This window comes from Poeciliopsis prolifica, unplaced genomic scaffold (genome assembly GCF_027474105.1).
Source record: "Poeciliopsis prolifica strain line A6 unplaced genomic scaffold, Auburn_PproV2 SCAFFOLD272, whole genome shotgun sequence".
In the NCBI taxonomy this organism is placed as follows: domain Eukaryota; kingdom Metazoa; phylum Chordata; class Actinopteri; order Cyprinodontiformes; family Poeciliidae; genus Poeciliopsis; species Poeciliopsis prolifica.
The window spans coordinates 2090-74178 of record NW_026562647.1 but is presented as its reverse complement, the minus strand read 5'-3'; the positions used below and the strand labels follow the sequence as shown (position 1 = coordinate 74178).

At 39.9% G+C, this 72089-nt stretch overlaps 1 protein-coding gene across 1 annotated transcript; it reads right to left on the bottom strand.

Annotated features, from left to right (window-relative positions):
• Nucleotides 1-34216: 34216 nt before the first annotated feature.
• On the bottom strand, nucleotides 34217-42691 carry LOC129357640 (uncharacterized). The gene is made up of 14 exons (XM_055026730.1): nucleotides 42586-42691; nucleotides 42412-42495; nucleotides 40827-40843; nucleotides 40566-40655; nucleotides 39917-39988; nucleotides 39656-39745; nucleotides 38979-39050; nucleotides 38718-38807; nucleotides 38067-38138; nucleotides 37281-37291; nucleotides 36861-36950; nucleotides 36210-36281; nucleotides 35953-36042; nucleotides 34217-34235 (listed from the first exon to the last, which is right to left on the bottom strand). Exons 1-14 carry the CDS (start codon nucleotides 42689-42691, stop codon nucleotides 34217-34219), a joined length of 975 nt encoding a protein of 324 aa, XP_054882705.1.
• Between the last annotated feature and the right edge of the window lie 29398 nt (nucleotides 42692-72089).

Here is a 72089-nt window from a genome sequence, read left to right as displayed (position 1 = left end):
ACCAGAAACAACCAATCAGAGCCACGAGTAATTAGTGTCTTCAATCATGCTCGTATACACGCTGCTCTGCATGCACTTTCACTCACAGAACAACTTCTGTCATGAAACCCCTAAAATTAAATATCACAATGTAATTCTTTTGTCTGTTTTGTGTTTTTGAGATGAACTTAGAGTTGATATGAATATCAAGATCCATTTCCCTTTCTTGTTTGAGATTTAGGACAGCAAAACAAAGTAAATAGTTTTTTCTGTAGGGAAATGGAAACATAAATGAATGATGCAGCAGTTTTCTCACCTACACCTTCTACACTATCCCCAGTGCAAAAAACCTTTAAATAATTATTTTTTTTATTGCAGCAACACAATGAGACATTTAGGTAAAAAAAACAAAACAAAAAAAACCTGACCTTTAATTGTAATATATTTATTCAGTTCAAAAACATAAAATGTATTTATACTGACAGGCAGGCGAGGCTGGCCTATATTTGTGATTTGAATAATAATAATAATAATAATAATAATAATAATAATAATAATAATAATAATAATAATAATAATAATAATAATAATAAAACAGGACATAGCACATGGTAAAAGTGTAATAATAAAACAAAGGTAAAAGGTAAAACTCACTTCATCAGATATTACTGAGACAGTCCCCACACAATTAGGATGTGGAACATTCCTGAGTGATTAGAATGCCCCAGACTTTCAGTACAAAGCAAGTTTCTTCCCTCTCTCTTATCTGAGCATGCACACACACACGCACACACGCACACACCCACACACACACCCACACACGCATGCACACAGCGTTGTTTAGTGCAAGCACACAGCAGTACAGAAAATTAAAATCCATCATGGGGAGCTGCTGGAAGCACACAAGCTGTTTCATATTTGATGAGCAAACAAGGGGCCGTCTCCCTCCTTTATTCTGTTCTATTCATTCTAGCAAGTATTCACACACAGACATGAAGGCAAAAACACAATCGGAGAGGTTTCTGAACGTAAACAAAAAGTGGAAGCAATTAAAAACTTAACTTACCAAGCACAAAAAGACTGATTATTCACACAGATTTGGAAAATGAGAAGAATAAGAAAAATAGTGTTTGTCTCTCCTGTAGCTTACAAATCCTTTTTGCCAATGACCTGTGGACTCTATTTTTTGTATGAAATAGAGTCAGCTATGCTTTCAGTGCTTATTCTGAGTACAGATATAGTTTCACTTGAAGGCATGATGCCATAGGAAAACAACACATTGAGATGACTAAGACGGATGCTTTTGGATGTTTGAACATCCAAAAACATTCAAACATCCTTCTGCAATAAAGCTTTTGTTTCAGAAGGAACATCCAAAGCCTTCACACAGACATTGTGCCATTTATCCAATAACGACATCACAATATCCCAGACCATGCAGATTATTCACTTCGCATCGGGATGTTGGATACCCAGCTGCAAACCCTTGCAGTCACATAACCATATGTCCGCATTTCATCGTGCTTTGTTAATCACCTTCCAGTCATCAGCAAACCCATTTTAACCTTTCCAACGCATTAAATACTGTGTTCTTCTGAAGACAGCCAGCATTACATAATGGCTCGAAATTCTGGAGAGATGACAGAGATAGTTATGCAACCAAATGAGATTTTCCTGAGCGGGGAAACAGATGGGGGAGTTTCCCCTGCGGCCGACGCCGGGCGGTGAGAGATGACGGGCTGCTCTCAGTGGGGAGGTGAGCACACCTCCTCCTGTCTCTGAGCCCTGCTGAGACCTCTGCTCTTTCTCAACAGCTGCACCAGCAGATTACGTTCTGTAGCTCTCCTTTGCATCTCTGCTTATCTCTGTTCAGATAAGCAGATGACGCAAAAAACAACAACAAAAAAAGCATCTTTCTGTAAAGTAACGCATCTGCATTTTTTGGATTAAAATCCTTAGTTCAGGCTTTTCTTGGGTCAGTTTTTAGATTTTAGACAGGAGGGAGTGAATGAATGGACTTTCTGCTGCTAGTGCTTATTCTTTGTCTAATGTGATAACTAGCACCACGTGTTAATCATTTTCCAAAGTGTTAATAATATCAATACCAAGTCAATATCTGTATCGGATCGATACCAGGGTGATACTTTAGTTTCTGATTCCTGCTGGCAATTTTATCCTATTTCTGCTTCAAAAAGGTTGAATTTCATTTATTCACAAATGACAGTTTTTTACTCCTTATTTGGGGAAAAAATATTCCCACTAATTAGATTTTTTTACCCATTATTTCTGTTTGTCATGTTTTTTTTTTTTTCAAAGTATTTTGAAGGCACCTATGAACTGTCTAAGTCTGTTCTGGGTTTGAATAAAATAATTCAAATTAAAAACCACAAACACCCTTAAAAGAAGATTGATGATGATATATCAAACTTCATTAGTTACAGTATTAGGATTGTATCGGTATCATATCGGTGCTTTTAGTTTTATTGGTATTGTCTCAGTACCGTGTCGACATTGTATCTGCATTGTATCAACATCCTGGCGGCAGCATGTCGGATCATATTGTATTGGTTTGGGTTCTCACATTATTTCACATTACAATCATAAACCTCAGTGTATTTTTACTGGGGTAAGTTGTGATGGTGGAGCACAACGCAGTGGATGAATGTGAAGGAGAACAAGAAAGAAACGAGAAATGATATTCAAGTCAGATTTGATGATTCATAATGAGATGAACAGAAAGAAGCAGGAGAGCAAACTGCAGCAGAGCAATGTGAGAGAAGTCTGAAATGAAGATCGGACTTCAAGCAGAAGGTGGAGCATAGATGGACGTCTGGACATGAACAAGTGAACTTCACACTTTCTTTAATAGGTTTGGTTCATGAGTAAGGTCAGCATCTCCATCTAGTGATGCCAGACCAACAGAACAGAGCCCACAGCCTCCCTCTCTCTCTCTCTCTCTCTCTCTCTTTTCTCTCTCTCTCTCTTTGTGACTGTTTATCTCTGCTGTCTGTTGATCTCTAAAGCTCAGGTGAAGAGGCAGCTGGAGAAACCGAACCGGAACGAGGATGTGGATTCAGATGACATCCAGACTTGTAAAGGCTCAACAAGCTGATAAGGAAGGCTGGTTCTATTTTAATGGAACCTCTGGAGATCATGATGCAATATCCTCTCCTGCTTCAGTGTACATCACACCCCTAAGCATGGATGTGAATAGTAACAGACCTTTCTGCAGACACCCTGCAACCTGGATGGAAATTTCAGACTTTGAAATTTCCATTCAAGCATTTTTGAAAATCTTAGCACTTTGTAAAGAACATTGTACATCATGCGACTGCTTCAATGAGAACTGTTTTTGGCGTTTCAGCTGAAGTACCGGAGCGCATTCAGCTTGACGCAGAAGAAGATGTTAGTACAGTGGAGGACATCCTGCCTTGTTCTGGTACCAAAAGAGTTTATCCATCAATCTGAAGTGAGTCTAGTCTTTATAATGTGACTTCACACATGAAAACTCCTTTTGATCCCCTCACTAAGCAAACAAGGACCTTTCAGAACCGGCTGTGGTTTGGTTGGTTTGGAGTCATGGTGTTGAAGATCCATCATACACCTGCTTCAACACGCACTCGTTTCAAGGAAGCTTGCAGCACTCTGAGGATCGTGTTGCTGGTTATTTTCTTAAACTCCACCATCGCTCTGAGACGTCAGACTCCTTCATCTGCAGAAATACCTGGAGTCAACCGGAGCTTTCAGGTGAATCAGAGATGAAGCTGAAGAGAAAGGGTGGAGCTCTTTGTTGCATGCTGTGGAAACACTCAACTCATTATTTTAATGTGAACTAAACTAAAGAAGGGAAACAGACTGTTACAGCAAATCCTTCTTGCTCAGACGTCAAGTCAAGAAGATGCACAACATCTAACTTTTATTTGGATAACATAAAGTCTTTTTTTTTGTTAAATCAAAAATTAAATTAAATGACCTAAGACTATAGAAGATGTTCCCTTCCAGCAAGACAATCCGTCTAAATATACAACCAGAACTATAATGAAATGGTTTGAGTTTAGATCAAAATATATTCAACATCAGTCTCTGTCTGTAAGGCTGTATACCCCGAATGATGTGGTGTGATTGCTTTTCCAAGACACACTTATATTTACTGTTACTCTTGTGCTTTGATACATGAAGTGATGTGTTATATATTGTATTTAATATGTTAGAACAACCTGAGCTTACAGTACTGCTGGCCTCGCTGAACTCCAGTCAGACGGATGAGCCAAAAGCAGACGGATGGATCGATAAAAGTGAGCTCCAGAGAGTCGGAGGAATCAAATGTGTTTCTCTCTGTACCCTGAACTCACTCAGTTTTATTGCCATCTAATGACTTCTTGAAACATAGCCTTTAAAAAGAGAAATGGAAGGAGAAAAAAAACAGCATGAAGCTAAAACGCTTGAGTCTGTGAAGAAATGAAAATATAAAAACACATTTGAGGACTCCAAACTAAGACTGGTGAGTCATCTCCACTGGGCAAAAAAAAAAAAGAAAAAGAAACCAGAGACATCTTGCTGGTGAGCATCAAGTCAGGCTTGTGGGTCCTGGTCCAACATGGAGGTGAGGAGGGCAAGGCAGGCAGCAGAAACACATCCTCAGTCAGAAACCCGTCCTTAATTAGAGCTGCAGCCAAACTGAGTTTATTATAGAAATGTTCTCCCGGTGCTGTCAGAAAGTACAAGAAGCGCATGTAATTATCGTTGGAACACACCCAACAGACACTGGAACGCCGCAGTCTGAGGCTGAACGTGTTGGTGAAGGGTTTGACAAGTCGTGTTAGCAGGAAGCCTCAGACTGCCGGGCTCATTACAGAAACTTCTGCATGCGTCTGACCAGGGCCACTTTCATTTTTGGGAGTCTCAGAAACATTTTAGAGGTTAAAAGCTGCCTTGGGTGGAATTAAAAGACATATTAATAATATGAGCGACTGTACAAACACACCAAAACGCTTTTCCTGCTACTACAGCTTGAGCTTATTTAATGAGACCATCCAGCAGGTTTGTGTTTTCATCACTTGGAAGTGTGCACTGACAACAAAAACACATCTGGTTAATGGAGGATGAGTCTTTCAAAAATTGTAAAGAAAAAAGTAAAAAAAAATTAAAAGAAGCACTTAATTCATGGTATTATAAAAAGCACAGCGCAGCTTACAAATTCCTACATATATGATCAATAATTTGAACTCTACTTGAGTTGTAAGTTTGGCTATTTTTAAATGATTTATTTTATACTAATTCAGTATACTTCTACAAAAACCCAAAACCTATGAAGATGGAAGGGTTAGAGGGCAACAAGAAAGCCTGCAGCGCTCTGTTTATGAAGAGACAGCAGACGCTGCCGTTTACGGGCTGATTTTAAAGTTGTTGAGCAATTTGAGCCGTCAACAACGTCACCAGATCACAACAAGAGGAAGAAAGGTAAGGAAAAAAAAAGCACAAATAGGAATAATCTTTGGTGGAGCATTGACAGCAACTTCTGTAGAGAAATCTGTTTGGATGTGAATTTGGACCAGGAGTGGTACTGTGTTGGAGGTTTAGAAAAAGAAGAAACACACACACACACACACACACACACACACACACACACACACACACACACACACACACACACCCACACACACACACCCACACACACACACACACCCACACACACACACACACACACACCCACCCCCACACACACACACACGCACTCACACACGCATGCACAAAATGGGAAATAGACTTACTCTTAAGAAGCCATTTTCTTTATGTGATGCAGTCTGAAGGATGGAAGCTTGATTTTTGTGAGGTAGATTTTATTTTGTTGAAACAGCAACACACTCAGACACATTGATTAAGAAGTTGTTCAGTTTCTACAACTAGTGGAAATATACTTTGAAATGTACGATTGATGTTACAGCAGTGCTTCTCAAATAGTGGGGCGGGCCCCCTTTGGGGGGCGCGGTGCGATACCTGGGGGGCGTGTGATCCTGGGGAACAGGCTTTTTTTTGGCCGAACTAGTATAAAGTGTAATTGCGCACAGTAGGCGGCAGTGGCGCTCTCATTGTTACTTCTGTCACGTTTGCGACAGTGCAACATTTTATGACTTAGAAGACAACAGGTTTGCCTTGGTTAGCAGTGTTAAGTCAACAAAAAGCTCCGACTGCGTTCTGTCTATGGCCTCCGTTATTCAACAACCCCCAACATGAAAAAGTTTTTCACAGGGATGAAAAGAAAAGCGGAGAGAGACAAAGATAATGAGGCAACAGAAAGTCAACCGAAAGCTAAGAAGAGGAAATACGGCGAAGCGTATTTAGCGCTTGGCTTCACTGTGACTACAGTTGGAGAAGAGGAAAGACCGGTGTGTTTGCTGTGTCCAAAAATGCTCGCAGCGGACAGCATGAAGCCAAATAAATTAGCGCGTCACTTAAATACGTTACATCCCAATCACGCCGATAAGCCGCTAGAGTTTTTTCAGCGAAAAAAATGTTAATAAGGAAAAAATGTTATGCAGAGATGGATAGTCACGGTGGGGAGTGGGGGGCGCGAATAGTTTTCTTCTTGCTAGGGGGGGCGTAAAGGAAAATAATTGAGAAGCACTGTGTTACAGGAAATTGTAGCCAGTCACTGTAAAACATATTAGAAGACATTGAGTGGAAAATCTGTTCCTTAGTCAAAAACAGAGATTCCAGATTATTTTTGGTGTGTTTTAAACAACATTCAAAGGTGGATTTGTGCAGGTTTGTGTGGATGAAAACTTTTCTTAATCAATCCATTGTGCATGATATAATGTTTTTTCAAGCAATGTGGTGAAGATATTTGTTTTCATCAAAAAAAACCTGGCTACTCGTGTGCAAGTCCTTAAACACAATCAGTTTCTGGCCAGTAATTACATGTTCAGCTGAGTTCAGCTAATCATCAGCAGCAGCTTCTCACAAGAGGCTGGAAGTGGCTGTGTGCTGCCTGACAACACTAACAGGCTGCATGGTTTCTTCAGGGCTCCTTCTCATCAGGGAGATTTGACATTAATGTGGTTAGCTGACGCTAATTACCACCGTTCACTGGCAGAGAAAGATCGCCCTGACAGCTGGTGGGTTACTTGGGGCTTGGGTCTTTCAGGAACAGGTAACTGCTGAGCTGAGGGCAGGAGATCAAAACACCAGGCAGGAAGCAGATGAATGGACACACAGAGGGCTGAAGGACAACTGCTGTTGTCTGCATGGGGCTCTAACACCTTTTTAAACTGAAATTAATTACAATATTTTTTTAACTTGATACTGCAGTAATTAAAATAATAAAATCCTACTTTCCACAGCATTCTTATTAATCTCTTTAATGTCTCAGAGAATTTGGAAAGCCCACAAAATATGAGACACAGACAAGCTGCAGTGTTTGCTAAGGTTTCATAAGTTTTCTATTGAAAGAAACTGGATGTTCTTTTTAAGTTCTCATTGAAGTGAAAGTCTCTAATCAGATCCTCATGACTTGTGTCTCATTTTGTCCTGTCAGGACTCAGCTCTGCTGTGACTGCTGCAGCTGATGCATGTTGGACCTCGGAGGTCGATTTAGTCTTAATCTCTCTCTAGCATTTCCAATTGTTTTGAATCCTCTCGCACTAAATTACGAGTTCTCACCGCCCAGATTTGTAAGTTACCTGCATTATCCTGCAACGTCTAAATACATCTCTGCTTCAACACACCCGAGTCAATGACTTGTATTCTTTGATAACCTGCAACGGGCCAGTCATGCAGTCCAGCTTCCCAAACCCAAACCTCGTCAGCCAAACATTTGTCGAGTGCAGATCTGTACAAAACTTCACAAGAACAAGTGAATTAGCACCACGACTTGAGGCTGCAAGAACAAAGTGCAGAGCTGCCACTTTGAGGGGCCATTTAGGACAAAAATGATGTTTTCATTCATTCATTCATTCATTCATTCATTCATTCATTCATTCATTCATTCATTTCAGCCTCGTGTTAGTTCACACACAAACACATTTTCAACCTATCATTCAGGACGGTATGTCTGTATGTTTTGTGTGTATGTGTGATATTTAGTAGTGTATATGTTTCATTTTAATCTTGTGTCTTTCAGGAACAGGTAACTGCTGAATCGATCCATCAAATCTCCCTGATGAGAAGGAGCCCTGAAGAAACCATGCAGCCTGTTAGTGTTGTCAGGCAGCACACAGCCACTTCCAGCCTCTTGAGAGAGAGAAAATGCATGGACATGCAATATATTATAGTTTATATGTGCAATCTACCTATTGTTGTGTGTGAGAAAGAAAAATTGTATTCGCATGTGATATTTTAACAGTGAATATGTGCATCTTTAATATTGTGTATGTGGGGGTGTGTGTGAGAGTCTTTAGTAGTGTGTGAGAGACAAAACAGTTTTTTATAACTTTCATAACTGCAGCACATTCATTTCAAATTCCTGCACACTGTGAACGTTCCCAGAGTGAGAACAAGAACCAGAACACAGTGATGATGTTTTGTTCCTGCAGCGTTCAAGGACAGAACTCATTTCTATGTTCTTGCAGCGTATGAACACTTAACACTTACATCATTATTGTCTAGTTTCAATTTTTAAAGATGTGTTTACATACAGCATAAAAAGTTGGACACAATTCATTTGCTACGAGCTGCAACTCTTAAATGTATGCTTTGGTATGAGATGACTGCGTTACAGAAGCATGTCAGAGCTGAGCTGTCAGGTCTGAAGCACCAGATGTTTTTTTTTTTTTTGACCAGCTTTAAATTTGATGGAGGAGATCTAAAAATATATTCATTACGCTCTCAAATGCCACAATAATTCCATATAAAAAAGTCCAAAGTATGACGAGTCATTGAACAACCAAATGAATGGGCAGAAAGGTAAGTCAGATTTTAAATGAATAACCAATAAATAATAATAAAAAACCCCATTGAGCCTTAATTTAAAACATTCTGATAATGTCTGGCTGGACTCTTTCAATTATTTCAAGGAGAAGTTGTCTGACATGAACTTTGAAGATGTTTTAACTTTACAGGTTTCACCTGCTGTCTGGAAAATGACGGTAAGGTTTGGTTTCAACTGAGAAATTAAAGTTCAAGTTGATTTAAAAACAAGAGAAAACCTGTCAAAACATTGTTGTTTTTTTATACTAATAGCTCATTAATCTTGAATTTTGAGTTTTATAACTTGATATTGTAATGATTTCAAATTATACAAGAAAACTGCTGATCAAGAATATATTTCTGTTATTGCCACTCACATTAACAAATACATTCCAGTTAGTGGAATTTAAATTCTTGATTCAATTTGCATGAACAAAATATGTGGTAATGTATGTTATTAAATGTCACACTCACTTTTTCCCCAGAAGCATTTAGTTTGAACTGAGCTTAAATAATTTGAGAAGACATTGAAACAGACAGTTGCATTAAAATGAATGTTAAAAGACACTTCCATCTCACTCGTATGCAGCACAAAATATAAAACTTTTTGCTAACCTATTCAAATTAAAAGTCGAAAACTTGCAAGATTTTTTTTTTTTTACTGCAACAGTAGAAGTTAATAGCAAAATGTGGCTCAAATGCAATATTTGATCTACTGAAACCTTCAGTAGCGTCTCAGTCTGTTTTACGCTCCACTGTTCTTACTTCCTAAAAGTTTTCCTTCACTTCAACTATAAAATAACACAAAACCCCCCAAAGTTTAAGGGCTGCACACCTTTTCATATTTCATCATTTGTTATTTTATGATTAAATTACTTACTGACCAGTGAAAATTCTACTATTTCTCACCAGTACTTAACACCCACGATATTTCAAGATCCAAACAACGCTTCTGATGATGATGATGATGATGATAATCGCTTACTTCCAGGTAAAACCAACTAACCCCCGCTGTCCATCACCTAGGATACGGCTTGCAGTTCATCTTCATCCGTTCGTTCATACATTCTCTATACGTGTTTTATTCTTGCTAGGTTTCAAACAAGCACATCCTCACACATAAGACTTCATTTAACCCAAACAAACATACTTATGCTTATGAATGATCATAGGAGATGAGAAATTTTGATCTCAGTATTCCAGTTCTCAGCAGAAATTAACGTTATGCTTAAAAATAAAATAATAATAATAATGTATTTTTTATGTCCTGTAGAGCATGGCAGTTTATAAACTGCTCAGCTTCTTCTAATTGTCCTTCAGCCTGTATTGAAGGAAGGTTTACCTGTATGCATGCAGCTGTAATACTGCAGTTATTCCACAGGATGGCAGCAGCGACACATGTCTGAGAGGGAGCGCTGAACGTTCACTGTTCTGTTCATGGGTTCCTCCGTTTGTTACGGAATGACGTCACGCCTGCGGGTTTTTAGAAAGCTCCTCTGAGGCGCCAGTGTGAAGGTTATGCTTCTACAATAAAACACTCTCAATTTAAAATCAAGTTTTCAGACACGTAATAGAATAATCTGACCTCCACCATATTCTAAAATATTCAAAATCCATCCTCAAGTGTACAAAACAATACCTATATCATAATTTTAAAGTTTTTTTTTCACCATATTAAACTGGAAACGCTTAATGTGTCCCATTATCTGCATTATTTCTCAGCATCTAAAACCGTTCAGGAGAAATTTTGAGCCACTTTGCTTCAGTTCAGTTGTTTGGACCCTTCTGACTCTGAAAGTCCCACCACAACATTTCAATCACATCAAAATCTGGACTTTGACTGGACCAGTGCTGCTCCTTCATTTATCACATCTTTCAGCCATTTTGTTGCTGACATGACTCGATACGTTGCCCGATTTCTGCTTAATTCACTCAGCTACGGCAGCTGACCATTTAAAGTGGAGTTACCTGGAAAAGTAAAAGGGATCAGGGATGATGAAGCTCATCTGTTAGCCAGGCCTGAACATGGGAAATCCGTCTCCTTCTGCCGATGTGGAGACGCGGCAACACCAAATTTATGCAAACCTGGAGTTTCCTTCTGTTAGCTGTTCTGTCTTCTTCTTCACAGGAAGCTGCCCACTATTAACAGGAAGAGGGGCGGCACTATGCAGTGCTGCTGCTGCTGCTGCTGCTGCTGTGAATTACAAACTGCAGCGATTCCTCTGCATCAGCTCACTTTGGTCCAGAGTTTACCTTTTTGGTCTGCAGCAGATTTCTGAGCTCACTGTTAGACTACCAGGGGAAATCTTGACTTTCTCAAGGTCAGTCTTTCAGTTCAGCAGGGAGCAAGTGACTCTGTGACAGGCTGAATGATCCCAACTTTATGTTTGTCTTATGCTATAATTAGTTGTAGCAGCATGTCACACTGCAGTATGTAAAAAAAACACAGATTAAAAAAATTGTTTTTTACATATTTGTTAAAATGGTGATTATGTCTTGATAGTACAATACAAGATAGTTAATCTGTGAAAAAAATCATAGAGTTCCTCCACCTTCTCCCAGTGCACCCAGTGCACCAGTACTAACTGCAGAAAGAACCAATCAGAGCCAAGGGGAGGAGCTTAGCTGCGACGCTCCTGCTGATTCACTTCAACATAGCCTGCCATTGATGCTAACGCCTTTGGCTGCAGATAAATGGATAACGAAAAACGGTTTTCCTGGAACGGGAAGCTGTTTTTCCAACATTCGCACACTGAGCAGCATTCGTAAATTTGATTGGTAGCGCTAAGCTCCTCCCCCTGACTCTGATTGGTTGTTTTTGGTTGGGATCGGTGCATTTCTTCAGCAGTAGTAGCTCCTGGAGGAGAACGATTTTATCAGGGGTTATCTGTCCCATACTTATTATGAAATGGTGACACTTTAATAAATATGAAAAAAAAAAAAACATTTTATGAGAAGTTGCACACTGCACCTTTCATCACTTCAGCATCATTATTTCTTGATGGTACAACAGCAACGGAAATGAGCAACTAATGTGATCAGCATTTGCTGGTGAATAATAATAATAATAATAATAATATAATAATAATAATAATAATAATAATAATAATAATAATAAGCAGTGAAATGTGCTGGTCAGAGCTGGATGCTCAGCGGAACGTTTTGAAGGTTTCCACCGTTCACTGCAGCTGTCGAAGTGCAGCACAACATCCAGGTGGCATTGTTGTCTTTGGGGGTCTATAAGGCTTTCAGCTCACGAGTCCATTACTCACTTCCTCATTCATGGATTGCATTTCATTGTTTAGCTCCTACCTGGGGCAGTTTTGCACCTTGCGTTCTCTGGAAGCGCTCGGTCAGAGGCAAGCCGAGCCAGATCAAATCTCCTTAATGCTGTGGGTGCTGGAATGAAGGATCTGTTTAAACTGAAGCCTGCAGGGGATGCAACATTACTGGCATGGTTCTTTTTTCTTTTCTTTCTTTTGTTTGAGGTAATCTTTTAGTTTATTCAAAGTGGCGAGCCTCAGAAACACCTCCACCAGGATCTCGTCACTGGACTGAGTCAGTCGAGGTTTATTCTCCTGAAGCCACTGCAAGCTCCAGCAGCCTCAGTTAAATACAGTGTATATCCTTAACCGCATGCACACTGATTTATTTCTGAATATTTTCCTACTGCTAACTATTAAAACTGATTTTCCATCACTTGATAAAGTATTACCACACCGCACATAAATTTAACCCAAAATGCATTGGGCTTAGTCATGATTTTAGGACATTAACAAAAAAAAAAAAAAGTTCATGGACAAAAAGTAAATATTTTTCAACCTCTAATGTGACATATAGCTATTCATTATCCTACAGCTAACTGAGAAATAAAGACACAAACCAACAAAGACAAAAAAAAAACAAATTCAAGAGGTGAAAATTATAACAAAAGAAGCTGTTCAAAGCAAAGTGTTTGCAAATGTATAGAGAACAAAAACATGCAACAAGGTCAGTGTAACACTTTTTTTACATATGCATGTGCTTGCTAGTTGAATCATATGTGTTGTGCCATTAAAGGTTTAAGTGTTCAAATAACTCAGTAAGGTCTCATGTTTTGACATGACAAGAGTCCAGCAGGATGGAGCAGACTTTGTTATTTTTCTTCAGAGAAACAAGAAGTAAAATGCTTCCACTGACGCTTCAGGCTGGTTCACAGAAAGGCAACAGCAGACTGAATTATGGGCCACTGGAGGAGGCTTCATGTAATATATCTGTCACATTTGGAGCAGATCAGAGAATTCACATCCCAGACAGGCAAACCTCCTGACAACATTCTCCTGGGAGGTTTCGGGTGAATAAGTGTGTTTCTTCACATTTGCGGACACCTTGAACCCATTTAAGACAAACAATAAACATTTTTTTCATATCTCCTTCTTCACTTTTTTGAACTGCAACAAAACGATAACAACCCAAGAATTGGAAAGTTTGGAACTATCAGCTGCTCTCTGTTTTCCAGAGAGGCTGATGTTTAATCTGTGGCGTTCTCTCATGGAGGGAAGGACAACTCTGAAAGCTCGAAGGTTCTTCATGTTGGTTCTGGTTGAAGCCGTCAACCTTAAAGAGCCAAAGCACTTATATGGAGTGCTCTGACTCCAATGTTCTACAATGTAATCCAGCAACAATATCATTGAACCTGCAGATGTGCCTGGCAGTGATAAGACTAGAGACTCATTCAATAAATTAGAATATTATTGAAAAGTTCATTAATTTCAGGAACTTTATCACAAAGTGAAGCAGAATATATAGATTAATTACACAGATTGAAAGCCTTTATTTCTGTTAACGATGATCAAACCTGAAGCAGCCTGACTGCAGATGCCGCTCAGGAGAGACGGGTCGAGCCGGATGGTGTTCATCTTCACCGGAATCACTGCTGGAACTCCAATCAAAGTTAGAATTTCTTTCATCTCTGAAACTATTGTATTTTGTCTTTCATTGTAGCTTCCAAACAGCAACTGCTGGTGCTGATCCATGTTAATCATTACTGAACAACAGTAGACTAAAATAGCAGCATTGTTGCAACCACTTTTCAAAGCAGAATCATTTATTTTAACCCTCCATATAAAGTCTCCAAACATAAAGAGCACATTACACACAGAAACTATGAGCTCCAGAGGAACAATGTGTGTGCAAATGCAGCAGACAGTTTGTCCAACGGGATTTTCTCCAAATCCTTCAATTGGATTTCTCCCTCCCGCGAGGTGAAGGAGCTGCCTTCTTTCCAGCCCAATATCTCTGAGCAAACACTTGCGTCAGCTGTTTGTGTTTGCCAATACATTATGACTATGAATATTTTAAAGGAAACAGAGCTCTGCAACACTCATGTCTTTCCTGAGGAACTTGTATTCTCAACCAATTCAAGCCCCTTCACTACAGTACAGCATGTTATGGAAAAATTATTCATACCCCTTTAACTTTCTTACAGTTTGGCATATTAAAACCACAAACGTCAGTGTATTTTACTAGGATTTCATCTAAATGTCTAGCCAAAGAGAAATGATTCATGCTTTTCGAAAAGACAAGTGTGGCTGCATGATAATGAGAGTGTAACTAGTGTCCCCTCAGAGTCACCTAAACAGTACACTGCTTAGTTTAACCAGAAACAGAATGGATCAACTGAAAATATGACCGTTCACTGAAGCTGTCAGGACAGGCAAGAAGAGTCCTAGTTAAAGACACTGAAGAGGCCTTGGTAACTATGGAGACGCTGGAGAGATAAGCAGCTCAGGTGAGATCATCTGTGAAGTCAGAGAATCAATCTGAAGTGAGTCAACACCTCAGCTTGATTAACAAACTGTCCTCACACCGGCACAGTGATGGCAGAATCATGCTGTGGAAATGCTTTACTCCAAGTGAAGTAAATCAATAGCCCTTTAGCCCACCCAAGACGGTGGTAGGAGCTCCTCCTCCAATCGGCGGCCAGTTCAATCCGTCCACATCTGTCGTTGTGTCCTTGGGTACCATCTTGGCTGCTGGTCGTGCCTGCAGCTCGCCTCTGTCAGCTGTGGCAACAATCCAGCAGTTTGCCACCATGTGAGTGTGAATAGTTAAATGACTGAATGTAGAATGGAGCACTTTGGGGTCCTGTGGATTTGATAAAGTGTTGCATAAGCACAGGCCATTTACTATTTACCAGAGTAGGTAGACACAGCTAAAAAGTATTGCCTTACTTTCTAAAGTTTTGATTTCTTTTACTTCCACTCCAGTCTATTTGTTGTATAAAGTAAGTATGAGCAAGTCCCAGAATTCAAAACCAAATCTAGGAAAGTGTTAAAAGATGTGAGAGGTGCAAAATGATTGCTTCTTCTCTAGATAAGTACTTGATCTTTCCTCTGCAAGGAAACATTTCAGGCGATTAGAGGTGACAGTCTTGAGACAAAAAAGAAATAATTACCTATTTGAGTTGGTAAATGGTGTGCACTTATTATCAAGTCCAGAGGACCCCAAAGCACTTCCCACTACATTCAGTCTGATGGAAGCAAGCTAATGGATAGTAGTCACAGCTGCCGTGGTGCAGCCTGACAGAGCCAAGGCTGCCATACACCGGAGCGACCTGTTGAGCCCTCTGACCACCAGCAGCAGACGAGGCGGGTGAAGTGTCTTGACCAAGAACACAACAACAGAGGTCGACGGGATGGGATCGATCTGGCAACCCACCGATTGAAGGAGAAACTCCTACCTCTGTCGCCACAATCTTCCCAGATAGAGTCCCGGAAGATTGGCTTAGAGTATATTTCCAGACTCTAAAGACCAAAGAATGTTTCTTTGGTCCATGCAATGTCGGACCAAAGAACGAACCACGGGAGACTTTGACTGCAGTGGAGTTGATTGAACAAGATGTCCTTCTACTGGGGACTGTTTCTCCTATAGGACTAATCAGTGTTAAGGTACAAGATGTAAGAGACAAAGCTTAGGTAAGAGTCAAAACAGGAATGGCAACAGACATTTTCCCTCTGGGTGAGGATGAAGCAACTGTTTGGACAGGCAGACACGGGAGAGAGCGAGAAACCAAAAACAGGAATGAAAGGGGCCGTGAACGACAGCAGAAAGCCCAATGGACAGGTGAATCACAACAACAATCACATCAAATCCCAATGAGGTACACTCAGTTTTAAAGTTCCTATACGACACACAAGGAAAATATTTGAGCAATATAGATGTTTTTGAAAAGCTTTGAAATAACACATGCTTAGGTGTTGCTACAGTAAGACAGCCTATAAAAACTGATGAATTACACTGAACTTTATGACGCCTGGACTGCTGCAGAACAAAAAGTTTTTACCTGCAAGATAATAACTTAAAATGCCATAAACTCTAAGTTGGGAATGTTTCTCCAAAGAAAAATAAAAAAAGTAAACAATCACAAGTATGAAATCTTAAGTTATTCATTCGCCTGCTATTTTAAATAGTATTTCTACTGCAGAGAACTTGATAGCCGGCTGTCGGTCGTGAAAGTGTATGCAGTATGTACCACATAATGGAGTCAAATTTTAATATTCCTGGTGCTTTGTTAAAATAAATGAATCCTGATTATGATAACGCTTCTTTTTTTTTGGTGCACTTTCATTGTTCCTGATGCATATCAGAGCCGTTGCTCGCAAAAAAAGTGCATTAGCTGCTCAGCCTGATGCAAGGAGAAGATGTTCGCCCATTTCATTCAGCCATGTTTCCTTGGACTGAGATAAATTGAGTAAATGCAATTGATTTTGGGCATCTGTCACTCAGCAAAGGAGACGTCAGTGGGAAGAGCAAAAGACAGCGGCACCTTGCTGCAGCAAAACGGAGGAGAAAGAAATGTGTGCAAGAGAGATAGAGACAGACAGATGGTGTTGCTACACAGGAGACCGGCCTAATGGAGTCGTGTTAGGCCCTTATCACCACTGGCAGCATTTTGGCACAATTTAAACCGATATGGGGAAATGGTAAACACAGCAAAGCACTGAAAGATGGACAACGTGTTTAACTACGGCTTTGACTTTGCTTCAGTGAAAGGGCCAAGTTGCAATGTTTTCTAGAGAGTCTATCTGATTTTGTTAACGGTAAATTAAAAGGGATGTGACTGCAGTGAAAAATCAAATGAGAAATCCTGAACATTTGGTAGCATGCAGCATATGGGGATGTTGGTCAGCTCATCTGAACACCATTGAGTTGTAGGCTGAACCTCTCCACCGTTTTAGATCAGACTTTAAGGGAAAGCTTGTGTCTGGGAAGAGCTGTTAATCCAAAGTGCTTAAGGGATTTATGTTGCATAGGCTCATTTTTTTGTATAGCAGTTAATCATGAAAAAGTCAACCAACAATCTATTCAAAATCAGTTGATTTCAGACGTAACAGTAATATTGGATCCAATAACATGACACCAACAATCACATAAAATCATGATTCTTAAAAGGCCAGCATCATGTAAAATTGACTTTTTTTTAGCTTTATTTCATGTTATACTGTTATTCCCTCCTTAAAAACATGTCTGGAGTGTTGCCTTGATTCTTTCATGCATGTTCAAGAAATCTTTTAATCTCCATGGCAACCATTCATCTGTGCACAACACCTGGGTGGAGCTTGCTCCGCCTTTGAAGCGAAGCTCCTCCTCAGAACTGCAGTTTCCACACTTCCACCTCAAAACAGGACTCCACAGCTTCTCCTTCACTCAGCTCCTTCAGACTAGCCAGCAGCAATTAGCAAACACCTAGTGGAACATTGCATCTAGCGAGTTCATTAAGGAGCTACTTCTCTGTGAAACGCTGGTAAAAACGTTGTCAAAGGGTAATAGAGGAGCCATGATTTGATGACTTTCTGAAGCCAGAGTTTCTGAAAGAGCAGGAATTTCTTAAAGAAACAATCCAGCCTTTAAGAACCTAAAAACACTGCTTACATTCTCATTCAAATATACAATTAGTATATAAGCTCTAAACAGACCAGCTGGGCAAGGAGAACATTATTCATTATTTAGAGAAGCAGCATGGAGGCTCAGAATAACTCTGGAATTATTACCATGGGAGGGGGCCTTTAGAGGGGACAGGGAGGAACGCTAAGGCCAGGTTCACCATTCAGCAAGAAGACCAGCCTGTACATACATTCAGAAATAAAACAGAATGGTTTCATTGCTAAAATGGCCCAGTCAGGTTCCTGTAACGGCCCATTCAAAGTGCAGACCTAAATCCAAATGCGTTCATATTGGGTGAAAATACTTTTTCATGTTTGGCAACTTTACAGCTTACAGTCGTAGAATGTCTATTTAAGCCGTTTCTTTCCCCACAATTTCAGAGGGCGGCTAAAATTAATAAAAAGCATCAATCTTGAGGGAAAGACAGTTATACTAGGCGAAGTCATGAAGAAAAAAAATCATTCTATCCCTTCTACTTCACATGACAACAATGAGGATTCTTCCAAGCCTCAAAATGATTTGCACAAATTGGTACTTTATGCTGGAGGGGTCTGAAGTCATCAAGAGTAACTGCTGTTGTTCTATTAAGTGGCCCTGCTTTTCTAATCATAATATTTTATGGGTATTATTGTGTGTAAATTGGCCCATGAACAAATGTTGCCTTGCAGGGGTTTAGGAAAATTATCATCTGATTCAATTTTCCAACTCAACACTGTTAAATCCATGTAACTGCTGGTCTAATGATCGCTGTGCAGATTTTATTGTAATTTGTTCGTTTTCATTCAGCTTTTAACTTTTCATAATGTTACAGGAGCTAAACGTTTGACATTTGCTTGGATGTAAGTTTACAATGAGGTCGTAAAACAACAGCAACTATAACACAAGAACACCCAGCTGGATAAATGCACACATTTCCATTACAGAGCTATTAAACCAGTCGATGTGCTGGAGGACTTAACTGTGTAGGACAACAGAGGCTGTTCCTCTAACTTCAGAATACCTTGGGAATAACTTTCTGAGGCAAACGCTGTCCAGAAAAAACAAAGTTCTGACTTCGTCTAGTTGAGTAATTGTTCACAGAATCATTCGTTTTCAGGACTAAAATGTCTGCTGGTAAGGCTCCAGATCACAAGCCGAACTCAAAACATGCCAGGCACATCACATCTCTGACTATTTATGAAAATGAAGTTAACAATTATGTGCTTAAATATCATTTTATAAAAGTCTATTTTTTATCTGTGTCCTGCCAAATTAGCAGAGCACACATGATCCATATGTGGCACCCACTTCCTGCTTGTGAGAGAAACATAATGATGACTTTTGTCACCAACAAATGCTTTAAAATTCAGCTTATTGGTTTAGTCACTAGACTAGTTAAGTTTGTTCCATCTTCCTTAGACAGAACAGTCTCTGCTCGGCCTTTTTAACAACTGAGGAGCCGTTTCAACCAGATGAGGTCATCAGAGATCTGTAGTTGGAGGAATCCAATGCCATCCACCCTTCGGCTGCACGCTTGTTGACAAACACAGAGATGTGCTCAATCTGTCCCCTCCCTAAAATCATAATTGTGTCCTTCAGTTTGTTTCTGCGTTCTCTCTCTCTGGCTGTTTGATTCCCTCTCTGTCCATTCATCCATGAATGAGTCCCACTGCTGCGGCATCGTCCACAACAACATCCAAACCCTTCGACTTTCACAGAGAAGAACAAACATCGCTCAGAAAGCCTGCAGTGGACTAGAATGTACTCCAATTTTCACACATCTGTTCTCATCTGAAAACACTTTGTTTCTGTGGCAAACAGAAACACTGAGATTATCAGACAGAAACTTCATGGACAGAAGAGATGGACCACCAAGTAATTGACTTTCAACCAACAACAGAAAACATTCTCAGATTAGAAAGCTCAATAGTTTCCATGCACAGTGATTGTCTGGAAGCTGTCTGCAGGGCAGAACAACTAAACATAATAAATGTGGTGCTTACCTCAACAAAGCAGAAAGTCTCCTGAGGCCGGGATTATTTTTCCAGCCAGTTCATTTCTGATCAAATTAGAAGTGAACTCAGCCCTCCAGGGCCGTTTCTTCAGGCTGACTTCTCTTTATTTTTGTGTTAATTAATCGATTTTGGGAACTCTTCCAAACTTTTCTGCTTATCAGTTTTTCTATGCTGTCAGATTGACTTTTGTGACATTATCATAAAAGGGTTCTGGCATCTGGCAAATGGATGTGTTAAAATGTAAGGGATTTATTTGCTTGAGCAGTGGAAACAATATAACAACTAATCACAAAGCCGGAAATTGATATCAGGCACAGAAAAATGCAAAATGAGCTGCAAACATACGAATGATTCAAATTGCAAAGCAGTCAAATGAAAACTCGCTCTACAAAACAGAGATCCTCCACACCACTAGGTGGAGTTGACCAGCAAATCTAATTGGTCCAAAAATGTCAGTGAAGATTTCATCTCATCTTTACAGAAAAGATGAAACATCAAGAAGAAAACTGGAGGAAATAATGAAAGGTCTTTTACAATGCTATTGACTATCAGGATATTTACGTGACGATCAATAATATTTACTCCAGACTCCACCTAGAGGTCTGGATGAATTCCAGTTTATGGAGTAAGTTTGCAACTTTTCATATTTCCAACGGTTTTTGCCATTTTTCTCACTTTTCACAACTGCTGCTTCTGTTTGCTGATTGGCCCAGTGGAAACTTTCTCAGAGAAATCAAGATCAATGGCAGACATCCCAGACCATCCCTTGAAGGGATATGAGGATCATATTGTGTGGGACGGTGATGGCCAGTCTAAATCATTTTAAACTTCCGACAAAAAAGCCTGATTGATGTTTTGTTTCTAAATACATCAAAGAAACGCTCCAGGAAATTATCTCTAACATTCTCAAACGTTTTACTACACAGCATGTAATTAATTTCCAGGAATGTAAAATCTATGATATGCTGCTTAGCCACTGTAGTGACTCTTCAAGGGGAATTTGCATCATCACTCTGTCCCAGGAAACACTAAACTCCTCCAGGTCCAGTTGACTGAACAACAGCCACCTCTTGTTAACATTTAGCAGAGGAGGACTGCCACAGTGAGGCTGGCTCTTGCACACCTGTAGCTACCTGTTTCATCAGGGATGAGTGAAATGACGGAGGCGAAAACAAATGAATGTCACTGAGCAGTAACTGGATTTGTGAAAGGTTTGTCATGCTCGGAACCCCTGAATTTTTGGTAGGACAATTTTCTGCATATTATATTGCTCAGCTTAGTTAGTCAGAATTGTCAAAATGTTGTATTTTTAACCAGTGCAGTTCTGCTTTATTTATTCTTGAGACATAGTCGCTGTAGGGAGATGACAGAGACTTTCAGGTTAAAACACCATCTCCAAAGTAGAGACTGTTCACAATTGCTTTGTGTTCCCCAGCAGGGAACCACTGGATCCCTGCTGGAAATGGAGTTAAAAAACAGCAATCTGTCACAAAGTCATCCGTCATAGCTCAGGGATGGAAAGGTTTCCCTCTTGACCTAGCGTGATAAAATGCAGCCTGTTGATGCACACTTTGATTTGACCAGAGAGTCTGGAGTCTCGGCTGATAAGAAACCATTGCTTCCTGGAGATGTAAACTCTACTTAAGTTTCAAACTTTACCCAATTGCTAATGTTTGTGCAGTACATATATGATGCCCCAGTTTGACACTAAGAAGCTTTCTTGTAATCCCTGCGCTGTAAACGATCATTCTCCACAGCCAAGAGAGAAGTACCAAGCCAAACGAGGCGAATGCTGGTGTTAATTCAGGAATCATGCATAACGCGGACTGAACGGCTTCCTCCACTTCCTCCACTGCTGTTGATAAAACTACAGGCAGACTTTAAAACAGAGCAGAAAATCAATGTCACAAACTCTCCCGGAGGAATCCCAATGAATGCGAGAAAGCTCAGATGGAGCCATGCAGTGAGATTTGAATCAAACAGAATTTCCAGGATCTTCTCAACCAAGTCAGGTGAAGGTCAACATAAGGAAAAACTAAGACCAGAGCAGTCAATGAATCACCAACACAGGGACGGAACGCAGGCTGAGGTCGTCCTGGAGGAGAGTGGAGAGAAGAATAAGGTTGTGGCAGCCAGTGTGGATAATTCTGTAAGTCTGGATGTTGCTGGAAAGAAGATTTTCAAGCTTTCATGTTGACCACATGCTAAACCTTGGAGCTCAGAGGCCATACAGCTACAACACAATGAACAATGGGTCAACAAAGATTAGACTGGTTCTGTGATGAAGAGATTCCACATGGCAACAGCAGTCCTCATGGGGAGGCAGCAATTCGAATACATGGATCAAATCAAGCTGAAACATTATCAAATAGATGACGGTTCATCTAAACGATGCATTGTGGTTTCATGTAAGGTCTTCTGCCCTGCCCCAGCACATGCTCTTCTTAGACCAGAGGACAGGATGGAACTGTGTGTGTTTTTGATGATGGGAAGGTTCTGTGGGATGTTTTTCTTCCATCTGAGCCGCAGTAAATAGCTTTAATCAGAGCAGTTCCCCGTTGTGAGATTTTTGCTTGTTACTGCCTGGTTCTTTTAGAGTAAATTTCTTTTTAAGCTGTGAGAACTGAGAGAGACAGAGAGGCAGTCAGAAGATCATAAAGAAGAAGACAATTATGTAACTCCTTGCACTTTCAACTTTATTAGAAATTGCTTTGTGTTTGTTTCAAATGTAATGGAGAATAAAAAGGAAGGGACAAAAAAAGGGAAAATGTTTAAAGAAGGAGAAGAGTAGAGGAAACACAGCTCGGTTCAAATAAAAGGTGTTTCTACACCTACAGAGAAAAAAAACTAAATCGAGAAACCGTAGCAACAAACAGCCTGGACAGAAACTACAACGTCACTGAAAAATGCATGACAAGTTAATACAAGATGTATTTATTTAGTGGCAACTGCAGTCTAACGTGAAGTGCATCTGAAAATATCTGAATATAAACAGCAGCTACCAGCACTGAGTTGGTAACTGGGTTACAAAATTTGAAAAGTAACTACTAGTGAAAGTTACTATTGTGTTATTTAAATAAAAAAAAGTTTAAATATCTAAAACCAATTTGGATGCTCTTATAATGGAATTGTATAATTTTTGCAAAAAAGAAACATGAACAGGAAACACTGAGATCTATGTGGATGATTCTGAATAACCAAGAACAAACAATCTGACAAGAATCTGTACTTGAATAATTCCACCATGTAAAACACGAAACAGGAAGTGATGTGATATGACCTACCCTCTACTGCCCCCCTCTGGTCTGGAGAGCCAACACTCCATCTCAGCTGCTGTGTAAAGCCTCATCGGACTTTAAAGGGTTCCTTTGATTTTCTGCAGTTATTATCATATCATCATAAGAGTTTAGTAAACTAAACAAGTTGTCAGTGTGTTAGATGACACTGACTCCAGTGTGTCATCTGACTCCAGCCTATTTAAATCAACTCAAAATGAAAATGTGGGACACAGTGTGTTAGTGGATGTTTGCAATGGTGGACAATTTCACCTCAGACTGTTACTTTTACTGAGGGTTTGTCCATCTGGTCAACATTGTTAAATATTATGCTGCAGCATTAAATTCAGTGACAAAATATTAAATGGGTAAAAATCATATAAAATATATATATATATAAATAAAAAAAATTTAGACTGATTGGACGTATTTATCAAGCACTCGGTTCACAGAAACAGTGTTTTCAGCCTTCATTGTTTCAGATAAGGGAACACATTAGGGGTTATTTTTTTCCTCTGGCATAAACAACCTTCAAACTCTCAACACCCTGCCTCCCACCTGAGGCATGAAATCACAGTCATTACCTGGCACTGTTCCCCGACAATGACACTATTTGAGTTCAGCTCGGTCACACAACATGGAGCTTGTCTGATTATTTTAGGAAGGTAATCAGAGATAATTGCACTTCTGTCAAACTGTTGGTGCTGCACATCTCTCATGTTCACGGCTTGCAGGTTGAAGATTAATGCCAAAATCCGAATTATTTGTCACGTTGGTCGTACCACTGTTTACAGCTAGAACCAGCTAACATTCTAACATTCTGATTAACAGTATGTATGTAGTGATAATCTGCAGACATCACCATAAATGTGTTAATTTCAGAATTACTCATCTTGATAATCAATTTTAAATTGCAGATTGCTTTTAAAACTCAGTATTTCTGCAAAACTAAGTTCCTTCTATCACGTGAAGGACTTCGAATTGTTTCATTGCTTGAGATGTGCTGTGATCTGCCATGCACTGCTGAATTCTCCAAGATGTACCCCACCGCTAGCCCACCACCCAACCTGCACAATAAAAAAATGATTAATTAATGTGTATTTAGTTCATGAAATTAATCAAATTAGAGTACAGCATCAAGAAATCCAAGTTAAAGTGTTTAGGTTTTGATAAATTGGTTTGGAACTAATTTCAACAACAAATATTTTACTGAAATGTGTCACGCCTCCGAAAAATATTGGGCCTTCATTATTTTCTGCTCACAAATCTCCATATTTCCCTCCTGAACAGAACTCCTCTTTAATCAGCGTGTTGGCACACAGCAGAGGTTCTGATGAGACATCACAATGCAGCAGACAAAAAACAAACACCTAATTGAAAATAATGGAGATGGAAACGAAACCACCTCGAAAAGCTGATTTGCATTCAATTACTTCTGAGTTGTAGAATTGCTGAAAAACCTGGGAGAGAGGATGAGACTGGAGCGTGCAGAATCGTATGATGATAAACTAAAAATACAAATATATATAAAAAAACAGGGAAGAGGTGTGTTTGTTTGTGTGTGGGCACAATTGTTTAAAGACTCCCGGCTGGGCTGTGATGTCTTGGCTGGGTGGAATCGGCCTCCTGGCAGCAGCCTGCCAACACGCCTCGGTTGTGTGAAACCACAATGAAACAAACAAAAATCACCCAGCGCAGTTGATCATTAAGATTCTGGCTGGGAGGCATCGCTGGAATCTCTCAGATCTGAGTGACATTCAAAGTAGACATATGTTTGTTCCCTGTGTGGACCGACATGACAAACTGTGGGACAAGAAGAAAAGATTATGGGAGAATATGTGTTTGTCTTAACAATGGAGTTGGAGTGGAGAGGAAGATCTACAAACGTACAACAGAACTGAAGGTGATCATGATAAAATTATGGTGAAATAATAATAGTCCAGCTTGAGAACTTGATTTGATCTGGTAATAATTTATCAGGGAGTGGACAATGTTGGTTACCCCAAATGTTTTACTTTTACACGTATGCCCATAAAATTTAGAAAAATATGCAATTTAGTAAAAGAATGTCCATTAAAACCAAATTTGATCAGATTAAGTGGCTTGTGTGTAGCAGCAGGAAGAAATCCAATCTATTCATTAAAGTAGCAATATCTTGTGTTTTCTAATCTCATAGAACCATTCATAGTATAATTAACTGACCATGTTATTATAAAAAACTTCTCATAAAATAGCTGCACATGTAAAATACGACTTAAATTTTTTTTGACTATTCACTTCAATGGCTTGAAATTGGCCCTCTGTCTCTTTAAAAAAAACTCCTGTTCTTTCTGAAGCTCCGTCTTCAGTAAGTCATCACAACACGGTTCTTCTTAACGGGACGGCTGCTCTGTCAAGCTGACGCTCGGAGGCTTGGAAACTGCAACTCAGAGGAGGATCTGCGTCTGGAGGCGGGGCTAGATCCACCCAGGTGTTTTGCACAGGTGTATGGTTGCCATGGGTGAATCGAGGATTTCTCAAGACATACCTGAAAGAATCAAGACAACACTCCTGGTATGTTTCTGATGAGGGAATAACATCATAACATGATGCAAAGCTCAAAAGAGTTGATTTGACAAAATACTGCCCCTTTATGAGCCACGAGTGCAAGATATGATATTTGAACCGTCAAAGTGGAATCCTTACTTAAGTGCATCATCCTGTGGTAATAGGATGTACTAACTCATGTCTAGTACAGTTTTAAATATGTTTCCATAGATTACTACACATCAAGTTATATGAATGTTTGTAAATGAACCACAGGCAGTGAAGCCATGTTGAAAAACTGAATGATATTTACGTCAGTATGAATGTGTCTGTGGGCTGATGATTGATGATTAGCAAGATGATAAAAGTAGTAATCACTCTGCCAGGAAACTGGAGGCATGGTGTTTTCTGCTTATTAAAAGCTCTTCTTGTGCATGATTGCATGTATGCGTGTGCGCGTGCGCATGCGTGTGTGTGGCCTTATGCTTTGGCGGGTGCCGCGCTACTAGAGCTGAGTCAACGCGTGGACGGCTGGCGTTCATGGGAATGTGTGACATCTTAAATTAGTCAACATTCTTGGCCGAAAAAACCGTTCAGCTGTGCCAACCAAGGCGCAGACAGCACTGCTAATGTGTGGCAGACTATGATGACAAGCTACACACACTCACACACACACACTCGCATGCACGCGCTGTGATTCATACATCTTAATTAGGAGCTAAGCGTCAACATGTTAGTATATGCAAGCGAAAGAAAAGAGGGGAAAAAAGCGCCCGTCACTGGCAGGAAACAAGAATGATTGCAACTACGCACACAGACACACATGTTTAGTTACAGGAAGCAAACTGGATGACTTAAAACGAATTATTTTATGAGCCAGAGGTTTGATGAGCGCTATCAGTGGTCGCTAATGTTTGCCAAAGTTGTTACAGCACGCTAACATGCGTGACCATGCGCACACACGGCAGAGGTGGCATTTTACTGGAGTCAAGCAGAGGCTTTAAGGATGGAGGAAGCAGAGCGGAGGGTTCACTGACGTCCCCGTTGCCAAGGGGACAGAGTGACCTTAAACAGCTGATAGTGAGGGCGATACGGGGGAGGATTTGGTCACTGATCAGCTCACCTTAACATCAAACTCTGCACACCCACACACACCCGGAAAAACAATGAGATTCCTCTCTGTTAATCGGCTGCTCCATCTTCAAGTTTTCAATCACATTGTGCTGTACTTATTTTCTTTAATATCCTTTTTTTTATTTTTTATTTTTTTGCCAGTCTTTTAAACTCCTATTCAGTACCTTTGCCATTTTTCTCCATCAGTCTATAAAGGATCAAAAACTTGTATGCTCAGTTTATCAGAGATTGTACCAGTGATTCAGAGCATACCTGATGTTTCTATTAGCCACTAAAAGAGGTGCTGCCTCTGGTGACTGAGACCAGCACATCTGTATCACTTTGACTGTCACTGCATCTCTCAGCCGGTCAAGGCGGATGACCGATCACACAAAGCCAGCCTCTACTGAAGGTTTCAGTCCATTAAGAAGTAGAACTTTCTACTCACAGTCACAGCATTCACGCTTAGGTGGAAAAATGGCTGCATACAAGAAAGATTCGGGTAATTCAAAAAAACAAAAAAATTTGATTTCAATCTTTTTAATCTACTTTTAGAATTCAGACTTTACTCTCACAAAAGTCTGAATTTTTCTGAGAATAAATTCGGAGTTTACTCTCAGAATTTTGTTCTTCAATCTTGGAATTCTGATTTTTTTCCTGGGTAAAATGACTTTACTCTCAGATTTCTGACAACTGTCAAATTTGCACCTTGATCTCAAAATTCGGACTCAACTCTCAGAATTCTGAGTATTTTCAAAAGTCAGATTTTTTACCTTGAGAATTCAGAATTCACTCTCAAAATGTTGACTTCAAACTCAGAATATGGACGTTTTCCACAGAATTCTGACCATAACCTGTGAATGCTGAGACACCTGAGAACAGACACCTGTAAATATTAAAGTAAGTAATAACATAACACAGTTCAAAAGGGAATTAAAACAGAATGATTGTCATCATATCTCCTATTTATTCTATGTTTCCTTTTCTTTCTTCTATGATGTGGATTTGATTGTAGATTCTGTGCATTCTCTTCACATTTCTTGAACGAAAGCTACGAAGAGCGGAGATATTTAAGGTGGACCCATATAAACTGAATGGCTTCAGCCAACACCTTTTCCATTTGCACACAACACTTCAGAATTATGTTTTACTTGACTTTGTTTTGAATTTCTTTGATTTTTGGTAGGACTTTTTGATCAACTGTAAACAACAATTATGTGTGTGTGAGTGTTTTAGATTGGATAAACTGATAGGTCACCAGTTAGGAAAAACATTTTTGTTTTTGACACGATTGTTTGGTGTTTGTGAAATCTCGTCTGATTTCCATCCTGGTTATCCTCGAAGGAGGAAAGGCCGCTTACAATTTAACATAAAACCTGTGAAAATCCAAGTCAGATGAGAGTTAAATTGCTGAACAAGAGTAAAACTTATTGAGTAGTGAATGAAATTGATAAAAAAAACATACTAAGAGTTGATGTTAATATACTTTAAAGTGTTGTCTGTAAGTTTGCTTTGGAATTAAAACTCCAATCTGAAAGGATCTGTGAAGAAAAAGGAAAGTTTGAAGCATGACCTGTTAAGGTATCATAATGCTACACATAACCTACAAGCAGGAACGTTACTCAGTTAGACATAGCTCTGAAAGAGAAGACTCAAAGTTTTCTCAGATTTAGGAAACTTTCACATATCCAGCTTTCAACAATACTTATTCTCCATGCTGGTTGTTTCCTCTCGTATTGCTGCCATTTTCTTCTCAGTAAATTCTCTTGCATTTTAGACTCTGCTTTATAACATCACATATTTTCTTTGCATCTGAACCTGATTTACCTCTTTCTGGGGTAATCCTTTACACCAGCCTGTAACAACTGTCTCATTTGACAAGATGTGGGATATGAATACTTTCACAGCGCCAAAATATAGCAGCACAAACAGATATAAATACACAGATAAAGCTCTGCTTTAAACATTTTTCTTTTCTGATAAACTACTCTCAGCTGTTCTCTCTTCAACCCTTTTTCTCACGTTTATTCTTTACAGAATTCATTTCATCTCCTTCAGTTATTCATTTTTATCCCTCCAAGAAAACTATTCACTCTCAGGTTTTTCTCTCAGATCTTTTCTCTGTGTGCTCAGCATCGTCATACATCTTATTTATCTATGTTTGGTTTATGTCTTGTTTTGCCCCATCTACGTTCTACTTAAGCAACTTAATACCTTCATTCAAAGATGGTTCAGTCATGTTTCTTCTCTCTGCCTCTATTCCATTCCTTTTGCACCGCCTCCCCCCAACCTGCATTTTCTCTTGATGAGCTGAGGCGATGCTCAGCTCATCAGACTGCCTGTCTGTCCTCCCTGCTTTCTTTAACACTTGTAGAAATGACCTGACACATCCAATCCCAGGTTATTACACAGATGTGCCAACTTTCTCTCTCTCTCTGTCTGCCTCTCTCTCTCTTTCTCACACACACACACACACACACACACACACACCCACACACACCCCCACACGCACACACACACACACACACCCACACACACACACACACACACACACACACACACACACATGTTGGTATATGTGGTGTAGCCAGACATTTTCGCCAAACAGGTCCGAAGGTGGTTTAGATGGACTACCCTTTCCCGAGTAGCTAGAGCAATGGGAGGTGGCTTTAAACGCTGCAAAAAATCTGAAAAAAATTTAGCTCACTTTAGGTTTCAGATAGCACCTATACAACATTTTTTACAGCAACCTGACCCCAAGGCTTTATGGACATCAGCAAAATATGGTTTATGAGAACAAAACAAAGTGTTGTGAGGACTTTAAAGGGACAACTACGTCATATTTAAAAACCTGCTAATTAGCATAAATACACAACCTGACAGCACAAAGCATTAACAGAACATATTTTTATTAGGTAAATATGGCCAAATAATTCAATTATTTTTCTTTAAAAAATAAAAGTAAGCCTGAAATTAAAATGAACAAAGGAAATACTAATTTAAGTGCCTCAACAAAATGTACAGAAAAGTAAAATAAGAGTTTTAGGGTGTAGAGTGTTGCCAAGTATTTTGAATATAAATAAATAAGTACAACAATGTTAAATTAAAATTATGCCTACTTTTCCAATCATTTTTATGTTGGACAACAGAAAAAATTCCTGACCATTAGAATATAAAAATTCTGCCTATCAACACAACTACATTTCAATACCCTCTAAGTCACAAAACGTTAGATATTTTTTGATAGGCAATAAAAAAACTGTTTTAATTGCATAAACAAAACAGAACAATTCTGAACAAATATTGCTTCACGAACGATTTAGAACCTTTTTGTGCCTGCCTCTTAGCAGTTATTCCACGGTTTCTCACAAAGTCCCTGATATTTTGTGCTGTTCTTTGAGCCAGTACAGGACCTTCCACCAACTTGCAGTGATTGCACTCATTTTTAGTGGCAAGTTTACCTTTACCTATGTGAACTTTAAAATGCCTCATAACAGCAGAAACCTCAGCACTTGACCATGGTTTTTGGTTGTCTTCTGGGTGAACCAGAGGAGGTCTCTGAAGAAAAATAGTAAAGAAAAAAATTATCAAAACAGTTTTTTCGAACAGAAAATTAAAAACCTGCTACCTTTACACAGGATGACTTCCTCACTACAAAATATTGTTCAATCATGAAAGTAAATTTTGTGAGAACGAACTGCAGCCACATGAATCCAGACAATGTAAAGTAATAAAGATGTAATCGCTTCATGATAGCGATCAATGAAAAAGGCTCTCAAAATTTGTAATAACCTTAACTACATTCTATATAGACAGTATAGAGGGGTCATAAACTATGTATAGGAGACATTATTAGTGGCCAGTTGCATCAAGATGGCTGCTGGACAAGCATGTTTGTAACTTTGTCTGCAATCAATTAACTGAGAAAGTGGACAAAAATTTGGAATATATGCTTCAAAAATGTGAAATTACTAGAAATTGAGTGAAGGACAATGAGAAATGTCCAAGCAGAACCAAAAGCAATCTCCCAAAAGCATATTTTCTGTGGACAATAAAGAAGTTGCTTTGGTTTAGTTTTATTTCATGCTTGTGCTCAAGAAAGAGTTTATTTATTGTTGAACTCTATGTCTTCCTGTCTTTTGTTATGCCAGTCATAACACTCTTTACTAGTTTGACACATGCCTCAAGCAAATGGCATATAGTGCTTATGGTTAATATGGTTGCTGCAGTAAAATTATGCTTTCACTAAATATAGCTAGGATCAAAACACAGGCCCATAAGGAAACATGACTTGCCTTCAAAAGGAGGGATAGTTTCCTCTGCGGTTGATGACACTGCTCCCACTAAGACAAATGACAAAAGTTAAAAAAACAAACAAAAAAAAAAACAACAACAATAAAATAGGTGGACAAAACATAACACTTTTAGATTCATGTAACATACACAAATCCTCCATATTCTTGCTTTGCTCGGGTTCCACAGGTTCTACAGGTTTCTCATGTTCCATGGGTTCCAGGTTCTACAGGTTTCTCATGTTCCATGGGTTCCTCAGGTTCCACAGAATTGCCATCATCTGAGTCACTTAAATCTTCCTTTTCTTCATCCTCACTTAGTTCTATTTCATCTGAAAAGCATCATTAGGATACAAATCAATGTCATACATAAAATTATATCTAAGCACTACCAAAACACGTTTTATATTTAGAATTTTCTAACCTAGAGAATGTAATATCTTCCAATAATAATAATTTATTGAAATCCATCAATTTAACAAATGTTGATGATGTCAGACATCATCAACATTGGATTAATGTAAATCAGATTACAAAAAAAAAAAATCAATAACCTTCAATTTCGATGTCATCAAGGGATTTCCCTTGCAGGGTGGATACATGTCCTTTCTCCATGGACAAAAGGAGCTTAGAAATCTTTGCCAGTTGTGTTGTTGGCACAGGTAAGCGATAAAATTCTCTGTGGACACGGATGTCATGTCCTAAGAAGTCAGCCACCTGGTCAATTTCATTATTTTTGAGGTTGAGGACTTGTGACAATGTGGCAACATGCTTCCTGAGTTGTGTGGACCTGAGGAACTCGGGATGCTTTGCCCCACATTGGCTTCCATAAACACGCAAACAGTCTTGGCCCCTGTAGTGACTTTGAGATCTTGGTCGGGCAAAAAGAAAGATGTTTGTGGAGCAAACTCCACATTGCTCTCTTTTGCTGATCAGCAGAGTCAGAGCATCCACCACATCTGGAGAAAGGAGAACCGCAACTTTTCGACCTCTTTTCCCAATTATTTCAACACGACTGAAATAGCTACATAGCTTTTTTTCAACATGGGACAACCCAGCAGCAACATCTTCATGGAGCTTGGAGTCATCTCTCTGCTGGAAACCTCTGAGATGCATCTTTGAGACTTCTCCAGCTCGTCTTCGATTGAACACAATGACCTGTGCAAGAGTAACTTTTGCAAGTTCTGCATAATTCTGGGGGCTGACCTCGTCTTTCAAGTTAGAAAATGCATTTTCGCCAGATTTCTTAAGATGCCTATGAAGACTCTGAACATCTTCTGTGAATGGTAAGGTTAATGGCTTATTATATTTGGCATGGCTCAGAGTGTTCAAGGCAGTATGTGACACTAGCTCAGACCACTTGGATGTATACAGCTTTTTGAAAGTGTCTGTTGACTTAATCAGTTCTTCATCTTCTGCCATGAGTGCTCGGCAATGGATAATGTCACTGATTTTATGTAGTGTATGTCCCAGTTTTAGTGCAAGACTTGGTGTTTGGTATGAATACTTTTCTTCATCAAAACCACAGACAATCTTCACTGCCTGGACAACTTTTTGGAAGTTAGCAGGTTTCACAGCTTCCTCCAAGTTATGAACAGAGAATTCAGACCGCAGACATTTTAACAGACGTCCAATTTCACGGAGCTTCTGTCGGATATATTCATACTTGGTAGGGTCTTGTCCGTGTCTGTTGTAGAGAGACTGGGCAAACTGAATAATGGTCAGGTCATTTCTCACAATGGTGGCTACATCATCCTGTTTCATGGGACCAAGGAGCTTCCAAACCCCACTTGAAATCTCCTGACAGAACGAAGACTCTTGAGCCATAGCAAAACCCAGTACTTTGGTTCGTCCATGTCCTTGGTTCAAATCTTCATTTTGTGGCTTACAGGGGCATCTTCGGACATGTCTCCATAGTTCCTTTCGAATGTACATACCTTGGCAATACATGCAATGTATAAATGTTCCAGTCTTTGCTTTCGGCTTTCTCTTAACTTTCAACGATCCTTTCCCACTTTGTAGAACCTCAGAGTTATGTTTGAAGTTCCCCTTGTTTCTCATTTTTTCTAGAAGAACATTGCGCTCTTTTGAGTCTTCCGGAAGGGAAAAAGCATAAGCAATTTCAGCATGTGTCTTGTGGGTTTTTAAATGCCGTGAAATTTTGCTCTGTGGTCTACCACATACAAAGCAGTAGTTCTTAACACTCATAGTAATCAGAGAAGATTCCTGTTTGTTGGGCTTCGTTTGACTTTTTCGTTTATTTTTTGAGGCTTTGGCTGGGCTGAATGTTTTGAGTGTGCCATCATCCATATCATCTATTTGAAAAGGAGGCCAGTAATTTGATGTGTCAGGTTCCACCACAGAACTTGAGTCTGGCAAGAATGAAGTGAGATTGGGTATTGTTGGGTTTTCTTGAATTTGTCCAACTTTACACTTGATGGGCTGAAGGGGGATGCTAACATCTGAGTCTTCATCAGATTCTGCAGATTCTGAATTTGGTACGTAGTCGATATCAGATGCATGGTCTTCATCTGACATTTCACATTGTTTGGAAGGTGATGTGTTGCTATCTGATGAGAGGTCAGCTGTGCAATATTTAAAAAGTTCTTTTGCCTGAAATTGTGGGAAATATAATTTATGTTATTATAGAAACTTTGAAGATAAAGCTCACAAAGACATATGTGGATATTAACCTGGGATCTGTCATCCTTCGTAATTTGTTTAAGGCAGTATGAATGCCAGACTTTTGAACAACCTGTTGAAAAATTTAAATGTAAAAAAAAAACAGAAGATAAATGAAATCCAAAATCTCACATAAACCATTACACCTTACTTTAAGATCAGATTGAAAAGTTAAATATGGATTAAAAACGATCTTTTTTCAAATGTGCAAAATTGAATTTTCTGGATAAAATTTTACGTTCTGTTTTAAATAAAGATCAAGGGTAAAGGTTTAAAGGTACTTTGAAAACTTTCACTGCTTTGAAAGTCACCATGATGACATCAATTGCATTGTATACTCAATTCTGAAACTATAATTTGTCCGTGGTCAACAATTCAACAAAAACATACGTCCTATTCAGTTGATTAATTCACGGTACAAATTCACTAAATATCTTACCTTTGCACTGGTAGCCAACCCACTTGAATGAAGAACAAGGTCCAAAACACTGAGTACACTTCTCCAGAGAGGATACTGTTGTGCACTTCAGGTGATGTCTTTGACACTACAAGGAATAAATTAAACACATGTTTAAACACATTAAAAAAAAGAATTTCCACACGCACAATGCGAAGGAAACTCAAGGGGTTGGGATTGAACAGCTGTGTAGCTGTAAGAAAACCTCTAATCAGTAAGGCTAACCAGAAAAAAGGCTTAAATTTGCTAGGGAGCATAAAGATTGGACTCTGGAGGAAGGGAAGATGGTCATGTGGTCTGATGAGTTCAGATTTACCCTGTTCCAGAGTGATAGGCACATCAGGGTAAGAAGAGAGGCAGTTGAAGTGATGTACCCATCATGCCTAGTTCCTACTGTACAAGCCTGTGGGCAGTGCTATGATCTGGGGTTGCTGCAGTTGGTCAGGTCTAGGTTCAGCAACATTTTGTGCCCAAAGAATGAGGTCAGCTGACTACCTGAATATACTGAATGACCAGGTTATTCCATCAATAGATTTTTTTCTTCCCAAATGGAACGGGCATATTCCAAGATGACAATGCCAGGATTTATCGGGCTCAAATTGTGAAAGAGTGGTTCAGGGAGCACTCTTTGAAAGTCACCATCTTTTTCACACATGGATTGGCCACCACAGAGTCCAGACCTTAACCCCATTGAGAATCTTTGGGATGTGCTGGAGAAGGCTGTGCGCAGTGGTCAGACTCTCCAATCATCAATACAAGATCTTGGTGAAAAATCAATGCAACACTGGATGGAAATAAATCTTGTGACACTGCAGAAGCTTATTGAAACAATGCCACAGCGAATGCGGGCTGTGATCAAAGCTAAAGGCGGTCCAACGAAATATTAGCGAGTGTGACCATTTTTGGGTGGCGACTTTTATTTTGGCCACGCAGTGAATGTATGTATATATATTTATTTTTACACATACACACATATTATGGCTGAAATTATCCCGGGAGTGATTCGGGTACCTCCATTATTAAAATTCCTTGAGGAAAATTTCTCTGCCTCAAACCTTTGTTAATTTATGTTTTACTATTTAGCACATCGTGTTCTGCCAGGGTTATTACTTGCATTGTATAGCTTTCTCACTTCCGCCTAAGTTGTTGACGAAAGCTAACTGTCAGCAGCATAAGGTCCAATTTCAAGTTCGGTCTGGGAGAATTTTGAATAATGATAATGTCCGGATTTTTGTCATTTTTTGGGGGACCAATAAGCATCCTTAAAATTACCAGCGCAATGCCAAGAGTACGGTAGTCTTTTCTCCTTGCGGAGCTGCTGCCTAGTGCTGGTTCAGAGCGAATGGTGGTGAAGATCACTACAACACATACCACATATAGTCGCTCACCTAATTATACAGGTGAGGGAATAGACTGAACACATACATATATACATTTTAACAATGATAAAATTGAAACAAAATCTCCTTTTCTCTCCCAGTGTATTAAGTGATGCCAAGTCAACATTTATCAGAGGTCAAACCACTATTCACAAAGTCACAAGAACCGAAACATATGTTTTTATCAATGCAATAACGCAAGGTCCCTATATACAATATTGTCCTCCTGTGTCACATTGGGACAGGTAACCATGAAACACACACATACACACACTGAGCTTACAACCTGAAAACCATCACACGAAACTGTCATTGCGAACCAATGTCCAGATAAACCATATTGCATTCGGGTACACACACAGACACACTGAAATTGAACAGGTTGGCTGACTGACATCATCTCGCTGCACCTTAAACATAAGATACCTCTGAATTGATGGGGAGTGAAGCCAGGACTGGATCTGTCTCATTTCGGACACCGGTTGACATCTGATCCTGGTCGTTTTCAGGTCTGATCTGAAACAGAAAATGAATACACATCAACACCATATTGCCCTTGACTAATTCACAGCGATATATTCACTTAAATGATTATGCTCTATCACAGCCAGCATGGAAGGAAACTAGATTTAAATCCATTCAAAATGTTTGGTAAATTCAAAATGAGAACCCAACTTCTGTACCTGTTCTGTGTTGCCAGCTGTAGACATTGAATGAGTACAGTCAGGACTTTGAGACATTTCTTTCTCCAACCCCTGTGAAAAAGAGGAAAGATTGATTGTATTATCCCCAACAACAGATTTGCTGATGTAGAAGACAAAATAGTTTGGTTGTTCACCCTAGTGTTTTGAATTCTGGAAACTGTATGCAAGATGAACGCTAACAAACAAGTTGAAAATTTGAATTTCACCAGCACTGACCAAATTGAAGACTTATTGTTAGATTAAAATCACCAAAATGAAAGATATTTTCTTTCACCTTTAAGAAATTAAAATCTTTCTTCTCCCAATATATTATGTGATGTCAAGTCAACATTTATCCGTTGTCAAACTAATATTCACAAGGTCACAAGAACCAAAGCATATGTGTTTGTCATTTCAATAACGCATGGTCCCCATATACAATATGGTCCTCCTGTATCATATTGGGGCAAGAGACCATGAAACACACACATACACACGTTGAGCTTATAAATTGAAAACCATCACATGAGACTGTCCTTACAAACCAATGTCCAGATAAACCACATGGCATTCATGTCCACACACAGACACACAGAATTTGAACAGGTTGGCTGACTGACATCATTTAGATGCATCTTATACATGAAATACCTGTGAATTAATGGGGAGTGAATCCAGGACTGGATCTGTCTCATTTGGGACACTTGTTGACATCTCATCCTGGTCATTTTCAGGTCTGATCTGAAACAGAAAATAAATTCAAGTCAACACCATACTGCCCGTGACTAATTCAAAGAGATATCTTCACTTAAATGATTGTGCTCTATGACAGCCAGTACTCATGGAAGGAAACTAGATTTAAATCCAGCCAAAATGTTTGGTAAATTCAAAATGAAAACCCAACTTCTGTACCTGTTCTGTGTTTCCAACTTTAGAAGTTGTGTGAGTACAGTCCGGACTTTGAGACATTTCTTCCTCCAATTTCTGTGAAAAAGAGGAAAGATTGATTGTTTTATCCCCACAGAAGATTTGCTGATGTAGAAGACAAAATAATTTGGTGGCCAACCCTACTGTTTTGAATCCTAGAAACGGAATAAAAAGATGAAAGTTAAAAACATTGAATGACTGCAAACCATAACAAATCAAACTACTACAATTTCACCTCAACCGAAAATATTTAAATCTGATTGTGTTGTGAAATTAAAAGAAATTTCATCAAAAATGTATGCATTTCTTTAAACTTTAACAAAACTAAATATTTACTCTCCAAATATATTCTGCCATGTCAAGACAGCATTTATCAGAGGTCATATTGATATTCAGAAGGTAACAAGAACCAAAAAACATGTTTTTATCAATTCAATAACGCAAGGTCCCCAAATACAATATGGCCCTCCTGTACCACATTGGGGCAGGTGACCGTGAAACACACACATACACATGTTAAGCTTACAATCTGAAAACCATCACATGAGACTGTCCTTACGAAGCAATGTCCAGATAAACCACATGACATTCATATCCACACACAGACACACTGAAGTTGAACAGGTTGGGTGGCAGACATCATTTAGCTGCATCTTATAAATGAAATACCTCTAAATTAATGGGGAGTGAATCCAGGACTGTATCTGTCTCATTTGGGACACTTGTTGACATCTCATCCTGGTCATTTTCAGGTCTGATCTGAAACAGAAAATGAATTCAAGTCAAAACCATACTGCCCTTGACTAAATCACAGACATATCTTCTCTTAAATGATTGTGCTCTATGACAGCCAGTACTCATGTAAGGAAACTAGATTTAAATCCAGCCAAAATGTTTGGTAAATTCAAAATGAGAACCCAACTTCTGTACCTGTTCTGTGTTGCCAGCTGTAGACATTGAATGAGTACAATCCGGACTTTGAGACATTTCTTTCTCCAACACCTGTGAAAAAGAGGAAAGATTGATTGTATTATCCCCAACAGAAGATTTGCTGATGTAGAAGACAAAATAATTTGGTTGTTCACCCTATTATTTTGAATTCTGGAAACTGTATGCAAGATGAACGCTAACAAACAAGTTGAAAATTAGAATTTCACCAGCACTGACCAAATTGATGACTGATTGTTAGATTAAAATCACCAAAATGAAAGACATTTTCTTTCACCTTTAAGAAATTAAAATCTTTTTTCTCCCAATATATTATGTGATGTCAAGTCAACATTTATCAGTTGTCAAACCAATATTCACAAGGTCACAAGAACCAAAGCATATGTGTTTGTCATTTCAATAACGCATGGTCCCCATATACAATATGGTCCTCCTGTATCATATTGGGGCAAGAGACCATGAAACACACACATACACACGTTGAGCTTATAAATTGAAAACCATCACATGAGACTGTCCTTACAAACCAGTGTCCAGATAAACCACATGACATTCATATCCACACACAGACACACAGAATTTGAACAGGTTGGGTGGCAGACATCATTTAGATGCATCTTATACATGAAATACCTGTGAATTAATGGGAAGTGAATCCAGGACTGGATCTGTCTCATTTGGGACACTTGTTGACATCTCATCCTGGTCATTTTCAGGTCTGATCTGAAACAGAAAATAAATTCAAGTCAACACCATACTGCCCTTGACTAAATCACAGACATATGTTCACTTAAATGATTGTGCTCTATGACAGCCAGCACCCATGGAAGGAAACTAGATGAAAATCCATCCAAAATGTTTGGTAAATTCAAAATGAGAACCCAACTTCTGTACCTGTTCTGTGTTGCCAGCTGTAGACATTGAATGAGTACAATCCGGACTTTGAGATATTTCTTTCTCCAACACCTGTGAAAAAGAGGAAAGATTGATTGTATTTTCCCCAACAGAAGATTTGCTGATGTAGAAGACAAAATAATTTCTGGTTAACCCAAGTGTTTTGAATGCTTCAAGCACCCTAAAAGATGAATGTTAAAAGACATTGACCGCAAACATTAACAAATAATCGAAATACTGCAATTTCAACCCAACTGACCAAACTGCAATCTGATTGTGTTGTAAAATTAAAAGAAATTTCACCAAAAATGTCTGCATTTTTTAAGCTTTAAGAAATTTTAATATTTACTCTCCCGATATATTCCGTCATGCCAAGTCAACATTTATCGGAGGTAAGATTGATATTCACAAGGTCACAACAACAAAAAAGTATGTTTATATCAATGCAATAACGCAAGGTCCCCATGTACAGTATTGTCCTCCTGTATCACATTGGGGCAGGTGACCATGAAACACACACAAACATACACTGAGCTTACAAACTGAAAACCCATCATATAAGACTGTCCTTATATACCAATGTCCAGATAAACCACACGACATTCATATCCACACACAGACACACTGAAGTTGTGTCTTGGGTGACAGACATTAAGTTGCACCTACACATAAAATACCTCTGAATTGATGGGGAATGAATTCAGGACTGGATCTGTCTCATTTGGGACACTTGTTGACATCTCATCCTGGTCATTTTCAGGTCTGATCTGAAACAGAAAATGAATTCAAGTCAACACCATACTGCCCTTGACTAAATCACAGACATATCTTCTCTTAAATGATTGTGCTCTATGACATCTAGTACCCATGGAAGGAAACTAGATTTAAATTCAGCCAAAATGTTTGGTAAATTCAAAATGAAAACCCAACTTCTGTACCTGTTCTGTGTTGCCAACTGTAGACATTGAATGAGCACAGTCTGGACTTTGAGACATTTCTTTCTCCAACACCTGTGAAAAAGAGGAAAGATTGATTGTATTATCCCCAACAGAAGATTTGCTGATGTAGAAGACAAAATAATTTGGTTGTTCACCCTATTGTTTTGAATTCTGGAAACTGTATGCAAGATGAACGCTAACAAACAAGTTGAAAATTTGAATTTCACCAGCACTGACCAAATTGAAGACTGATTGTTAGATTAAAATCACCAAAATGAAAGATATTTTCTTTCACCTTTAAGAAATTAAAATCTTTCTTCTCCCAATATATTATGTGATGTCAAGTCAACATTTATCCGTTGTCAAACCAATATTCACAAGTTCACAAGAACCAAAACATATGTGTTTGTCATTTCAATAACGCATGGTCCCCATATGCAATATGGTCCTCCTGTATCATATTGGGGCAAGAGACCATGAAACACACATACACACGTTGAGCTTATAAATTGAAAACCATCACATGAGACTGTCCTTACAAACCAATGTCCAGATAAACCACATGACATTCATATCCACACACAGACACACTGAATTTGAACAGGTTGGGTGGCAGACATCATTTAGCTGCATCTTATACATAAAATACCTCTGAATTAATGGGGAGTGAATCCAGAACTGGATCTGTCTCATTTGGGACACTTGTTGACATCTCATCCTGGTCATTTTCAGGTCTGATCTGAAACAGAAAATGAATTCAAGTCAACACCATACTGCCCTTGACTAAATCACAGACATATCTTCTCTTAAATGATTGTGCTCTATGACAGCCAGTACTCATGGAAGAAAACTAGATTTAAATCCAGCCAAAATGTTTGATAAATTTAAAATGAAAACCCAACTTCTGTACCTGTTCTGTGTTGCCAGCTGTAGACATTGAATGAGTACAATCCGGACTTTGAGATATTTCTTTCTCCAACACCTGTGTAAAAGAGGAAAGATTGATTGTATAATCCCCAACAACAGATTTGCTGATGTAGAAGACAAAATAGTTTGGTTGTTCACCCTAGTGTTTTGAATTCTGGAAACTGTCTGCAAGATGAACGCTAACAAACAAGTTAAAAATTAGAATTTCACTAGCACTGACCAAATTGAAGACTGATTTTTAGATTAAAATCACCAAAATGAAAGATATTTTCTTTCATGTTTAAGAAATTAAAATCTTTCTTCTCCCAATATATTATGTGATGTCAAGTCAACATTTATTCGTTGTCAAACCAATATTCACAAGGTCACAAGAACCAAAGCATATGTGTTTGTCATTTCAATAACGCATGGTCCCCATATACAATATGGTCCTCCTGTATCATATTGGGGCAAGAGACCATGAAACACACACATACACACGTTGAGCTTATAAATTGAAAACCATCACATGAGACTGTCCTTACAAACCAATGTCCAGATAAACCACATGGCATTCATGTCCACACACAGACACACAGAATTTGAACAGGTTGGCTGACTGACATCATCTCGCTGCACCTTAAACATAAAATACCTGTGAATTGATGGGGAGTGAATCCAGGATTGGATTTGCCTCATTTGGGACACCGGTTGTCATCCGATCCTGGTCATTTTCAGGTCTGATCTGAAACAGAAATACAAGTCAACACCATACTGCCCTAGACTAATTCACAGAGATATTTTAATCTATATTCAGATTGTATCTTATTAAAGCTTTCAATAATATTTGCACACACCTTTATTTGGTCTTTGTTTGATAACACTCCATTGTTTGAAACTAACTGTGATGTGGATGGCTCCTCAACATCTTGCCCAGTTGAAGACATACCACTCGAGTTCTGTTGAATTTTATGTAAAAAGTAGATGTAACAACATTTTGAGAATAAGTAAAATACTGCTTTGTATACTATCATATTATAATTATTTATTATACATTTGTAGGCAACTGGTTAATTTTTCCAGTAATGTTTTGTACAGTCAGCCATCTATTGTTGTGAAAAGAATGGTAAAACAAAAAAATTCACATTGTAAATTACAATTATAGGTGCATTTCTTAAATGAACTTTGCCTTAAGATTAATAAATTTTAATTTTTTATTACCTTGAGTCGCCATGGCCAGTCTGAGTCCCCATAATTGTATGTAATCTCTTCTCCGTGATTAATATCTCGAGTTGCAAATAAGCACAAATGTGGCTTCTGTTGCACAGTCAGATACTTCATTTTGGCATTTGGGCTGATATTGTCATCATTTATAAGCCTTCCAAAGGAGAAATCTTCTTTTGCTGCATCAACACTGCAAATACATAACATTTAATTTCAATAATAAAATTTTCATTTATATATATATTGCCTTTAGTTCTAATTAGACTTCTAATACAAACATACTCACCACCAGAGTTTTCCATTAAAGTAGAATTCAAACAAAAACACTTTAAGGTTGTCATGGTAAACTTTCTGTCTCCTCTCACATTCCTCTTTACTGATCAGTTCCCCTCGATACTCACACAGAAAGTCTCCTTTCTGAAAAGAGGTTGTGGCAAAGATACCACGGCCTAACAAAGAAAACAAAATAATTGTATAAAAAGTAAACAATGTATAAAGTCTTGACTGTAATTAAACCACCCCCAAAAAAATCCCCATACCTTTAAAGGCACTGATGTACTTGACATCAAGCCCCACTTTGTCCGTTTTGGTATCAATGTAATATTTGGCATCTTCCTTTGGATTTATGCGTCTTTGCCTCTGCATGTTTTACTGGCATGTATGAAAGTTAAAACAGTCAAAGAAGGTTTTTTTGTAATTCCTACAAGTGTAAAAGCTAAAAATTAAATTATAAATATGGAAACATGTTATGCATGCAAAACACATACCTCAGATAAAACTATAATTTGAAATCAGCTGGCACTGTGTTATACACTGGAATACACAAAATTCAGGTTGCATGGTATAGGAGTACAATTAAAGAAAGTGAGATATCAGGCTGTTTATTCACTGAAAAGTACAAAATAATGGTCCACATCATGCAAACAATGGAATAGTTCCTATAAAAGTTTAGATTTATGAGAAAAAGTGTTGTTTAGATATTCAAAAATTAAAATACACTCCTTGATTTATGCGGACATTGGCACTGTCCTTGTATTACCCCTACGTCCGCGTAACGTAAGTGCGTATTCAGGTCAAAAGGTAGGCCATACCATATATACCAACACACACACACACACCCACACACACACACCCACACACACACACACACACACACACACACACACACAAACATAGAAGGACTCACCCTATTACAGGGGCCCAAATGAAAATGAATAATGCATTCAGCCTTGGCACTTGTAAAAAGTATATGATGCATCCCCTGTTTCCACACAATTGGGCGATATACATGCAAAGTGGGGAAAAGAGAAACTAAACCATCTCCCTGTCCTCACAAGTAAACAAAGGTGAAGTCAAAACCTGGAATGGATTACTGATGATAATCTCACCATTCACCACCACGCTATACGCATGAAGCTGATATAATTCCTCTAGAGTCGTCCCCTCCATCCCTCTGCGACACCCCATCAACTCAAAAGTTTGTCTCAACGTGAACAAACATGCCACGCATTGTTTTCAGGGCACAGTTTTGACTGATGTACCACTCCTCCACACTCCCTCTTCCTCCTCCATCCAAGGTCACGGGCCTCTCTTCTGCCATTGGCATTCCCCTCGTATACCTCATAATCCTGCCGGTTTAAGCCTGCAGGTACAAATGCGTTCTATTCATCCTGCACCAAGCGGTCCGCTGATACCCAGCGGATTGTGTGTTTGTGTACACATCTGCATGCTTATGTGCCGCTGAGCGATGTGTTATCATATACACCTCTGTGCACACAGGCATCTGCGCCGGGCTTTGTGTTAAACACCCATCGGTGCTTAGTATTCATTCCGCCACGCGTCCTTGCATCCCCACGCTTATTTTTCCCAGTTCCGTTCTCCTCTTTCAGATGAGAATAGCGGCGTCTGATGGGAGAGGAAGTGAGGAGGTTTTGAAAAGCGTAGAGGTGTGAGTGTCGGTCGGGGGCGAGGGGAGCAGATGGAGAGGTGAGCAAAAAAATACAGGTGGATAAGGTTTAGACAGACTGATCGACTGCTGTTAGGGTCCGTAGTTTTCAGGAGACAACCGGAGCAGATGGAACTGCTTGTATAGCTTGAAAAGGATAGGTTTTTGGTTTTAATCACTGATACGTTGGAGGGAAAAGAAGGAAGGAAGCAAGAGTCCCTTTGCTCATATGCAACATTCATTACACATTACAAGAATCAAGACTCAAAAAAGTCTTTCTGTCCCTTTCAGGAGCAAAGCTGCAACAACAAGCACAACACTCATCCTACACAAGAAACAATCAAATAAATAACTAACATATATATGTATACATTTAAAAAGAATTCATAAAACAATCATCCAGCCAATCTAATTCCAAGCTATCAATCTCCATCATCAATGCAAATTTCAATGAAATTAATTAATCAACAGTCCCTCCTGTATTCCAGCTCATCTCATTGTCTTGGGTCATCAATAAGGTTGATAGACGGGGGATAGATTCATTTTATATGGGCTGTATTTGCAAAGTGGAACCTTGTACTGTCTTTCTGATTTCAAAAGACTGTACCATCCAACATCATACCATCTTTGTGCCTAAGGGACAAAAAAAACAGCTTGAAGTGACCAGAGAGCTGGCGTGAAAATGATTTTACATGTCTCAGTTTGTTGAGGACAAGGACATGGACTATTGGAACAACGTCGGCTCTGATATGTGATGTCATCCTGTAGGAGTGGGCGAGGTTTTCAGTGGGAACAATGCCCAAGAGGGTTGAGGCAGTGCCAGAAATGAATAATGGCCACACAAAATATTGGCTCTTTAGTCACAATTTTCACTTAGGGATGTATTCACTTTTGATGCAAGCTCTTTAGATATTCATAAATGTGTGTTGAGTGATTTTGAGGGGATCGCAAATGCACACTGTTATACCAGCTGTATATGACTGCTTTGTATCTAGGTGTCATATCTTGAGCACTGTCCCGTGAAAAGATAGCATCAAATATTTACAAAAAAAATATGAGCCGCTTTTACTAGACACAATAAAACAAGTAAATAAAACAAACAAGTGATACATTTTTAAAGATGTAGCATTTTTGAAACTGAAAGTTTCAGAAGAGCAAAGCATAAAATTCAAACATGCACAAATAAAAGAATTTAAAGTTTCAACTCAGTATAAATACAGGTGTTGGGTGAGGGCCTCGGAGGTTTGTTAGAGAACCTTAGAAATCAAACAGGATCACAAAGACAAAGGAACACAGCAGGGAAGTCAGGTGGAGACAGATAAAGCAGGGCTAGTTTATTGAACAGTATCCCAGGCTTTGTGTGTTTCACAGAGAGATTAATTTCAAAGAACCTGAGAACTTCTCTCAAGTCCATCCAATACACAGGGTTCGCTCATAGCAATTTCCAGTGAAATGATCCAAGTTATAGAATGGTTTCTTAGCCGTAGACCCTTGCCATTACCCCACGGTCTGCTCTCTGATCACAGGTAATTAACTTTCTCCCAAAAGAGAGACAAAGGAAGCACAGAGCAGCACGGTCAGCAGTTTGCTCCGTACAGAATCTAATCTGGAGCATTCCTAGGCTGCTGCCACCAAACAGGAAATGTGTTCCAGCCAGATGGTAAGACTCACAAGCCATAGTGGGAACAGACATGCCTCATAACATCGGCAAAGCAAAGCGCACAGACTGCGAAAATCTTTCCACCCAACTCAAAATTAGTTGCATCAATATCAACTAATTGATTCAGTCACCTCAAAAGCAGCAAACCTGGCAATGAATTATAATCAAATTCAAAGGACATTTTCTATATTTATCAGAATAAGCCGACTGATAATGTTTTATAATTGCCACTTGCCTATTTTTTAAGTAATCTGGTATCTAGTCTATTTTCTCAGTAGTCACAATGAACAAAAGACAAGCATGCCAAGATCTCTGTCAAAGGGGAAAGTATTATGCATTTTCCAGGTGTATATTGGCATTTTAGAGCAAAATCAAGTAATTATGTCATAAAAATGCTGTTCATATCAAATATGACTTGAAAGAAATTTGACTTCAAACTTTATAATCTGTTTCTTTAAGAAACTCCTGCTCTTTGTGAAACTCCACCTTTAGGAAGTCATCTCAACATGGCTCCTCTATTAACCCTTTAACAACATCTCTGCCAGTGTTGCTCTGAGAAGTACCTCAATAGTTCCACCAGGTATTTGCTAATTGCTACTGGCTAGTCTGGAGGAGATGAGTGGAGGAGACAAGGGGGAGGGCTGCTCTGTGAGGCAGAAGTTTGAAAAGTGCAGCTCAGAGGTGGAGCTTGGTCCTCGAAGGCGGTGCTAGATCCACTCAGGTGTTTTTCACAGCTGAATGGTTGCCATGGAGATTAAAGGACTTCTTAAACATGCATGAAAGACACAATAGGTATGTTTTCAATGAGGGAAGAACTTTTCAACATGATGTTAGGTTCAAAAATGTCAGTTTTACATAATACTGTTCCTTAGACCAGAAAACGGAAACTTCTCTCAATTAGAATGCAGCAGAAAGTCTTCAACCAGCTCTGTGGTGGCACAGTTTTTAAGACCAACACAAAAATGATAATTTCAAGCATGGTGATTAAAAACGTGCAACTCCATGACTCTGAAAGTTATTTTCTAAGTGCCAAATATGTAGTTTAAAATGACCAAAGTCTGTGAAAGAAAGTATTGAAGGTTTTTGTATGTTATATTTATCCTTCAGATCAAAAACTGCAGATCAAGGAGGTTCTGCAGCTCTTATGGTTCACCACATAAAAGCGGGATGGCTAGTTCAGAGATGACTGATGCTGGTTGGACCCGGTCTAATGCAGTCTGGCTTGTCCTGTACAGAATGTGACATTGGTTTGGTCTGGGGAATATTGATTGGGAATGGTTTTCGCCAGGCCTAGATACGGGCTGGCTGAGTGTATTGATGTTCACCATGGCATTCATTTGAAGCTCATCTTACCCCGTCTCTGCGTTTGTGTGTCTTTGTGCCTGTGTTTGTGTGTGGGTGTGTATGTGTGTGTGTGTGTGTTTGAGTGTGTGGGGTGTGTGTGTGTGTGTGTGTGTGTGTGTGTGTGTGTGTGAGGCAGGAGGGGAGCCGGAGGCTACTCGGGTGTGAAATCGCGTGACGTTTTCTCCATTGCGCTTCATTTAGCCACACATCGCCCATCTCTCATTCCTGACAAGTTTCTTAACTGCTCCAAAATGTAAGCGCCCCGGGGCGGGGTGGCGGAGCGGGCCCCGTCGCCGCACAATGACGGAAGTTTGTGTGGACTCGTGAACATGTGTCTGAGTGCTTATGGGAGCTAAAATGAGAGTTTAATAAAGCCGGCAGCTGCCATGGAAACCAGGGCAGAGGCTAACTCATCCTACGTGTCTCGGGACCCATCAGGGCCTCTGCCATGGTGCAAACACACACACACACACACACACGCATGCAGACGTATACCATAGATATGGTAAAAGACTGTTAGAGGGAGGTCTGTTTTACACACTCTCAAACAAACAGCAGATGAAAGGCCATGAAATGAGCTGTGGCATCAGAAGCAATAGGAAAGCTAGTCCACTCTTAAATAGCCACTGAGACTCATCACACACTCATACACAAGTTTGATAAGGAAAGGGAGAGGATTACTATGGATATTGAGCATCCTAAGCTCTTCTGACTCTCACAGCATACTCCTGTAGTATCCAAGTGTGCGTGCGCATTTATGTGTGTGCATGTTTATAAAATAGGTAGATAAGAGTGACAGCGAGGCTGGGGTTGACGGCATTACAGCAGCATTCTCTATGTGACAGTTTTATTGCATTTCTAATCTCTGTTTGTGTAAACGGCAGAACGTTGTCCATACACGTCTACCGATGCATGAACACACACACACACACACACGCACGCACGCCCGCACGCACGCACGCACACACACACACACACACGTCATCATCCCTTCCCTCTCTGTCACTCAGACAATGAAAAGGCCAGAAGGAGCCAATCAAGCTGATCTCTAATAAGAATATTACCTATCAGGTTGAGTGTGTGTATGTTTGTGTGTGTGTGCCTCTATGGGGATGGATAGATGGTGAAGGCGAAGGGGTTGCCAAGCTTCCGCTGACATTTATAAAATGAATTGCGGGGCATACGCTCAGGAAATAGCACAGATCTTCACATTACGCGAGGCAGGCGATTTCCCGATCCCTCACTTGACAAATCTCGTACCCTTATGGCGGACTGATGCGCCAGCGGGGAATTAGATGATTGCATTTGAAAGCGTGATTGAAAGGAAGACGTTGTGGCGGGTGAAAACCAGAACGCCGCTCTGGGTATGGCCAAGGTGTCACCAGATGAGGAAAAATGACAAAAGTTAATGCAGGCGAACAAGTTGTTTTCTTGACTTGGCTGCAGATTCCTTCGGTTGGACAACATGGTGCTTCAGTAAGCCCTGTGGGGATTTGGTTGGATGTGGCCACGGGGAATATGATTAAGATAAAAGGAAGAATGATGTTGACTGCAGAAGAGGAAAGGGCAGGTTTGGAAATAAATGCTTCTATGCTGTGGTCACATTGTGAATTTTGTCTCTTTTGGGAAAACAAGAAAACTTGAGTGAAATATTCTCAGCACATTTCTTCATGGAAGCCACATTTTGCCTCTAGAATCTTCTGGCAACCAGCCAGAAGAGATCACTGCTACACAGCTAATATTAAGTAAGCAGTAAAGTATAAACGCCTGATGAGCAAAAAAAAAAAAAGAAAACAGAATCCAACAAGAACTTCCAGACAACAGTATTCAGAGTCATCTTGGAGCTTCTTTTTCTTTTTTTTTTGGTACCAGAACATGGCAGAAGGTCAGTTTGTTTGAAGGAAGCTGAGCTGATGCTGTTCAGTTCATTGGCTCTGTCCAGACCTCCACCTGTGTGCTCCTCCTTCTGATTTGAAACCTCAGATATGAATCTGTCCTGACTCATTGACATTTACTCTACATATTTAGCCTGTATTCTATATATTTATTTCCAAGCATAATCAATATATGAAGACACCTACACCACAAACAAATGAAGTCTAAATTAAATGAGCAATTCTAAGTTAAGACGGAGAATGATTAGTATATACATGAATTAACAAGTTTACTAAATTAAACAAGACTTCTTAAATTTAACCACTTATTTTGAAATGGTGGAGTTTAGAATCTACCTTGCGTTGAAATATGTGAATCACTGATCACTATCTGGATCAGTAAGAGCAAAAGTAATAGCAGTCAAAGGACTGATTGTAAGTCACACATATGTATAACGTGCAAACAGCTTGATGTACAGAGGAACCAACTTTAGTGACCAACAGGTTTTGGTTTTGTGGCCTTCAGGGCTGCAACAAAACAACAGTTTGGGTTCAAAAAGAAGTGCGCAACAGACTCTTTAAAAAAATTAATTAAATAAAAATGTACTGTGATCTTCCAAATATTGAAGGCATCTCTATATAAGCTGTACCCACTAACTTTGAAAAGAAACAAATAATGGGTGTGCAGATGAGATATTTACACAGAAAACTTTTAAATACATACTGACATATGTTTACAAAACCCAGTCTATCAGAAAAACTCCACTGATTGCTCCATCTTCCTCCTGGGCATTAGAACCATTAAATTTGTCTCCTTCGGTGTCAGAATTGAACATCCTCACACACACGTCCACACGCCTCTGTTCGCTGTCGGTCTTAATGTTCCTTCCGTTTCCAGGTGACGGCACAAGCTCCTCTTCATCACCCGTCAGGTAAAAACCCAAGTGCTACCCACATTGCCGTGTTCAAAGTGTGTGAAAAGTAAAGCTCAATAAGATCCACACACATATGCCAGCTGTATGATCATATTACACTCAGAGTACACGACCAAGGAGATGTTGACTCTCAGTCACGAAGAGAGGAGATGTGACCTTTTTAGAAACGGCGCTGAGGAGATTTTCTTCACTTTTTCAGGCACATGCTGTGTAAAAAAACAAAGCCTCAGATGTTGTTTTTCTTGTTTTCTCTGTGGATGACCTTTACGTTTTGGTGGATATGGAATACTGTATCCCAGTACACAAGTCTTTCATTTACTCCAGATCTCGTCTGTAAATTAAAACCCATATGCTTACGTTCCAGCATGCATGTTCTTCCTGGGAGAGCGAGAGATGTGACAGTGCAACCATTGCCATGTTTGCTGGATGAAGTTGGATTACTTGTTCTCGCACATGTTTGGTAATTTAGTGGCTCCAAAATAACCCTGAGTGTGCCGAGCTCCCGAGTGGCGCAGCTGTGGCCGTGCTATTGTCCCGCTGCTGCATGAAATTGCACCTCTTACCTCAAACAAAAAGCTCTAAAAGCATTTTTGTCTATTTCAGTTGCTTGAAATTCGCATGTCTCAGTCAAACTGTCAGGAATTTGAACTTTTTTGTGAACTTTTTCTCTGTAAAAACAAAGTCTGTGGAGTCAGCACTCAATGTAAGGCTGAAAACTTGTGTCTTCTTGGATACCGGCTTCCAGGAAAAGGCCAAACTCAAAACACTGCCATATAGTAAAGTACTCACAAACTTCAGAGTCCAGTAAAACATTACATCTCATCAGCATTGCATCTTACATATCTCATTTACCCATCAAGTTTCAGACATTTTTTCTATACAGCAGAACATTTTATTGACGTTTACGGGAAAATGCCCCATTAAATATTCAGTTCTTTAACAACAATCCACATGCTAAAGTCTGTTTTTTATTTCTCTCTAAAAAAGTGATTTGTTTACAGATGTCTTTTTGGTTGCCTCTTGTATCAGTTGAGCAGCTAACGGTGTAGCCTTAGATGAAGTGTTCCTTTAAATTTTAACGCTTTTCTTGGATCTCTCATTGTTCGGGTAAACCTGTCGGCAAAGCCGCAAGTTGCTGGCTGGAACGGAGCAAACACTAACCGTGTTTCCATTAACGTTTCTTTTTCTGTATATTATGAAGTATCGTGTTAGGAAAGGATGATGGAAACTCATAATTTGAAATAACTTCAGTTTCATTGCTACACTTGATTGAGGTGATTATCGGCTTTTCTGAAAAAGGGTTAATGCATTAAAAGGGAGATGAAAAAACGTTCACAGAATAAGTTCTGACATAGTGAACTCTGCCTTCCACTGGTGGGTCTCTGTCTTACCAGAGGCACCAAACTAAGAGAAAGTCCAAATCTCCTCCATTTTTCCTGACATGTGGAGTTCATATTAAATTGCAACCCCTACTTCCTGTTTGTTACAGCCAAACATAGCATCAACATCTGATGAAATGACTCTTTGCAAACCCCAGATGGAAACACAACTAATTCACATTTCCTTTTTTTTTTCTTTTAAAGTTTGCTAAAAAAAATCTGCATGACAGTTGAATGGAAACAGGACTGCTTGCAAGTGGACATTCAAAAGCAACTAAACATTTCTCCTTGCTCCCTGAAGGTTTCCTCCCTGACTGCCTCTTAGGGCCTTTTACTGTGCGCATCGACAGTTAAAGGAAACACTGTGTCCTCCACAGACCCTGCAGACTCATTATCCACACAATGCTGTGGCTGAAGTGTGAACACCCAGGGGTGGAGAGCAGCTATGCACCTATCGCTTTAGAGTTTGTGACAACATGAGCAGCTTCTGGCCCTTTCCTCAATTTATAAGTCAATCTAAAAGTTTGGCCACCAGAAAAAGCTTCTGTCTGTTCCTTCATGATACTGTGCAGCGATATCCAGAACTCGGTGTGTGACGAAAACCAAGTGCCTGATTACTTGAGCACAAAAATAATTTTGGGAGGAATCACGAGTGCAATTTATTTGTGACTGAATGTGTTTGTGAAAATGATTTCCAAACGGCTTAAAGTTGGATTATGATAATGGAATAGAAGTTAATGAAATGGCGACAACAGGATGAAGGAAATAATGCAGGAAGGATTAAAACAACAATAGGAAAGAAACGTATAATTAAGCGTCTAATTTGTGATTGTTGCCAAACAAATCTCTCCCATGTGTTTCTGTCTGCGGTATTCTTGTGAAACCAAAAATAATCTCTTGCCTAGCTTAGACTAACTTTGCTCTCGTCTGTCCAGATACAGGTCTGAGACTTCACTGCAGGTGAAACGGTCTCTGGTGGGTTTTAGACTGATAACAATTCAACAAGAAAATATGTATGAGTCTTTGTATAAAATAGATTGGTCCACACACACAACCAGCTACTTTGACTTTTGTTATAAGTTACCATCCTCAGGAATCCAATGTGTAAATCAAGACATTAACCCACAAATTACACAGCATATGAAACTACACCTCAAGCAATTCTTAATATAATGGATTAAATGAAATATAGATTCTGTTCAATAAGCCATTAGAACAAACATTGGGTTTATTTATTACAAAAAAAGAAGAAGAAGAAGAAATTAACCAAAAAGGCTTGTTTTCATCTGTAATGACTCAGGGTACAATCAATACATATAATATATTATAGTGCAATACAGGCAAATTAACAAGCCTTCTCCATCAAAAAAGAGAAAAATAACAGTTTATACAAATGTCTTTTATAAAAACAAAAAACTTCCAAGTTACAAATAAAAAGTCATATATTGCGATGGACTGGTGACCTGTCCAGGGAGAGGATGAGCGTGTAAGATAGTGGAAGGATGGATGGAAAATGTCATACAGCACAAAAGTTCACACAATACAAACAATGTATAAAAAAGCAGAATGAAAATAAGAATCACATGTGGCTGATAAAGTTTTAAAATCAAAATTTGTGATTTCTTTCTTTTACCGCTGAGCAAAAGTGGAAATCCTAAGTGTGGATATTTTCATCAAGAACAGGAAAAGGTGGAGGTGAGGGAAGCCAATCACAAGTGAAGCACACTTACAGTCTTTAATGGATACTTAACAAAAGCTTTCAGAGCGCATTTTGCCACCTAAATTAATTGATTCCACTTAATTGCTGCTTGGCTGCCAGCTATGTAATCTCATTAAAGTGGACCCACACAACACAATGACTTGCTTTGATTGGTCGCTCTGATCTTGAAATGACTGCAAAGAATCAAAGCGTGTTGTAGTTACTGCCACGTTGATGTGTGAAAACATAGCAGCAGTCCAATTTTTCCAAACTGTTTTCAACAATTAAATCACATTAACATTTTCAGCATGGCTTACTCTGACATTTCATAATGTCACTCTGGAACTAAAGAGCAGATGAGCATATTCATGGCAGAAGGTGTGGGCAGTGACGCAAATGTTAAGTTATTATGACACACTCAAAAAAACAACAAAAAAAACTATTTAATAAGTTTAATGATATTTATTAGCAAATGTAAAATATGAGACAAGAGTGAAAATGAGGAAAGTTTTCTGACCAGCTCGGCTGATGTGCCGATCCACCAGGTGTTTGCTAATTGCTGCTGACTAGTCTGAAGGTCCTGAGTGGTGAGGAGTCACTGGAAAAGGCTACTCTGTGAGGCAGAAGCTTGGAAACTTGTAGCTGCGGCTCTGAGGAGGAGTTGTGTCTGGAAGGCAGAGTCGGGTCCACCCAGGTGTTTGACAACATTCTCCTTTTACAGCAGGAGAATGTTGTTTGTATTGTATTTGTATTGTGTGAACTTTTGTGCTGTATGCCATGTTCCACCCTCGGTCTTAGCGTGACGTTCAGGCAGAGTGCAGCAAACGTCACGGTCAGACAGCCATGAAGCGGGGGCGGTTGTTTCCCAATACCATAAAACTCATAAAACCGCACATGGTGTCAGTGCTCTCTGCCAGACTACGGTCAGAGAAAAAAAATCTTGTGGGGTCTAAATAATCTGTTTCTTCAGACTAACTGAGGTCTGAGGGACTAACATCAGCTGGACTCTTTCCTACTTCACCTGTGGTGATATGACTACATTGAAATAAAGTTACCTGATAGACCAAACTTAGAACTTTGTCATACAGTAACATTCAAAGCTAATAAATTATACATCTGATTAAAATAATCAAACAACTTAAACCACAAAATAATGAAAGCATAATGTTTTCAAAGTCAGTGTTCTGTCATGGCCATCACAAAGTCCTGATCTTCATCCTATGGAGAAATTGTGGGTAAACCTGAAAGGGCGTCAGAATTGCTGCGCTTCCGTTAACCATATAATTTGATATTTTTTAATAAATCTGCTCAATGAAAATGTGACAATTTCGAAAAATAAAAAATAAATTAAACGATTCGGCACGGCTTTTTTGGCCGCGTCAACGTCACTTTATATTGCAAAACTGCAATGGAAAAATGTTTTCACATCACATGAGTCACATAATCAACAACCAGGCCTCTGGCGCAAACCATGAAGAAGAAAAAGACAGGAAGTAGTTGGAGGATAATGGCACACTTATTGTGTGAGCAAACTTATTCATGAATGACTTTAATTGTGTTTCTTATTTAATAGAAACACGGCAATTGCAAAATTGTGTATTTTCAAAATACAGATGGATTTGTGCACATTCGCAACTGAAAGACAAGACCTATCATGTCCATCTAAGGCCTCTTGTAACCAATTCCAGGTATTGTATCAAATGAATAATTTATGTACATGTATGTATATATGTGTATAGTACACAATTTGTTTAATTTGACTAAATTGTGTTGAATTATATGGAAAAACTTGCTTCTGAGAAGCACACCATTGGACTCTGATCTGCCTGAAGTAATTACATAAAAAATCATAATCACTTCTTTTGAAATACAAAGCATTCTTTGTGGAGTTAAAGTAATTAAGTTTTTTTACATCCGACAACCTGGATTGTTTGCTTGATTTTCTCTCAAGCTGTGCAGACTGAATGAGGAAAATAAGACGTGTGAGTCAATCTCGCAGAGTATTCATCGACATTGAACCATTTCGACTTTGGGAAATAACCTGAGAGGAGCTTAAAACATTTATTAAAAAAGCACGTCTGAGCTGCCTGTCGAACACAGAGCGCCGGAGACCTGTTCTCCCGTTTTCTGTTCGATTCGAGAAGTTTTCGTCTGGCCTCCTTTAACATGTGTTCAGCTTTCCAGCTTCTTCACCTCCTCTAAGCAGAGCCCATGCTCCATCTTGTGAAAACGTACACACACGGGACACAAAGACTCACTTCCATGGACACACAGTCGGTGGGAACAATAGACGCAAAGGGGACACCTGCTGGTCTAACACACCCCGTCCTCCTCCCTCCATCCTTTCTATTAAGATTCTCTGTGGGTAGTTTAGCCATGCATGTCGTGGTGAGATGCAGTGAATGATAATGAACTGGGCAAAGTGGAGAGTTTTTGTGTGTGAATGGACCCAGAAGAGGAGGAGGCTTGTTGAATCAGTCCTTCCATCCCCGGCATTCCATCCATCCATCCGGTCCTCCTCCGTTACCTCACCGCCTCGTCCTCCTCCTCCTCCTCCTCGTTGGTGGTGTGTCGGCTGGAGGGACGGCCCCCGCGCTCTGACACAACTCACACACGCAGACACACACCTCCGCGATGTGTCACTACCCATTCCACCTGCCTCTTCCCGTCATTCCCCGCTCGCCGCTCCGACTGCCCACACTTGCTGCACTTCCCTCCCTCAGTTTTTAACCCTTATTTATTCATTTCAATTATTCTGTCCCGAGTCCTTCCTTTCACTCCTCCGTGCCCTCCATCACCCCCATCATCACCACCACCACACACACTACACACGCCATGTGTCACCACCACAGAGAAGAAAGAAACATGCTCCAGTCGACAAGTGAAAGAGATGAAGAAGAAGAAGAAGAAGACGAAGACAGCAAAGTGTGGAGCGCGTGTGGAGCCCGGCGACGCCACCGAGCCTCCTTTGATGGAATATCCCGGACGGCGGCGTGCGGAAGGAGCGAGCAGAAGAAAGGAGAGGAGAGGAGAAGATTAATGGGGCTGAGAAAACAGGACAGGCAGCGATCGCCTCGAGAGGGTACGAAGACTCACAATGAAAGAAAAAATATATATTTATGACGTTCTCTTGCCAGTCATGTCTCTTTAACAACTTTGGCGCTTTCTTCTGTCGCTTTCGGCGTTCTCCATTCCGGGGTTCATCTCTCGCTCTGCAGCTGCGGCTCCAGTTTTGTCCACAGGCTCTGTTTGGGACTTTGACTAATTGTGAAGCCATTTCCAGGACTTGGGCGAAGACGAGTCTTTCCTCCTCAACCCCCCCACTATGCCTTTTTCATTCTAATTAATTCCCCCCTGCGCAGACCCTCAAAGAATTCCTCTGTCTTTCACTTTCTGTAAGTCTAACTAATTCTCCCTTCAGCCCCATGTGCTATATTCTCCCGGCTCCCCCCATCTGTCTGCCTTTGAGAGGTAAATAATTGGACGTGGAGATTGGCTTTTCTCTGCCGAAGACAGAGGACAGAGGCACAATTAGACACACACACACACACACACACACACACACACACACACACACACACACACACACACACGCACGCACACACACACACCTGGAGCGGAGTATGTGTGCAGTGGTGCTCTGTGTTGTGTATTTTCTCTTAGCGCTAAAGTTGAAGCCTGCTGAAGAAATGTTCTGATCGGGTTATATGGGTTGTGTTCAAAGGTGTAGTTGGTTTTCTTTGGCATTTCCAAGTTGTACGTGGTTTAAATATCATTTTGATCTTTTGTGTGTAGCTAAAAAAGGTGAAAATCGTTCTTGCGTCCATATTTATCTCATTTTTCCACTTTGACCTTTTGGTACTTTGGTAGTTTTTCTTTAGTTAGTTTTTAAAAAAATTTTTTTATCAGAAACAACTTTCTCACACGCAAGCAAGAAAATGCAGAGGGGAATGTTTTGCACTAACTTTGATTGTTCCATTTTTGTCAGTTTTTTGTTCATACTCTTCAATAACGAAATGCTGCTATGCGATGTGGATAAATGTTTCCTGTCAAGGATCTGAAGGTCATGGTCTTTCATACTGCGGGAGAGCAGACGAATCCAACCAGGACTGCAGCCACAATCGCTGTAAAACAAGAGCTTTAAATATATTTATAATTCTCATTTTAACTATTCAAACACAGCTAACCAAAAAAATATACTGAAATATAATGCTGAAAACTTAGTTCAGGAAGAAATTGCAAAATCTGGGTAGTGATTGGTCAAACCGACCAGAAGTTCTATATTGTGGTTGAAATATAGTGATTAAAGGTTATAAAAAAAAAATATTTGCTGGTTTTGGTAAAGAAAGTAGTAATGTTTAAGTAATTACAAAAAAAATGTTGACATCCTCTAAAATTGTTGCCTTGTTGGTGAAATTTTGTTTTCGCTCGCCAGCTTGTACGGATTTATTCCTGCGAGTTTCCGAAGCGAACTCATTTGTACGACTTAAAACAATGAAGAGACTTGTTGAGGCGAGGATGAGGAAGACGGAGCGGAGGTGTTGAAGCGGGAAAACCTGGGATGTGTTGCCATGCTGGCCACACGCAGGCCTGTTGGAGGAGATTAGGACTTGAATGGGAGGCTTTTCGCTCCGCCTCAACCGGAGGCGAGATGCCAAGTCTCAGAGACCTGAAGCAAACTCACCAAACAGAACCAATCAGATTGTCTGCTGTCGACATTTCCCTACACACAACTAACAAAATGGGGACTCTGACGTGTTCCTGGTGTATCCGGCAGTTTTGTCAGCGCTCTGTTCAGAATCTTGTGCTGTATAATTCACAGTATTTTCTTCTCTCCATTCTCTCCACCTTCCCGCCCAACCATACATCTCCCTCCTCCTCTTCCTCATCCTCCTCACGCTCATACTCCTACTGCACAGCTCCACCGAGTTCAGCCTCACACACAAACACGCATACACACACACACACTTTGCTGTGGAGCGTGCACGTGTGTGGGCACTCACCACAAGTGGATGTGTGAGTGTGAGGATTCAGCCGGTTGGACCGACGCAGCGGCGGCTCGGAGGTGAGTGTTTGTTTGTCGTCCGTTTTATCCCACAACTTTTCCTCCTCTGGTCTCGTCACCTCAGGAAGTTTGTGTGCGGAACTAGTGACAGCAGTGGAAGGAGTTGGCCTTAGCAGTGCGGGTCAAAGGTGGCGCTGGTGACATTTGGAGTAGATATGGAGCTGAGATTTTGTTGGTGTCATTTGCGTGTGTTGGAGTTGGTGCCACAGGGTGAGCCTGACTCACTCAGTACGTGTTCTGGTTAAGAATGACTGACCACAGCTTGAATCTCTTTCCCTGACCGGATCGTTCTGCTTGGAGCCCGCGAAGCGTCTGCTCCATTTTTCCCCACGTTCTCATCTCTTCATTCCGTCTCCAACCCCCGTCCGTCCGTCCTGACGCTAACTCACTTCACTTCAGGGACTTAATTGGAATTCCAGTTCTTAGGCCGGCTCTTGCGTGCTAATTATGAATTTTCACAGAAATGATTTATACATTAAGCGATCTCTCTTCGCTTCTTTCAACCCCTATCTTTGTTGCTCTCTTTTCCCCCCCGACACACGCGCACACACGCAGACGCGCTCACACGCACACACATATGCTTGTCCGTGGCAGATTTGAAAATTTCCCGGCGGGGTTGGAGGGCGAACAGAAATAGATCTGATTCTAAATCAGGACGAAGCGCTCGGCACATGCAGCCTTGCTATTCTCCCTCCTGCTGCTGCCAGCAGCTACTGCACTCAACATCTAAGGAAATGAAAATAACAAAGCGAAAAGTTTAAAAGATTTCTTAAATGCAATGAAATTAAACAGAAGGTGGAAAAACCAATCTGCAAAGCTCGCCAAATCCTGCACGCACTAATTTCCAGAGGACAGAAAAGGACATCCTGAATGTTTAAGCAAATTTCATCTGTAAGACAAACCGCCAATAAACATGGGATGAGCTGTGATGACGTGAAACCGATAAATCACTTCTGAACAGTCAAACTTTGTAAAAGATTCCAGGCGGCTTCAGCTGTATGGATCGCTCCGTTCCACCTCCCACGGACGGATTAAGAATCTCAGGCTGGAGTTGAGATAAGGATCTGAAGCCAATGAGTTTCCGACCGCCCCGTCTGTCTGCCCACCTGTCTGTCTACCTGCCACATGCACATATGACAGGCCTGATCCAGAAGCAGTGATAGGATAGGTCACAGCCCACCAGCTGCCTCCGGCGGTGCTGGATAGGCAACGAGAAAACATGTTGTGGCAGAGGGGGGAAAAAAAACGAAGAATGATAGGAGGATGGGAGGGGCGTGCCGGGTTGAAGCAGTGAGTGTGTGTTCATATGTCAGACTCTTGAGTTTGTGACAAGACAGTGAGAGATAAGTAGAATGGGGAGGGGGTTGTAAGGCTGGGATAAGATAAGTAGCACCTGGATTTAGACAGAAAATGAAAGATAAGAACAAAGAGAGGAGAGGAGAGGAGAGGCGAGGAGAGGAGAGGAGAGGAGAGGAGAGGAGAGGAGAGGAGAGGAGAGGAGAGGAGAGGAGAGGAGAGGAGGCAGTGAAGCCCATCTCTCCAACCAAACCAGGGCTGGTGTCACAGTAAGACCTACTTGTCCTTTACACTCCTTTTTTTACTCTGTGCTCTCTCTACTTTTTTCCTTTCTTTTTGTTTGACAATGAACTGACAGCAAAGAACAAAAGGAGGCATAATGTATGCAAACCCTCCTTTCCCCTGCAGTCAGCAGGGAAAGAGGATGCAGCAAGGAGAACGTAGGCAGAAGGAAAGCATAACGGAAAGGCTGATTGGAGTCAATGCACAGCGACCCAAAGTATGAAACAGTAGCTGCCCCACTAAGGATTTGCGTGAACTGATTACAGTCTATGGGACACCGCACCTCTTAAAGAGGAGAGCAAAATTAATTACCTTCTTTTCATGACTTGTTAGAAAACACAGTGGAAGGTTTGAGTTTGACTCGGCTAAACTTACTTTTACGTATTGATTTTTCTTCACCTTAAACCTAATAACTTGCTTGACCAAACTGGAAAAAAACAACAACACTTTTATCCACAACTAGTGGCAGAAATGAAAACTGCAACTTGTGTAACATCCACTGCCACAACTTTCCGTTTTGGAACATTTGATCTGCAGCAGAAGTCAGATCTGACTTTATGTGTGCTGGTTGCAAGAAGACCGGTTGGATTTGCTAACTGTTACTGGCAATGAAGGACTACAAGTGAGAATAGGGATAATTGCTTCATTGCTTTCTATTTTAGAGACTGACAGAAGTGCTAATAAAAAGCTTGTAATGGCATTTTTTTAGAAATTGAGGTGTGGGCTATTCAAACTGTTGTTGTTGTTTTTGGCAGAAGTCCAAATATATTGTTGTATTGTTGACTAGAAAGTCTAAATCCACAAGAGAAATCAAATGCAGCACATCATTAGTTATACCTGAACAATATGGATGAAAAACAAACCACGACGCCACACGTTTCATATCAATCTTTCATACTAATCCATAATAATCATTATGGATTAGTATTTTTTATTTTAAATATCTGAAGCTTTCTCATTTTATCCACAATTTTCTCTCCATGTTGTTACATTTTTAAGCAGTTATGAGGCAAGATGACGAAATCTGACACTGCTGCTGTGCAAGTTACTCAACGACTTGTTGCTAGCTAACCAAAGAGCGAGTTGAGCTAGTTGATGCCACCAGATTTGCCGCGAGAGCTTGAACGGCTAAAGTCTTTCCTCTGCCTGCGTCTCCCACAATCCTGTTTAGTTCTGGAGTTCAGCGAATATTCTATCACAAATGTTATCTATTGATATCAGTTATGCGTCTATGGCTATACATATTGTTATTTATTTATTGTCCAGCTGGAGGCATAGACTGGATTGACAGTACTCCAAGGTTTCAAATCCTCTAAAATTGTCCATAATTATCCCTTGTGTCTTACACTTTAATTAGACACCATACAAAGTGCTTGAATATTTTATACTGCTGTATGAAGCACGGGGAGGCAATACGTTTGTTTATCAGAAACAAACATTCAACAAAATATATGTAAATCAAAATGTGCCAAGTGTATGAATAATTCTGGACCAACCTTCACATATGCCGCCTTGGCTGAGGTGATCATTTTCTTCGAGCTTCTGTATCTTGAGAATGTTATAGCAGCCCATGCTGCTATAAAACATATAACATCAGGCAGATATGATATGTTTTTGTAACATTGTCAGTTCTGTTCTCCTTGGCTTTGATATCCTCTGCAGATCCTAATAGTATCTTTTGTGTTTCATCCCCACTACAAACAGAAAGTAGAAAATAAAATAAGAGTGAAAATTCATTCATTAGTTGGATTTTTACCAAATGGCACAGAGCAAAGTTAGCCCAAACCATGACAACATTTCATTCATTAAGTGAGTTACTACGGTTGGACAGACGAGTTTTTCTTTCACATATTTTGTCATCAGTGGTGCTTATTTACAGGAAATAGGAACAAATCAGTGGGGGAGTTAAACCCTGGAGCGCAAATGTCAAAAACTCAGATTACGTTCACAAAGCAGGCAAATGGAACTCAAACCTGATTTTTGTTTTCTTGCCCAAATGCAATTTTTTCACTGCAGTCTGAACGGCCCAATTCTGATCATTCGCCCCCCAAAACATCTGATCCAGGCCACTTTTGTATGTGGTACTAATTTGGATATGTACATGATAGTTTCAAAACTACCTGAACGGTCAGGTTGTATTTTATCTGACTTTTGCTTCATTGATGTGACATGCATCATAATTCTGCAGGGGAAGAAGCCAGACTCTGTGAATGTGAACTTAAAGAAGGACCCACAGTTTTGAACAAAATGATATTGTTTATACGAAACAATATGAACATATTTTAGCATATGCTTGTCTTTTGGCCGCCCAGAAGCAGGTGTGTATGTTACAAATAGCCTCAGACTGCTTGGCCAACAATCAGTGCCATAGCTACTGCACTCGGGTTGCTTTAGCCAAATTTGGTTTGGCCTAACTTTGTCCTCCAGCATGGTAAGAATGGTTTGGTAATGCCAAATAAGAACTGATCATTCTGGTGAATCATCAGAATTGGGCTATTCAAATTGCTGACTGCATTCAGACTGCAGTGAAAAGGTTGCATTTGGGCAAAAAAAGCAAAAATCAGATTTGAGTTGCATTTCCGTGCACTGTGGACATAGCCTTAGTTTTTGACAGAAGCGTTCCAGGGTTGAATTCTCCCCATTATTCTCTTCCTATTTCCTGTAAATAAGCATCACTAATGACATGGAGATGATCTTACCCATACACGCCTTCAGGTTTTTTTCCTATTATCGCCAGATGACTTCATAGTACAGCACTTACCAATACCAGAACTAAAACTTTTTATTTAAGTTTGATATAAAATTTAACTTTTGACCTTTGGGTGTTTTTGTGTTTTTCCTTTGAAATATTCTGTTGAAATCTAGGACAGAATTTGGACCAAGTTTACTGGGGTCTGAAAAATACTTTAATAACAGATTAACATAAACTATAGAAAAGCAAAGCAAATTTTGTGTATTTTTTTCTAAATAAAGTACAAAAAATTGATCGTTTGGGAGTGAGTAAAAACAAAATCTTTTTTTAAGTAGGGTTGAGGTAAAATTTCAAGATGGAATCCAAATCTAAAGTGTCAGTCTTACCATGCCAGTATCGATCCGATACTGATATCGATTCGGTACCGACATTGTTGGTATTTTGGATCCTCCCTGTTTCCACCTCTAGTAATAAGGTTCAAGCAGAACTTCGACCTGATGAACTGATAAATGACGGGATTATTTTCCACGTAGATGCACAGAATTCTTTGTCTCTGCACTTTGGCTGTCCTCCATTATGTCTCCACACTAGACAATTGATGATTTCTCAGTAATACACACATTACAGAGCCTGTCACACACACACACACACACCTACACACACACACACGCACACACACACACAGTCATCCTACTTGACTGATGATTTCAGCTGCAATAATTAAAGAAGCATTAGTCGTGAGTGAATAAAACATACATCAATCCTGCTTCCAAACTTCCAATCTTTCTGACCTCCCTCTTCCTCCAGTCATGGCTGTGGTTGTTTCTTCCTCTCCCTTCTCCTCTACTGGATTTTTGTTGTTGTTTTATTTCATCACTTCTCCCCATGCTATTCTCCTTAATCTTTTTATTCTTCTTTCTTCCGGCTCCTTTTGTCATCTTCCCCCTCCTATTTTTGTACTCATATCCTCTTCTCCTGTTTTTTTCTTCCATCTACCCCCATTTCCTAATTTATCATTGCCTCTCCGATCTTACACATCACCTCCTCCCCTCTGATTCCATCCTCTGGCTTCTTGTGTTCAGCATTCCCAGGAGAAGCAACAACGTTCTTAGCCGAGCTTCCTGTGCACACATGGAGACATTTGGAAACACACTTTATGCAGCACACACGCACACACACATGCACACACACACACCTTTTCGACACCGCAGGTGCTGCATCAAGATAAATGAGCCATCATTAGCCAATCAGGTCAGCCGGTGGGAGGGCGATGGAATACCAAGGAGCAAGATCAGCCGGTGGAGGTCAAGCCGCTGACAGCGAGGGTGCTTGTGTGTTTCTGGGAGTTTGTTTCTATGTTACCTTGTGCCGCTACGCGCTGTGATATTGAGAGGGAGGATTTCCTGATTAGATCTGAGCTCCTGCAAAGTTTTCTTCTTCTCCTCCTCCTCCTCACAGCCCGAATCTTCCCTTCCTTCCGCCATTGCCGTTTCTTCTTTTGTTTCTTCCCCCCAGCAGCACTCCTCTGGGAAGTGGAGGAGTGCTGCAGATTGTTGCTGCTGCCATTTGATGGCCTAATTGGTATCTCTGGCCTGTTGTTTTCCTCTCCTCATCAGCAGCTTGTCAAAGTGAAGAAGACAGAGGTTGAGGAGGAATTAAAAGCTTTTCACATGTTTAGCATCTGCCTCTGAATTTCCTTTGTGGGGCACAAAGGTAGACGCATGAATTGTGTTTTTCTTGACATCATCTCAAGAGAAAAGTCAACTTCATGCAGAAGGACCCCAGGGCGGGACTTGAGCCCAGAACCATCTTGCTGCAAGAAGCTACACACATATTTGTGCCTCTCCCTACAGTCTCCAAAATATTGGTAATGCAAATGAATGAGGCTGTTCTCACCAAATCTAAGAATAGGGAAGGCAAAGAACTATGATGCTCTGAATCTCCAGACCTTTGGCAACTGCCCATCCTACATAGCACCTGACACTTTAGCCCATCCCAAAAGTAGTGAGTCCGTGGTCAGAGATGAGGTTCTATAAATCCATTATTACATAATGAGATAGTGGATGGATGAAAGGGTAACTTTTTCAAGATTAAATGGAAATCGTAATCTTTTTTGTTCTTGGTTAAGCTGTGGGCCAAGGTAATACCTTAACCCAGGGTTTAGACCGGGGTTATGGTTGGAGTTTAGGTTGGGTTTGACACATTAATGATAACCAGATATGAATAAGTGATGTAATAAGGACTTTTTGGTTTTGTGTGTGTCTGTGTATTTGTTCAGCTATCCTATTAAGAACCTTCTCTGGCATATTTACTAACCTTATGAAGACCGATTGACCAAAGCCTGGTGCTAATATGGTGGACCCCTTGTTTAGGGTGTGAATTAGATGTTGGTTAAGGTCAGATATACTAGTAAAGGTTATGCACTAGGGGTAAGGTGTGAATTAAGTTTAGGTCAAGTTTAATGTTAGGCATGTACTGTTAATTATTAGGTGTAGGGTAAAAGTCAGGGTTGGGCTGTAGAAATTAATGAAAAATGAATGGAAGTCAATCCAAAGTCCTTGTGAATATAGAAAGACATACTTGTGTGTGAGATAGAGAGTTCAATTGGCTTTCAGGGAGGCTGCTGGCTTTCTTTGATCACTAATCCTTCCTCGGGCCTGACTTTCTGTCCCTTACACATTTTTCCATCTGACCATCTTTGTATTTTCCTCTCATCTCCACTCCAGCGCTCGCCTCATGCGTCCCGTTGCCATGTCTGCATAGAGAGCAGCTTAGAGGCAGATATCTAGGGCAGGGTGTCCTCTCTCTCAGTCTTTCTGACTCTGCCTCTTTCTTGTTCTTTCGCATGCCCCTACTTCAGTGTTGCTGGATTGTTTTTTTCTCGCATTTAGAATGTCAGGCTTACAGATACAAATAACACTGGGACTTTGTGTGCTTTAGTTCACTGATTTAATGCTGTGAGTTAGAACACTTTTCCACCACCACCTACATGCAAAGTAGGTACTGGCACAGATTACAGTTTGAAATGCTTCCTCACTTATGGGATATGCTGCTTTAGATAAGACTACAGCTACCTTAAAATAATCAGGAGAAAATCAGTGTTCAGGAACAGTACATTCACAAAAATGTGAAATAAGTTGTTTATTCTTATTAGAAGATGCCAATTGTCTTTAAAAGAAAAACAGATTCTCACAAGGTTCATTAAATCCTCGTGAGAGAAACTAATTACCTTCCTCATGTTCTGAGCTGAGTGTAACAGATCCATGAATCGTGGTACCAATAGACTTTATTTGGAAAATATTTATTTTAGATGTAAAAACAATACAGTCATAATACTGTAGGTTATTTAGTTTAAATATTGTCACACAAATATTGCCATGTTGTTCATGCTGCAATGCATTCTGGGTAAATAACACCTAATGGTACAACTGCCTGGCTCCATCCAGCCAAAACAATAAGTAACATTATTAAGTCTTTTGGAATTGAACCAGAGCTCATTGAAATCGATATTAATGTAGAAATCACAAGAAGTGATGAAGGTCAGGAGGACCCAACAGAAGAAGAGAAGAGAGTTGGCCGTAGGAGCTGGTGATTTACTGTTGCCTTCAGCTTCATAATAAAGTAATGAATGACATGTAGCTCAGGTCGGACTGTGTGATCCGGTAAATATTTCTATAGCCCTTTGTTTGGTTCAGCAACAGCTGCTTAGGGTCCGATTGTCTCCGGTGATGAAGTGGTTTTACATTCAGTATCAGTTTTCAAGCTCCGTTAGCATGTCAAGTAGCTCCATTAGAGCTGCTTGTCTTTAATATCTCTCACAGTGTCTGTAACACTGCGACCGGCAAAGCAACAGCTGTGCTGTTTAGTGTCCGGTGTCGATGGTAACAGGTATTTAGGGTCCTTCTGGCCTGATTGGTGGATTTAGTACCAGAGGCAAGATAGCTCTGTTAGCATTTCAAAGAGCTTCCAGCTCAGCCTCTCTCAGCACAGCATTTATTTTTAGCTCTTTAACGTAACAATCACCTGTCAGAGCCTTTGTCAGTTTTGATGATAAAGGCAAAACATTTCTCGAGAGAAATGTTGACTAAATGGCTTTAGTTATCACAACTAAAGCCATTCAGTACTTTAGTCTACAACTACTTTAAACTACAGCTATAGGCAGACTACAATTATAAAACAGCACAGAAAAATCATTGTTCAGAACTTTTCCTTCTGATTGGCCCCGACGAAATTCAACCAGAGAAACTGAGCTTCACAACTTCATCTCAGATGGAGCACTGAAGGAAATGAGAATCAAGTGGATTCCATGTAGGAATATGCAAAATTCATGTAAAACGGACCTGGATAGAAACCCAGAACCTTGTTGCTTCAAGGCAACAGTGCTACCAATGGCAGCCTCCTGTCCACTATCATAATATTCACATTTATTTTCACAATTCTCCATGTTGGCAATATTAATATAGATTTTAATGCCCAGAAAAATATTTTCAATGTTTCCTTATGTTGTTGTACACAACACGACCGGCTAACTATTTTAACACCTTAAAGCTCCTGTTGACCAACCGGAGAATGTTTTAATACGTTAAGTATATTTCAGATATGAATGACAAAAGCGTTGTGATAGAATAAGTAAAGGATTTGGATGATAAAGCGAAGCAGTGGTTGGCAGGTAGAACTAAGAACAGGTGGAATGGTGATGTAGGGCTGATTTCTCGTGTGTATGGGGGAAGTTAGAGATGCTTGTGTGTTTGTGTGTGTTGGAGACAAGCACAAAGCAGAGGCCTGTGGAGAAGAGAGAAAGCTCCTGTGTGTTACAGAGTCAATAGGCTCTTTGTTTGCAGGGCCTGGGAGACAGTTAGCTATTAGAACAGACTGGGACTCCACCGTACTGAACCTCACCTGAAAATAACCACACCTGATGAAGCGTCTTGAATAACAAACAGTGACAGAATATCACAGATTATTTCCAACAATATTTCCCTTTGGATACACAGTTTTGAAAGGTCTGAACCTCTGGAGCAGCAGGGCTGCTGGTGTAGTTGTGTCCTTCAGTTAATCTGTGATTTTGGGGGTGGGCGGCGCAGGACAGCGTACCTGAGAAGTGGACAGAGGGCATTTTGTGTTGGACAAGGGAGAGAGCAGCAGCGAGAAGGAGTCAGAAAAACAGAAAATGGGAGGAGTGGAAGACAAAATGGGGTGGAGGACGGAGGAGGTGGGGGTAGTAATGCAGCCTGTACAGGTAAAAGCTTTGTCCAAAAAACTAGCAAAGAATTCCCAGATCTGCGCTGGTTTCAGTGTTCACGTAACGGTACGGAGAGTGAAACTCGGAACAAAAGACGGATGCGGAGGTTGGGAAATCACCAGTAGATAGACTTCTGCACCACAGCCAGAGGATGGGAACTGGGAAGAGTTTGGAATAGTTGCCGGGGAACAAGATGTGCGTAAGAACAAAACATTTTCTCAGCTCTTCTGTTTTTATAATGTACTCTGAACAATCTTTGGGTTGTAATGGTCTTCTTCTCAGTTGTACAACTGCATTGAACTATCCTAAATATCTGGATAGCAAATAATTTTGAATTATTGGTAAACTTACAAAGATGGAGAATGTAGAGAAGGCTTAGTGGTAGATATTTCTCAGACTAATTATGCTGTAGTACAAGATGTCAGACAAACGTTAGTACAAATTTCATAAACAGGATTTCTTCTTTACATGTCTAAATTTATCCATTAATATCAGACTTCACACTTTTCACTACTATTTGTTTATGTTGGGCCCTATATCTGGTTTCTCTTCCACTAAGGCAGCCATCGCTTAACTATTGGTGCAGAACCACACTGTGCGACTGGTTGTGACGACTCAACATTATCAGCTGGGTGTCACAAACAAAACAGTACAATGTGAAAGCTGTTTTCTGCCGAGCGGCTTCATAATGTACAGATATGTCCGTTTTGAGTCCTTGGACCTCAGAGAAATGAAGCCTGTCCAAGTATGTCGGTGACAACCTAACGCTGCTGCTGCACATGGTACATAGCAAGTTGTTGCTAGCTGATGTACCAACCTTTCATAGCTGGCTGTGAGAAGTTGAGAAGCTAAAGTCTTTCCTCTGTCTGCATTCCGAAGAGTGAAGTTGTCAAAATTCTGTAAGATTTAATTTTGTTGATATTGATCATATCTAAATTGTGGTAAATATCTGTGATATATCTTTCAATTTCCTTGAATTTGAAAGAATTCAAGGAAGGAAAGGGCAGAGGACATATATGAGAATCGACGTTAGAATACAAAGGAAGAAGAGCATTAGCAGTCAGGCAGGACACAGATGAGCATAAAAACACAGCAAGGACCAAGGAAATTTGTGGTGAGACAGCACCGATTTCTTGTCCGATCAAATATTCAGTAAAATTGAAGCTGATATCAGCGATACCGATCTGATACTTTGTGCGAACACTTAATTTACCTGTTAAGTCTTGGCTTCATAAAATACAAGACGTTATTATAATGAATACATTTCAAACACAGAATTGTATTGAAGCAGCAGCCTCATTTGTTATGGCTTGGTTACTTAAGACCAGCAGAAAATCACTCAAAATATGTGAAAATACTGTGGCAAACTAAAAAGAATAGAAAAGTAATAACCTTACTGAAATAAATCCTTGTTTAATTATTAAGACCTACTGTGAAATGAAAACCGTCATTATCAGATGGAAGAAAAAGTATTTCCCATCCATCTTGTCTCATTTAAGCAAGATCTCTATAATTAAGTTAGTTAATTATATGAGACATTATCTCAAATAACTGAAGCATTAAAAGTACTGATGCTTTGTTTTGAGATTCGACCTTCATATAGCTTAGGGGTCTGGTATTGGAAGTATTGATATTTCAGTGTCAATCTGCACAAGACTACAAAGAACACAATGACAGAAAGAAAAAAGAAAACAACATTTAGAGAATCATCTATGCAATCTTTCTGCAAGGCGGAGGAAGCCTACATCCAAAGGCAGGTCGTAACTTTGAATCATGGAAAAAGCTCTGGGTGGAAAGTCTCCGGAGTGTTGAGCACTGGGATCGGCATTAGGATTCTGTCACTGAAACTGAAAGGCACAACGCTCAGCTTATCTGTACTTTACGCACGGACTCACACAGTACGCACACGCTCGCATGCCTCTGTGCGCTCCTGCAAACACTGATCGCCTTATCTCCTCGTCCAAACAAGAAGATAACAAATAAGGCACATTGTCTGTTTCCACAGTGGATCTCGATAAGACTCAAATCAGCTTAAATGCTCACAAACACACACCCATGCATATAATCACATAAAGGGAGGCAGAGTGCGTATTCACAGGAAGATGGCTGAAAAACTGGGATTTAAAACAGGTATAGACGACTTTGACAGTCATCCTACCAGCTCCAAACTCTGAGTGCTCATCTTTCATTCTTAAACCATTCATCTCTGCTTGTCTTTCAAGCCCTTTGACTCTCAAATCCCCATGTTTGTCAATAGTGATGTCTCTTAAAATATAGAAACTCACCTAAAACAACATATTCTGATGCAGCAGATTAGGGTTTTAAAAATGCATTATTGTTCTTTGTGATTAAGGTGACGCTCTTTCTAAATATTTCAAAGCTGACGATATCTTGCTTGTTAGTTTAGCTTAAATGTCAGAAAAATCAACAAAATCAAAAACTGATACATTGCTGGCAAGGAGTGGCAAAAAAGTGAAATGTTTGCTTTTTTGTAGATGAAACATTATGTTATTTGAAACTGCTGGCTCCCTGTATATTTTCTCTCCTTGGTCTAATATGAGGTTGTCATAACATGGTAGTCATAAGGAAATACACCTTTTAGACCACAAGATGGCAGCAAAGTACTTTTAATACCGTTCTTGGTATGTGTACAATTTGCATTAATATGTTACTTATAGTCCTTTTCCAAAACCACTTCTGCACTTTAACACTCTCCACTGTTTGGTTGGTTTTCCATTACAGTTGTCATCATTTTACTTTTCGGCCAGAGTCTGAAAAGTAGCAGGATGGAATTTATACATGACGCAACAGTGGAAAACAGTGAATCTACAGAACATCCTGCTCAGTCTGTCACTGTTCTTCAAAACTCCAAATATGCTGTTGTGAGTTTCAAACATTGTGAGTTGTGCTATTGTAAGGTAGTCAGTCAGTCTTGTGTCACAACCAGTGACTCTGCTGCCTAAACAATCAATGCTAAGTAGGTGCTAGTGGAAAAGAGCCAAAGTGGGAGGAGTTAGGGGCTGTTGCCTGGGGCTAAATGAATAATATTAAATCAACAGATGTAATATTAACACATTGAAACATCACACAATGTCTCTGGCTCCCCTTGCTTATGTTCTGGAGACACAGAGTAAGCAGGTCTCTGATGACCTGAGGAGTCCACATGGTTTAAACTAGGCAACCAATTAGGAAATGTTTTTTGTCAAAAGACCATTTAGTGCTTTAAACACCAATAGCTACATTTTAAAATCTATCCTTTTACATGGACTCGATGCAGTGATTTAGGACTTGGTGCTGTATCATTCATTTTATGGTGTTGGTAAACTAAAGATGCAGAACTTTACAGACATGTAAAGATAGCTGTCTGTAATCGGACCTAAATCTAAATTTCCTTGCTAGTCTGCAAGAGGTGTTATGTACAGCCTGGACAGGTAACCAGTCTATCACATAGCAATACGGAGACACACAGGACAAACAGTCATCAGGTAACTGCATAGTCATTTTTCAGGACTGAGAGGACGGATGCCAGAGTATCTGAAGAGAATCCAGACATGGGCTGGGAGACCCTGTAAACTCCGTGCTGAACGATAAAAGTCTGTGCTGTCTTTTCAGTGCTTTGTTTGGTCAGTAAAATTATTCATCCTCGCAATGTTTTAAGAGGGTCATAATATGATTTCCTAGCATTTTTTTTGTGGATGTTAAAATTAAGTCTGTGTTCAAAATGACAGAGGTTTCTTGCATCCCAGACTGTCTATAGTTTATCCTTACATTTATTGAGACCAAAAAGTAGTGAACAGAAGTCATGTGGAAAGTTGTTTGTCATCAACAAACATATCAAAAGAGGCATCATACGATGTTCAAATCAAAAATTAACATACGCAGAATAAAAGAAACATCTACTTTTTTTCTCAGTCTGAAGTTCAATCAGACCCAACTTCTCTTGTTTTAGATCAGTTAGAAGGACCAAAATGATTGATTTCATGACATTGTAAAGTTCTGATAGGTTAACTGACACAAGTGACAGTGAGAAAAAAATATGTCTTTTCATCTGGTTTCAACAATAGATTCCCAGTAAAAGTGACCTGAAGCTACGTGCTTAAGGAATTCCGTAAGTGATTTTAGATTCCTCAGAATACAAAACACACAGAGGGTCTGATCTGGTAAATAAGAGAAAATCTGCTGCTCCAAGGAGGAGCTGAGTCTCTAAGTAGCAAAGTACTTTAGAGCAAATGTAGGGCTGTCTAAAGGGAAATGAACAGTGTGAGCTCTGCAGTGCATTTAGCCAATTTACATACGTCTAACTTTTAACACACTTAAAGATGTTGGGTTGAAATGCACTGGGATGGAAACAAACTGGACTCCATCCTTGGGTAGGTTTATCAAACACATCAATCAGCTGCAAGGCTCCTCTAAGTCAATTAAGAGGAGAATCAATTAACCAGAAATACAAAGTCTGATAAAAGAAAATTTTTATCACACTACATAATAAACTCATAACTCATCCATTGTTTTCCTTCAGCCAGTGTCCCCCCCCCACCCGACCGTGAGCTGGACAACTCTGCGGTCCATCCAAGCGTCGGGCACACGGCTGTCCGTTCTCCCCGCTGCACTTGTGGACGCTCGTAGGCCA

Bases quoted from the DNA above. Each gene is read 5' to 3' on its own strand.
- LOC129357640 (XM_055026730.1), bottom strand. From the start codon at position 42,691: ATGCAGAGGCAAAGACGCATAAATCCAAAGGAAGATGCCAAATATTAC. The intron at 39,989-40,565 runs GTATTTTATGTA...TCTTTTTCACAG, and splicing joins CACTCCCCATTAATTCAGAG to GTGTTGGAGAAAGAAATGTC. The intron at 39,746-39,916 runs GTACAGAAGTTG...TTTCTGTTTCAG, and splicing joins CAGTTGGCAACACAGAACAG to ATCAGACCTGAAAATGACCA.